This window comes from Vulpes vulpes, chromosome 14 (genome assembly GCF_048418805.1).
Source record: "Vulpes vulpes isolate BD-2025 chromosome 14, VulVul3, whole genome shotgun sequence".
NCBI lineage: Eukaryota > Metazoa > Chordata > Mammalia > Carnivora > Canidae > Vulpes > Vulpes vulpes.
Window position 1 is genome coordinate 45844290 of NC_132793.1, and position 72089 is coordinate 45916378.

Here is a 72089-nt window from a genome sequence, read left to right on the forward strand (position 1 = left end):
CATCACAGAGTAAAAAATGAGAAAGCAACAATGAAGGACAGCTTCTGATCCAGTGTACCAGGGGGACCACAGCACGACAGTGTGGACACTCATGACTTCTAAGATGTCTATGATCTAAGAGAAGGTGAACTCTGGGCAGGCCACCAGAGTCTCCAGCAAAAATAGTTCTCCATCTTATATCAAATATAATCGAATATGAAAGATATGTATTTACATTAATAATTGTGGGAAAATATTTAATGCAAAAATGAACTTACAAAACAGCATGCATAGTATTCCCCATTTATGTAAAGATTATGCTAGTGTATTCCTGGGAAAAAAATAGGAAAAAAAATACACCCAAGGGTGGATATCTTTCACTTTTCTAAGTCATACATTTCTTAAATGCTTGACTCTTGTAAGTGTATTATTTATTTCTTATTCAGAAAAAGGATCTGAAATTAATATGTACGCTTATACTTTTCCTGTATTTGCCTGATGTTGTTGCTACAGAATAACACTGAGAGCTAAATGTATCAAGCACTTTCTTGCCTGCATTACTTCATTTCATTGTCACCAGATAGGCAAATCATCTTCAGTCTTTCAAAAATGAGGAGAATGAGGCTTAAACAAGTTAAATAAAAATTCCTAAGTTTTACTCATTTATTCACTGAACTCTCATTCTTTCATTCAGTGAACACAGATTGAGTCCCAGGTACTATTTGGGGTTCTGGGGACACAACGATGGTAGGTAAGGCAAAGTCCCATTTTAGTGAGGGGGCCCACAGCAAGCAAGCAGATAAATACAGAATGTATTTCAGGTAGTGATTAGTGGTATAAGTTAAAACAAGTTAGAAGACTGGGATAGACAATAATGGGGGTTAAGCATGAGTTCAGACACCGAAGGCTGCCTAACCAACATCCATTCCTCCTCTTATTTCTCAATTTATACAACTGAATTTTGTTAGGTGGCAAAATGGCTCAGTGGAGGTGAACTCTCCTTTTCCCAGAGAAACAAGGATAATTAGTTTAAGACGAGCATAAACATTTCATTTTCCTTTTTATGACTGATTTAGGGATATAGCTCTTTGACTAAGATCCAGCCAAAGAGATGTGAAGGGGAAATCTAGTATGTTGGCTTCTGTGGAAGCTTTCTCTTCCTTCATTTATTAAAAAAGTGGTCTGAAGAGGAATCTCTGCCTTGAATGACCCCTGCTTTCTGACTTGAGCATGTTTGTAAAAGGTCATGAAGACTGGAGCTATGGCACCCATCTTGTGACCATATACTGACATTTAGGAAAATAAAAAAAGTCAATCTTTTTGGGATGGCAGAGCGGAGAGTTGGAAAGATCCTGATTCTTGAAGGCATGGCTAAGCTACCAAACCAAACTTGGAACTGCCCTCCTCCAGTCTTCTTGCTAATTGAGTTACCGAAGGTCTGTAACATTTAAGCTGTTACATGCAGCTAAATATAACCTAATGCTAGAAGTGATTTTAGCTGGAGTATTCGAGCACGTGACATTGGAATGATGTGAAATGTGCCATGTGAAAATACGGGGGAAGAACATTCTCAGCAGATGGAAGAGCAAGGGCAAAATTGGTTTGTCCAGGACAGCAAGAAGGTAGGCCAATGTTGCCAGGATGCAAGAAGTGAGGGAATTTGGCAAGGTGGACAGGGAGAGTAAGTGTGGTGAGAGCCTGGGTCAGGGAGGTAGGTATGGACCAGATCACAAAAGCCTGGGGGCTATGCTGGGAGTTGACTGTGATTCTAAGTACAATGGGAAGCCCCTGGCAGGTTTTAAATTTGGTGAAATGATGTGATTTATAGTTTAAAAAGCCAACTCCAATTGCTGTATTAGAAAGAACAGTGAGGAATGTTGCTGTGGTCCAGGTGTGAGATGGTGTTGGCTTGGACCAGGGTGGCAGCCTTGGAGGTGATGAGAAGTGGTCAGATTCAGGATATTTGGTCAGATTCCAAAGGTAGGATCACTTGGAATTGTCCATGGATGGACATGGGGGAAAAGGAGAAGACAGGAATTAAGAACAACTCCTGGGCTGTGTGCCTGAGCATTGGATGAATGGCGGTACCATACTCCAAGTGAGTGACGCTGAAGGAGGGACAGGGTTTGAGGCATAGATTTGGGTGATGATAAAAAAAAAAAATCTCTAGAAAGGATAAGATTAGGATCGAAACTCTACCCCTTTTACAAGACAGTGTTACATGGCCTCAACAAGCGTGGAACTCATTTAAAAATGACCTGTTTGCTCCAGACCCTCTCTGTTATTTGTTGACTGACACTATTTAACTTCATTGATTCAGACTTGGTTGTTTACTCCATGAGGCAGGCTAGCAACCTTGAAGATCTTGAGTTTCCTCTGTTATTCTTTAGGTCAAAGTTCTTTTTTGCTTCTCCAAGCTGTCATCTCTAGATGGTTGGTGACCCCTATGGAGGATGGAACTGTTCGCATAGCCTGTATTCTAACCTGTTCACAGGTCAGTGGCTAGGAGTCATGGGCTTCTCAAAGATGTTTGTTTATAAAAGGAATGTTTATAAGATGTTGGTTTATAAAGGGCACCTCTTCCAGAAACATCTGACCTGATTCACCATCAGGTTCCTCTAAGAATATGTAAGCTACCCTTGACCACAAGGAAACCCAACACAGGCAAAGAATAAGAAAGTGAGTATTTATTCCAGAGAAAATGAGAAAGCCTCATTTGAGATCACACAGGCAAAAGATATATTTGTGCTAGAATGTTCCACATGACCTCCAGTATTCTCCAAAGAGGTTCATAGCAGTGCAAGATTCATGTGTGTTCAATGAGATACCACCTCATACCAGTAAGAATGGCTAAAATTAACAAGACAGGAAACAACAAATGTTGGTGAGGATGTGAAGAAGGGGGAAGCCTTTTGCACTGTTGGTGGGAATGTGAACTGGTGCAGCCACTCTGGAAAACTGTGTGGAGGTTCCTCAAAGAGTTAAAAATAGACCTGCCCTACGACCCAGCAATTGCACTACTGGGGATTTACCCCAAAGATACAGATTTAGTGAAATGAAGGGGCACCTGCACCCCAATGTTCACAGCAGCAAGGTCCTCACTAGCCAAACTGTGGAAGGAGCCTCAGTGTCCATCGAAAGATGAATGGATAAAGAAGATGTGGTGTATATACAATGGAATATTACTCAGCCATCAGAAAGGATGAATACCTACCATTTACATCCATGTGGATGGACCTGGAGGGTATTATGCTGAGTGAAGCAAGTCAATTGGAGAAAGACAGTTATCATATGGTTTCACTCATAGGTGGAATATAAGAAACAGCTCAGAGCCATATAGGGGAAGGGAGGGAAAACTGAAGGGGAAGTCATCAGAGGGAGAAACACCACGAGAGATTCCTAACTCTAGGAAACAAACTGAAGGTTGTTGGAGGGCTGGGGTGATGGAGTAACTGGGGGATGGGCACTAAGGAGGGCATGTGATGTGAACACTGGATGTTTTAGGCAACTGATAAATCATTGCACACTGCATCTGAAAGTAAGTATGTACTTTATGTTGGCTAACTGAATTTAAATTAAAAAAACACAATACATCAAAAAATATTCACGTGTGTTTTCATCTCTCTTCTTCCTTTTATTTCTATTTCATAAGCTCTCAATCTGTTGAATCGAGGTAGTATTTACTTTTTCTTTTATTTTTTTAAAGATTATTTATTTATTTATTTGAGAGAGAGAGAGAGAGTGAGAGAGAGCACCAGAGGAGGGTAGGGAGGGGAAAGGTGGAAGGAGGAGGAGGAAAAGACTCCCTGCCAAGCAGGGAGCCTGACATGGGGCCTGATGAGGCTCTATCCCAGGACCCCTGGATCATGACCTGAGCTAAAGTCAGACGCTAAACTAACTGAGCCCCCCAGATCCCCAGTGTTTACCTTTTCAATCACTTAACTATAGTGAACATCTTTCCATGTTGATAAATGGCAGTGACACTATTACATGGCATTTGCTGGTTACATAGTCTATGTCAAATTTTACCACCTAAATATACTGGATCCTTTTTGTGTGATTCTATCATATTCTGTTGTAGACACACCATGAATTATCTCACCAATACCATAATGTTGCACACTTTGATTGGCTTCAGTTTTCACCACTGTAGACTGTGTTGCAGTGAATGATCAAGTTTGTTTTTTTTTAAGATTTTATTTATTTATTCATGAGAGACAGAGAGAGAGAGAGAGAGAGAGAGAGAGAGAGGTAGAGACACAGGCAGAAGGAGAAGCAGGCCCCATGTAGGGAGCCTGACGTGGTGGGACTCTATCTGGGTCTCCAGGATCACACCCTGGGCTGAAGGCAGCGCTAAACCACTGAGCCACCCGGGCTGCCCCCTATGATCAAGTTTTTACAGGTTCTATCATTTCCTTAGATTGATAAGTCTGTCTTTCCTGTATCCATTTCCATGGCCTTGACACATACCACCAAAGCTGCTTTTCAGAAAGGCAATACATACCCAACTGTACTATAAAAAAGATCTCTTCACCGTCCACCTGCAGCATTGGGTCTCATCCACTTGTAAATCAGTGGTATTCTAAGAAAGTATTGATGTCCCATTGTTTTTAATTGTGAGTTATAACATTTCATTGCACATTTGCTGTATTTCTCAGGTGTATCTCAAGTGCTCTCACACTTTGCTCTCTGAAGTTTGTCTTTTTCTTATAGATTATAGAGCTCTTCACAGGTCTTATTTTTGGAAATTAATGAATTTATAAGTAAATCTAATAGACAAAAGTAGACTTATTCTGTGTTTTGGCCTGCATTTTTATATCTTCTTCTTCCTCAATGTTGATGATAAACCCTACGGAATGACTTGTGTATCCAGCAGATGAAAGCTTACGCATTTTAACAAAAAGTCACTTGGAAGCATTCTCCTTCTCTCAATGAAGCCCCTACCATCTCTCCTTGGTCTTCAGTCTCAGAGGAATGGGGCATATCAGAGTGCCAAAACTCCATCAGCAGTGGGCCACATGATCAGAAAACTGGCTTGAGGGGCACCTAGGAGGCTGTTGGTTAAGCATCTTGCCTTTGGCTCACAGCATGATCTCAGGGTCCTGGGATGGAGCCCTGCACTGGGCTCCCCACTCAGCAGGGAGCCTGCTTCTCCCTCTCCCTCTGCCCCTCCTCCTACTTGTGCTCTCTGTCTCTCTCTGTTTCTCTGTCTCTCTCTCTCATTTTCACGCCCTCTCTCAAATATATATATGTATCTGGTTTTAGCAGACCCTGTGCCATCATTTGGTGAGTCAAGAGCATTCAGGCCTGGTGTATCAGTTCTGGACATAATTCAAATGTGGATAGTCTGAATTTATTTATACTTCTTTTCTTTTTCCTGACATTGGCATTATTCTTGATAATGCCACAGTTTTAAGGTGAAGGAATTTCAGTGCCACTAAACTTGAGCAGTTCAGTTGCACACAGTTGATTCCATACAGCTTTCATTTTCAAGTGACCCAGGTCTGCCAGCATGACCAACCCTGGGGATGTTGAGAGACCCTATTATGGGTCCAGTGGTTCCCAAAGGCTGGTGACAAACTAGTAGTGGAGATCTGGGAATGCAAAGCTTAGGAAGGTTGCTGTTCAGTCAGTGGGCTGAGTGAGACCAATGGCTCGTTGCTTGTACCTTAGGTCTTTCTTAGAAGGTTGACCTCCCATCCATGCCTAGATATGGGCAGGGTTTCTCAGGGCAGGAGGGTTTCTCAGGGAGCCGGCTCTGAGATGGAATGTAGCATGCCAGATGTTCATTCAGGAGTGCCCTTGAGATTGAAGTGTGTGGGAGGGTAGGGAAGGAAATGGGAGTGAGCAGAGGGAAGAATGGAGCCCTGACTCAGGTCCAAGGATGGCCTCCACCAGCTGACAGAGAGCTAGCTCCACAATAGGAAAGTCTTTCTGAGTTGTTCCAAGATGGTATAGATGGCCAGGCTTCCACGGTAATGGCCACTGGGCATGGGGCACAGAACATGGGGCAGCCAAGGCAAGTGTGTGGATGGGGGCAGGCAACTCTCTGACCCAGACTCAAGTCACGGTGTTTACCACATCCTCTCCTTCCTCTCTGTGGCTGTCTCTGTTCTGGGTCTATGTTTTCTCTATCTCAGAGAAATCTTTGCTTGACTCTTGCTCTCTCTCATTCTTTCTGCTTCATATATGTCTTCACTCTGACAACATTTTGGCCTCTTGCTATCCAGTTTCTCCTTCCATTCCACTGAAAATATTTCCCCAATCACCAAAAAGATGGGTGTCCATACACCCCAACACTCCTCTGACCTCAGCTGCAGCTGAGGTGACCGTTGCTCACCCTCCCTAGCCTCAGCACCAGCTGTGCCTCCCAGATTTTGTGCCACAGGTTCTCTCCTGGGTCAACAGGCAGGCTGTGGCTCCATCCCTTTCCTTCTTCCTCAAGGAAAGCAAGCAAGTTGCACAAGCTCAAATATGCTCTAGTTTATGAAGAAAAGTTGCTTATTAGAAACTTGTCAATATTTCAACAACTATTAGTAATAGAGTCCTTGTGACAAACCTCCAAACTGATACAGACCAAAGAGTGTGCGGGGCTGGCAACAAGTTATAGCACCCAGTGCAAGAGAAAAATGTGGGAACCCTAACTGGGAGCAGGGAAGTTGATGTTCCTTCCTGCTGGTCCACTGCCCAGCCCAGAGCTACTAGGTGGACCCCAGGCGATTATAACCACCACAATGCCGGGACATGATGGATCAGCAGTGGGCAAGAGGCCCTACTAACATACACATCCAATGCACGTGGTGCTGCCAGCCTGGGGTGTGATGGGTGCCACTTTGCCCTGCCCTGAGACACCACAGAGTGGCACATGGCACATCTCATCCTAACCTCCCTTTGCCCAGGCTCCAGTTCCACCTGCCTGTTGAGAACAGGTCAGTACCAGGGAGCAGGGAACGGGTGGCCAAGTCCCCATCCTAGGAAGGTGGGGAGCTATGGGCTGGGGAACCACATGTGAAGTAAAGTTCTCAGGCTGTTTTAATCTGATTAACCCTCCCTGCACCTATCATCCAATCAGATTTTTGTCGTCTATCTATCACATGGGAAAGGCTGGACAGCTCCTTCCAGGGTGGTGTAAAATCCTTTTGAGGGTGGTTTCTTCTTAGGGAAGGGCCCCTTGTCCCTGCTGGCCTGCCTTCCAACTGTCCTTCATCATTCCCCACTCTGAAGAGGTAACCCTAACTGCTGTTAGGGAAAAAGAGCAATAGCCGATTGTAGCTGCGTCCTGCTGGTCAGGGCTGTTGGTTGGGGTGGCCGTCAGGGTTCCTCCCGTCCTGACCTATCAAGGGGTCCCCTGAAGATGTCCTGTTTGACCATCCTGTGAAGCTCCATATGAACCACCATTTAGAGTTTGATGACCTTTATTCTGGAAGATATAAAGTGGATTAAAGGCATTTAGGAGGCAAAGCCCAAACAATGTAAGATCGAGTATAGTCAGGGATCCTTGCAAGAGAGAGGAAGTTTTACTGAACTCCCCACATACTGTGAGGAGAAGGCGGGTGAAAGGAATGCAATAAGGATTATGATTTTGATGGGATATAGGGAAGGGAACTTTTATGAAGACTTACCTGTGTCTTGACTTCAAGACTAGTTTGAGGTCTTCTCTGGGTACACAGAGGTATTTCAGTTCCTTATTGTTAGGCCATATGGGGGACCAGGGTTTGACTCTGGAATGGTGGATCCAGGCTTCAAATTTAAGCACTTTGACTGCTGTTGGAGTGGCTAAAATCATTGTATGTAGGCCTTCCCAGATAACCTCTAAAAAGCACTTGGTCCTCAGGGGTGAAATGGGATAGGCTGGTTATTTTGGGGCTAGCAGTTGGGAAGCTCCTTGCAAGAGGGATGAAATGATTTATTAAATCAAAGACTTCCTTGTTAATCAGTAGGTCATTTATGGGGAAGGGTCTCCTTCCTTCTCCATAATACCTGGAGGGGGCTCAACCCCTTTTTCATGAGGGTGTTCCTAATTTGGAGTAAGGAAATAGGGAGTAGAGACACTCAATTTTGACTTGTTTCTTGTGCTACTTCACTTTTCCAAGGACTGAGGTCTTTAGGTGCAGTGTAAGTAATAGATAAGGTCCAAAACCTTGGAGCTTCCTCTGTTATCACTGAAAGGACTAGGGGAGGTCAAACCAAAGGATTTCCCAAGTGCCTTTATCACTTCTGAGTCTTTTTCAGTTTTACAAGGGCTTTAAAAGCTTTTTCTTACTCTGGATTCCACATTGATAGATGGGTGCCAGCCATCTGGGTGTCCTTGATCAATGGATAGAGTGGGCATGCTATTTCTCCATATCCTCCTATCCATGAGTGACACTGTCCTGTTATGCCCCAAAAACCTTTCTGACAAAGGAAAGTTGTGGGATCCTTAAAGTGAGCAGTGACCGGAACCCCACGTTTTTCTGCTTCAGTGAGATTCTGCTTTACCAGTCAAGTTTGGAAAACTGTGAGGTCCTTCCTCATCTCAGGTCTTATAGCAGCACCTCCTCTGGTCTCTGTTCGAGCGCTACCTGTTCTTGCAGATGAGAAAGCCCTCGAGGACTGGCAGAAGTTTCAGGATAGAGCAGGACATGTAAGGGGACCTAATCTTACCCTAAGAAGGATGGAGCCAGGGGTGGAGATTCCCCTGCAGACTCCATTTGCTTATCTACTTTTGATGTGGGTGTGGTATGCCCCCCACCCTAGGGGAAGAGGGTCCAGAAGAGAGCAGCCAGGATGCTGGTATCAATCCTACATTGCTGATATTAAAGCAAAAGAAAATGAGCCAAACCAAGAAGGCAAAGTCCCTCAGATGGCCACGTCTCATCTCCAACTTGTATTATGGCCATGCCCCAGAGCAAAAGAAAATGAGTTCCCTTCGCCCACTTAAAACCAGGAAGACATCCAAGCGATTGAGAGATTTATGGGTCTCATATCCTTCCTCTAGCCTATAGTGCCAGGAAGGGACTCTAAAGGAGTAAGGGTCTTGGTCAGGGAATTACCCATCTACAAGGAGACAGGAAAAGGCATCCCTTACCTCAGTTTCTTATAGATGATCACACAGATTTGGGAAGAGAGGAAAAGGTGTCCCCCACCTCAGTTCCTCACTTTTCTTGATATGCGGCCCTAGCTACTCATGTGACTGACAGCCAGAGCCCCTGTCCTCTCTGTGAGGTTGGAAGTAGTCGTGCTTTCCCAGGCTTGGCTCTACCTCCAGAGAGCAATTCCAGTTTCCTCACCCTTAAGACTCTCTAAGAAGTCAATGGATACACTAGACTATAGTTCTGTCTGGTACAACCACTTGATCATATTTTAGAATTGTTCTGTCTCGCATAGCTACGTGGAGGGATAAGATGGAGCACCCAGGGAGGGGAAATCCACCTGGAATAAGCCCGGATGGTGGAACCGAAAAGTTGAAAGTCCCTTAGGTCTTAATTCTTTTGCCCTGCTTGGTCAGTCCTTCACATAGGTGGTGTAGCCAGTCTGAGTGGTGTCCTAGTAATGCCCAGGATAGGAGGAGTCAGAAACAAGAGACTGTTCCTCACTGTAACAGAGAACAGTGAGTGAGATCCCTCAGAGGCCACTTGAACCACTCACAAGAGAATGTCCAGGGGACCATCCTGCAGTTTCCCATTAATTTTCCTAGGGCAGAAATCAGCCAAGAAAAGGGTAGTAGAAGGGTGTCTCTGATTCCCAGATGGGCAAGTAAGGAGCTAGGTCCTTCCAAGAGCCTTTGGATGTCCAAAGGGTAGCCTTGGTCAGGCCCTTCTTGGTTTTCTCTAGGTCCTTCACATCCAGTGATCTGCCCTGAAAGGAGCTCTGAGTCCTTACCAAAATGACATTCCCAACTTCTGTTGGGGGAGCAGTTGGAAAGGAGCCCAGAGAGCCTGTCACCCAATACTTGAGAATGGCATCTGTGCTAATCACTCTTACATGGCTGAAGGGTGCCCATTGTTCCATCAAACAAAATGAGGAGAGAGAGAGAGAGAGAGAGAGAGAGAGAGAGAGAGTTGCTGCCCACTACTCATGGCTAGTTGTCCTCAACAATGGTGGAGATCCCAGATGAGCCCCTATAAGTGTTACAGGACTTTTTTCTCCTTCAGTGTCCGCAGTCCTTGGTCACGTGGCTTTGAAGAATGAAGATGTAGACCAGACGGAGCAGTAAGCAGTCAAACAAGGTTTATTGAGTGATAGCAAAGTGATAGTACAAAGCTCCTAAGGAGGGAGGGGACCCAAGAGGGTTACTGGAAAAGTCACATTTTGAATGGTATGAATCACAATGTAAGGTGGTGTTATGATTATTACTAGGAAGAGTTATCAGTGTGGGTTCCTATCCAAGTTGAGAATGTAACTTCAGTTATTGGGTGGTCTTTGTGAATGTATCAGCAGCTCTGCTCTTTGTGATATCCTTCCAATTCTGTATCAGGATGGGTTAGGATCATTACAAGAATGCCAGCACAAAGAGTCAATGTCCAGCTTTTGTCAGATCAGGGAAGATGGTTTAGTTCCTGACTCTAATACTGAAAGTTAGGCTTTGGCGGGGGCAGGGGGCACAAATATTTTCTAAATTTCTTTAGCTCCATCAGCATATCATGGGGAACATCATGAAGTTTCACTGTAAGTTAGAGCTAGAGAGACAATTGCAAGACCTACATGAGGGAAGTCTATGCAACAGAAAAATAAGGTAAAGGATGATACACATATTATTTTTTTAAAAGATTTATTTTTATTTATTTATGATAGACATACACACACACACACACACACACATACACACACACACACACACAGAGGCAGAGACACAGGCAGAGGGAGAAGCAGGCTCCATGCTGGGAGCCCGACTTGGGACTCGATCCCGGGACTCCAGGATCGCGCCCTGGACCAAAGGCAGGCGCGAAACCGCTGAGCCACCCAGGGATCCCCGATACACATATTAGCATGGGGGCAGGGGAGGAGGCAGGTGCAATATTCTGGTTTTCTACTTCTGAACAAAATCCTGCCAAGGATGTGTTGAATATTTTAAAAGATTAAACTAAAGGCAAGAGGACTTGTTTCCTTTCCCACTCTGAGTGCCAGATAGAGATCCCTTCATAGGGTGGCTTGGTGGCTGCAGAGGTGCAAGAATGCATGGTGCAGCAGCAGGAAGCGAGGTGGCCAGACAGATGACCCTGGCTGTGCATTTCCAATCCCCCATGGCCTCTGCATGGCACAGAAGAAACCACAAGTCCTCATATGCCCAAGGGGGTGGCGATTGTTCCAGTTACCTGCTGTAGCCTATAAACTACTCCAAAACTTGGTAGTATAAAATAACAACCATTTTATTATGCTCAAGGATTCTGTGGGTCAGGTATTCAGAAAGGGAACCAGGTGATCACTTGTCCCTATTCTGTGACATCTGAGGTCTCAACTAAGAAGATTCAAAATTCAGAGGTGTGGAATCATCTCAAGACACCTCTGCTCTCATGTCTAGTCTTGGGAAGCAAAACTGAAGGATGGGAGCTGTTGCCTGGAGCATTTGCCTGTGACCCCTTCATGTGGTGTGGGCTTCCTCCTGACACGGCTGCCTCCAGGCAGCCAATTTCTAATGTGGCAATCTGTGCTTTTAACAGTGAGTATTCCAGTAAGACAAGGAAAAGCTCTCATCATTTTTTATAACCTGACCTCAGGAACCACATAAACCACTCTTCAGCTATAATTGAGTGATCTAAGTAGCCATAAATCTGCCCAGATTCAAGGGACAAGGATAGAGAGACTGCTTCTCATTGGAAATTGTCAAAGAATTTGCAGCTATGATCTTTTAAAAAAATATTTATATATTTACTTGAGAGAGAGAGAATGCACACATGTGTGAGTGGGAGGGGGGACAGAGGGAAAGAATCTTTAAGCAGATTCCCCACTAAGCACAGAGACTGATGCAGGACTCGATCTCATGACTGAGAGCATGAGATCATGACTTGAGCTGAAATAAAGAGTTGGATGCTTAACTGACTGAGCCACCCAGGCACCCCTGCAGCTGTGTTCTGAAATGGTCACAGTGATGTGTGACCAGGGAATTTATACCTAGCAAGGGGAAAATGCCAGTAAATGAGAAATATAGGGCAAGTAACCAGACCAAAGACCGATTGAGAGCAAGGAACGGGGCAGGGGAAGGGGGCAGTCCCAGCAAGAGTCAACATTGCTGAGCCAATAATGGCAGACCACCTGATTATGGGAGAGTCAGAGGAAGACCGTGAGCTCCCCAGGAGCAGACACTGGCAGAGGACCCCAGCAAGGCTCCCAGAGGGGGCCACCATGAACCATACCTCAGCCAAACCAGCTGGTGATGCCCTTAGCCGCACCACATAATGTTAGGTAGGAGTTGAGGGAGATCTGTCTGACTACCCCATCCCAGATGACATCTTGAGAAGGAGGCAAGGAAAGAAATGGTGAGTCCAAATTTGGACCCTATTGAATATTTCACTGATAGAGGTTCTTTTAGATAGAAAGTGATCATAATAACATGGGGTGTACCTGGAGCACGAACACAGTAGCAGAGGAGATTGCCGTATGTTCTTTTCCTGATTACCACTTCCTATAATTTTAAGGATTCACATTCATGTTTAGACTAGTATCTATTTAGTGTACTGTAAACGTCACAAGGGCAGGTATGGTGGTTGTAAAACATGGTCAGATTTGTATTTTTTATTTTTTAAAGATTTTTATTTATTTGAGAGAGAGACAGAGAGAGCACAAGCAGGGGAGGGGCAGAGGGAGAGGGAGAAGCAGGATCCCCACTGAGCAGGGAGCCTGACTTGGGGCTCAATCCCAGGACCTTGGGACCATGATCTGAGCCGAAGGCAGACACTTTACCAGCTGAGCCACCCAGGAGCCCAGCCACAAATTTTTATCTATCTATCTATCTATCTATCTATCTATCTATCTATCTATCATCTATCATCTATTTATTTCCAGCCACAGATTTTTAAACTCCTCCATGGAGAGGTAAGGTCTGTGTATTCTTCTCTGGAACCTGGGTGGGCTTCTGAGTTCCTTGTAATCTACAGAATGTGTGAAAGCGATGCCATGGGACCTTTTTTTTTGGCATGGGACTTTTGAGGTGAGGTCCTGACAAGCTGTGCAGCCTCCAACCTGTGCATTGGAACACCTGGGTCTTGAGCCATGTATATGAAGTCCAGACCTCCTGAGGCTGCCATGTTGTGAGGAAGCCCGAGCCACAAGGAGAGGCCTTCCCTGGGCCTTCCGGTCAGTTGCCTTGTTCTTGGAGTCACCCCAGCCTGGGCAGCACACTCAGGAGTGACTACACCTCCAGAAGATTCTAGTCATTTGAATCCTCCTGGCTGAGGACCTAGATGTAGAAGGGTAGGCACAGGCCACCTTCCCCTTGCCCTGCCCAAATTCCTGACACACAGAATCCCTGAGGAGAATCAGTCGATCCACAATGGATATTGTTTCACACCACTAAGTTGTGGGGTGAGTGCTGCACAGCAATAAACAACAGAACACCAGTAATGCAATCATCCTTTATAGGGGGTTCTCAATCCCACAGGATACCTGGGACGAGATGTCCAATTAGTAACTGGGAATTTGGACCAATCTGTTTTCATCTGAGCATTGAAAAACCTGAGCTACTCTACCTAACGGAGGCCTATTATTGCTTAGATGCTGCCTTTAGTTTGAAGGCATTTGTCAAATAAAGTAAAAATGCCACAATGCCATACTATGGATGATTTCTTTTTCTAAAATTTAAATTCAATTAGCCAACATCTAGCACATCATTAGTTTCAGATGCAGTTTTCAATAATTCATCTGTATATAACAGATGGTTATAACAGTGCTCATCACATCATATGCCTTCCTCAATGCCCATCACTAAATTATCTATCATCCACTGCTCACCTCCCCATTAACATTGTGGATAATTTCTGATTGACTTATTGGGAGGTCAGTTTTCTTATTTAAAAAAACATGGGCTTTGGTAACCAGGAACTCAAAGTAGACACACACACACACCTCCGAGGTCATAACCTCTCTCTTACTCTAGCCCTACAGGAACATATTCATCTGATGTGACTACAGTTAGGTGAAGTAATAACTGAAATTTCTCAATAAGAAGGTCTTCTAACCCAGATACCTAGGAGAAAGAAACACAGTACTGAAAACCTGTCTGAGGCAGCCTGTCTGCCTTGGTGTGTCCAGGCTCCGGGTGCCCCCATCCCTACCACTCCCTGGTGGCCTCCTGGTCCAGGTCCTGGGCTGAACTCCTTACTTGCCTTCTCCCATATCATTCTTCAGTTTGGAGAGGGATTTAGGGGGTGCAGGGCCTGCAGAGACTTGAAGGAGAAAGGGGTTGCACCATGGGAAGGAATGAGGTGGGGCAGGGAGTCCCAGGCCACTGCCTGAGCAGAGCAATTGGTGGGATGTGAGTCTTGTGGTGCATGGTGGGGGCTGTGGGAAGACGGTTGGTGGGTGGGATGGGAATGAGGGAGCTGGGCTGGGAGCAATGACAGAACTGGGCCAACCCAATAGCAACCCCACAACACAATGCTGAGAACAATTTCCTGGAACTGTCTTTGAAACTCTAGTGAGATTTGAGATTCCAGCATCCAGAGAAATGTGATAAGCAACGAGCACAAGTTCCCCCTCCTCTCCTAAGCTGGGGAATTTTGGTGAGGGAGTCTGCAGTCCTGAATAAGAGTGTAATGTGTCTGTTAGGGACCTGCCTTTCATTCAGAGTCAGCATTTTTAGGCAGCCCAGAGTGCTTCTGCCTGAGAGGCACCCTCCTCCGCCTCCCCATTCCAGTTGAAGAGTGGGAGGAAAGGTGTCCCTAGGTAGGAATCCAGGTGTCCTAACATTATGAAGCCTTTGCCTTGCCAGCTCTGTCTCCACACAAGGTGAGTGGGCATGTGTGGTTTGTTAACCATCCTAAAGGGGATGTCTGCCCAACTGGCTTCCTGTCTGCCTTGGAGCAAAAGCTTTTGGGATTTTCTCCACTGGCCCTCTCTTTGGTTAGACTTTTCCATTGAAAAGCTGCCTGAAGTAGATGCAATCTTCCGTCTCCTGACCTTTTCCAATGTTATTTTCAGTGTAACTGAATCCAGACATATATATTACATGATATTACCCTCCTTTTACAGATAAGAACACCTAGGCCTCCTAGGTGTTAAGTGCAGAGAGGTTAAGTGCTTTCCCCAAGGTTACACAGCTAGTAAGTGGCAGAGCAAGATTTGACTGGACAAACTCATCAAATTGTATACATTAAATACATGCAGCGTTTTTTTTTTGGGGGGGGAGTCATATAAATTGTATGTCAATAAAACTGTAAAAAGAAAAAAAAGATTGGAGCACAAGGAGTGTGGCTTTAACATTCATGCTTTAGTCAAACATCAGTGTTGTCATACAGCACCATCCAGCTGTGCTCATCATTTTGATTTTGAACTTGTTTTGCTACAGGGTTAATCTCATTTGCTCACAAAGGCTTTTCCCCACCCCACACCTTGATTAACTTCCTTTCCTGATATCTACCTTTTTTAAATTTATTTTATTTTCCCTGATATCTATTTGTTGTTTCAAGAAGATGATGATCATTCCCTAGACAGTACTTCAAATATTGTTTTTCAGCAAAGACATTCCAACACCATCTCTGGCTTCTACTTCTCCAGGCCCAAAATGATCAGAAAGGCAATATCCGAAAGAACTGCCATAGCCAGAGACTTCCAATATTTATGTGTGTTTCTTGAAAGAAAAGAAGGTACATCCTGGTTAGGATTGTGGTTACATGACTATGCATTTTAAACTCACATAACCATATACCAAGACGATAGAGTTTTCCTTAGATATGTGAGGTAGAACATTTTAAAAGTTAAAATGAGAGGGTATTTGTACCAGTAATTCAAAAGGAGAAGAGGAATGTTCAGAGTCCTCTTAGAAGTGTCGGGCTACAAAATACTATTAATGTCCTCTCCAGTATTCATAAAAAAATTACACCATATGCAAATTCATCTTGTATCCTAGGAGATCTATGACAACCTTACCATTCCTTACCTACTGAAGGTGTGAGCTTCACTAAGCACATTTAGTCTAGCAGCTCTAGACCTGCCCAGTGCTCCACACTGAACATGGCTTTCCATTCCCCTTGGAAAAATCAAGGAGAAATAGAACTGGAATCATACTGGTAACAACGTGGAGCTGTTCGGAATTCAAGTGCGAAGGGTATTGTCATGTCACCTCAGATGAGTATTTCCAAGCCACCTGTAGTTTGGTTTCAAAGAAAATGACATGTACAAGTGAGCAACATGCCTCTGAGTCTTTAGAAACTGCATGGGGAAAAGATGCATTTATTTGTTGCTGTGATGGCAAAATCCATGGCCTTGACCTTTGTCAGTGAGAGTCCTGAGCGGCCCTCAGGAGACACACAGTGTGGAATCTGTCCAAGTCATTTTCTGGCAACCCTGGCCTCAATTTTCACTTTGAGTAGTAGGAGAAATGGGATTATAAGAAGCAACTTCTGATTAGGAATTGACACACAGACATTGTCAAAGAATGTGAAGAGAAGCAAATTATTTCTTTTTTTTAGGCAAATCATTTCTACAACCAACATTCAGAAATAACTTCTTTAACATTTCACCAAAAACAGAATTAAATCAAACATATTTTAATAATTTACTATGAATATCATTATCTGCCTTCTTACCCCTGTTTTTTAAAAAAAGTTATCAAGTACACAGAAAGGTGGAAAGAATTTACAGATGGTAAAGACCTGTGTATCTACCATTTATTCTATTATTAACTTTTTTCCTGCATTTGTATTGTTAAATATTTATCCATCATTCTATCCACCCATCAATCTTTTTATTTTACAGATTTCAAGTAAGTTGAAGATGGCAGTACACTTCTCGCCTAAACACCTCAGCATGCATGTAATTAACTACAGGTCAATATTTGTTTATAGTTCTTTAAGGAAACTTACATGCAGTGAAATGCACAGATCTTAGGTGAACTATTCATGGACTTTTGACAAACGCATATGCCTGTGTAATACAAACCCCTACGAAGGTGTAGGGTGTTACTACCAATCTATAAAGTTCTCTCCCGCCTGGTTCATCCCCTACCCCCACACCCCCAAGCCAGCACTGTTCTCATTTCTTTGTCACATATTAGTTTTCGGATATCATTTTTATTGGTTGCATATTATTCCACTGAATGGACAAATTACAGTTTGGTCAATTTCCAATCATTGGACACTTGGGTTGGTACATTAAGTATTCACCAAGGCTGCCTGAAGAATGGGTGGGTAATGTTATGGATCCAAAATGCACCATTCAACAGGGAAGGGAAGTGGTGTGGTGGTATAGAATAATGTCCCCTCTAGACCCTTCTACAGCACCACAGAAGAACAGACTGATGTATGGTGCCTTTTTACAGGGTGAAAACAGGAAACAGATTTATTTGTTGAGAATGAAAGAAATACTGAATTCTCAAAAGTTTTAAGACACTAGAATGGAATAGAGAAATTCGTATCACCATCATGAAAAAAGATGCTCCATTTAACTACATTTCAATGTCCTCAACTTATCCATTTTTCCAGAGTTTGAGCTGTACTCTTTGAAAAATCCCATGTTCTGGGGATGGAGGTGGTAATCATTTTGTATCATAAAAATATATCAGGTCAACATGTTACACACCTTAATTTACAAAATAAGTTAAAATGTCAAGTATACTTCAGTAAAAGTGGGAAAAAATATCCTATGTTCTGTTGGTAGACTAGGTCTGTGTTGATGATTTTAAAGCCCAGTGACCTGGGACGCCTGGGTGGCTCAGTGGTTGAGCGCCTGCCTTTGGCCCAGGGTGTGATCCTGGAGACCTGGGATCAAGTCCCACAACGGGCTCCCTGCATGGAGCCTGCTTCTCTCTCTGTCTGTGTCTCTGCCTCTCTCTCTGTGTGAGTCTCTCATAAATAAATAAAATCTTTAAATAAAAATAAATAAATAAATAAATAAATAAATAAATAAATAATAAATAAACCCAGTGACCTGTAAATTCTTGCAGCCATCCTTCTGCTTCCAAGGGCGCTGCGTTGGTCCCATTTTACAGATGAAGATAGAGGTGCTGGTTGTTAATAATGTGCTCAGGGAAAGCTTGGGGGTGAGTGACAGGGATCCTGGAACACTATATCCCCTTGCCTGCCTGCCTCCCTCCCAAAGAACATGTAGATTTTTTTTTTTAAGAACGTGTAGATTAAAATAAAATGAACCTGACAGAGGTTTTCTGAGTTCTGGACCATTGCCTCTCCCTATAGCACCATCTTTGAAGACAGCCACCTCCATGGGAAGGAAATTGTCGGGTGGAGGGTGGGGGGCAGCTAGTTAGAGGAATCTGCTCCGGTTACATGAGAAGCCAAGGTGAAGACATTTTTGCATTAAAATAATTTCTGCTTTCAAAACCCTCTGGACATGCTAAGTAGCCCACCCAGCAAATGCACACAAGGATGACCCTCATCTGTCTTGCAGATGAGACAGCTGGGAAGTGGAGAGAGGGCTGCAGCCCAGGGGCATGGAGACTTTCTGCTTTCCTTGAAAGTTATGGAGATGTGCATGCAGCCTGTTGAGAAGTCCCTTCTAGGGTAGTCAGTCTGAAAGGTGCTCACACACATGCTTTCCTGGGGCCTGGATCTGGGAGGGGGCTCCCTGGATGCTGATGTCTAGGAATGTCCCAGGCAGCTGATGAAATTTGCTCTCTGATTCCTCCTTCTGCCACTTCCAACTTCTTCACTCTTGGATCTACCATCCAGTTCAGACACTTGGTCTTCTGCAGCTTCTCCCAAGCCAGTTGTGTGTGCTGGGGAGGGCTGGCCTGGGCCAGGATGGTGCAAAAACCCAGCCTCGCCGCTGCACAGTGTTCTCACTCCCCCCAAGCAGTGACAGCCTCTTGGCCCACTCTGCCGGCAACGGCTGCCTTAGGGTTCCACCGATTCATCACATCTCTGAAGTGCGGTGGCTGCAGGCAGCAGGTCTCCTGGCGCTCTACTGGGGCTGCTGCATTTGGAAGTGATTTGGGATTGAGAAAGCCTACAGAATGAGGAAACTCAGAAGGGCTGCTCTCTTCTCTCTTCCATTTGTGGCCACCCACTTTCTGAGCCAAGAAAGCAGGATCTGGCCAAGCTGGGGTGAAGCAAAACTGTCTGAAGTAAAAAAAGATGGTAGTCAACATGATGGGAAGGGGTGGGTGAGAATCTCCTCATCTTTCACAGTTTAGTGGACTGTCAACTCACACGCCTGGGATGGGGCTTTGCCAGCACCTCCTGCCATTCTGTCTGCCGGGCCTGGCATCCGTTTTCCATCTTAATATGATTGTTTTCCCTGAGCCCTGCAAGGGCCTGACACATCTCCTGCTTCCACAGACATGATGATTTCTAAAGGTGGCCATCGATTTGATTTCCTTGTGGCCTAAAGACCCATCATCTTCTCATGAGCTCATGTGTCCCTTTGCCGAATGTTAAGGGAGGTTCTTTGCAATCTTCTTTCCCTTGAGCCACTGTCCCCTCTTTCTGTTCCTATTCCTCAAAATCAACTAGATGTTGAACTTTCCCATCCCGTATTTCAACTGCACATCACCAACTGCATGTGAAATGGTGATGTTAGAAATGACTTTCCCTAATGATCCAGAAAAAGTCCCATTTTTCATGAAGTTTTTCTCCCCAACCCAGTTTTACATATCATTATTGTTTGCTATAAAGCCCAAGTTTTTCAATCAATCATGCTTCCTTTCTGACAGCCCCTCCCTGAGGTACTGTCTCCCCTTCCATGTTCATCTGCCCTCCCCCACCCCCGCCCTCTGTGGACCGTGCCAACAGTGCAGCAGGAGGAATTTATGGAAGGAGGCCAAATTTGGCTTCAGATCATTTCTCTTCAACACACACTGGCCTCTGAAAACCAGATTCTGTTTGTCATTTGGTTTGCTCCCCCAGCATTGTGTCATTCCGATGGTAATGCTGATGGATTTCAAGCTTGCCTGGTAGAGTAACGCACAAGGTTTTCATAAGCACATTAATCTTAAAAGAAAAACTGTCAGATGCAAACAATACCCATATGACTGATGTTGTAAAGACACAAACTAACTCCTAACATCCATTCCCAAAGAATATTATCTTACAGGGGCCTTATGTTGGCTGTAACTTCCTTCATACAACCGTACCTGTGTGGCAGGGGTTTGTAGCACCTAAAAAGCTTGCTTTCCACACCAAAAGGCCAGGGATTTGTGGCATGTCTGCTCATTTGCCAAGTCCAAATAATAGAGGCTCGGTCACATGACCATGTAAATAAGACCATGATTACAAGAAATAAGTAATTTCATTACTTTTCACAAAATGTAACATAAGCAGTCCTTATGAAAACCAAATTGGAAAATCATTATACCACAAGCAAAGGGACTCTGGTCTCCTTGAAACGCTAAAAGCTCATTAGCAGATGGGATGTGCTGCACCTACCCTCTCCCCAGTTTAAGTGTTCCTAACTCACAATTGGATTTGTGGAAGGCATTTTCCCATTTTGTTCTGAAGTTAACAAAATGTTTGGTATAAATTAAATATCTGATATTGCTGTAAACGTCATTTGGAAGTATGCCAGGCCACAATCAAGAATGAGCTAGTAGCTTGTTTTAATTTAATGGTGTTGAAGAGTTCCACTGTAATTAAGCATCTGAAAATTAAATAGAAACAGTCATTAGACTTAGTGATACAAAGCCACCAGACCAAAGAATATATATTTTTTCAAATAGAGAACCCTGAAGCATTATGAGGTCTAAAAGGGGATTCTTCAACAGGGACTCGATTGATCACTGGACTTTTGGGCCATTGAAATGAATGAGCATGGGCAGTTCATTTCAGGGTTGCAGTTGTTGCCAGGGAAGCCTGAGTGTGCAAGCAGTGGCTTTGTTTGGTTAATAATTTCTGGGCAAGGTTAGGCCCAGCCCAGGTAGTGTGACTCCATCTTACTCCTCCATAGTCAGTGTGAATCATAACTTGGGATTGAGCCATGGCCAAGCAGGATGACTCCAGAAGATGAAGGAGACCGAGCCTTTCACAATCCCTGTCATGCCCTCAGCACTGAGGCTTTTCTCTCTCTGCAGCCAGCCATATATCACAGCTCTTGGGTCACTGGGGAGTCCAGACACCTTGCAATCTGAGAAAACAGTAGTGTTTTCCAACTTCCAACCTAAGGAAGGACAAGTGAATGTCTTTCCAATGCCCACCTTTCATGGAAGTGAAAGATCTATGGGGTATTCAGTGAGGCAGGATGAATTCTTGTCCTTCATCACTCTACAAAGCTTAGGGCAGCTTTGTGTATCAACTCCAGAACACTCATAGGGTCAAATTACTTCCCAAGGCAATTACATATTTTTTAGACCTACAACTGAACCACTATGGTTGGTAGGTAAGGCAGATAGACATTGTTATGCTCCTTCACAGAGAAGCTGGCTGAGACTGAGAAGTACAAGACTATCCTTGGGACACAGGCTGGTCAATGGCTAAGCTGGCATAATAGCCACAGTCTTCAGATTCCAAGTTCAATGGGTTTTTGAAAAGGCTAAGTTGACTCCTGGTAAGAAACAATAAAACTTACTGTGCTACCCCAAAGGATTTTTTTATTTGCCACCAAGCCTATTTCACAATATACTTTCATTCATCCACAAGTTTGAATAACAAAGAAAATAATGATTATAGATTTTTTTTAAGGTTAAGCTCTTTGACAATATAATGAAAACCAAAGATACTCTCCAAAGAAAATACACAGATGCAGTTTCCCAATCAATCTTAGGGGTTTGTGGACCTGTTGTCCATGGGACCCAAGACCTCCAGTTAGAAAGTAATGGATGTATAATGGAAATGTTCAAATTATCCCAGGTCTTCACTTTATAAGTCAACTTCAAGCATCTTCTCTACCAAATAGTTTTGAAACCAGGTTTAGCCAAATTTCCCAATTGCCTACCATCACCTGGCTTCCCTCCAGCCACCTGCTGTTGGGTGCACTGGTGAGCAGTCAATACATCTCCAGATGAGAAGAGGGAGGGTGAGGGGGGTGGGGAAGTTGGGTTGTGGGGGTGGGGCTGCGCAGGAGACACTCAGGATATGGATGGCCTACTGGCCAGAAATCAGTCCTGGGAAATTCTGAGCGGACTCTGTAATAAAATCTCTGAGGAAGGTTGAAGCCTCCTGGATTGAGAAGAGAGTGTTCCTCACTCTCAACGTTTCCATCTGCAGAGCATGGCAAATAAATGCACACCCTGGAGGCAGATGCCATGTTGAAATCCTGGCTCAGCCACTTTCTGGTTTGTGTGGCCAGGGGCACATTGCCCTCTGTGTGTCTCAGTGTTCTCATCTGTACAATGGGAATAACTCCATATTAGTTTAGTCTCCAAAGGCTGTTGTGAGACTCATATAAGATAATATGTAGAAATGCTTAAAATAATGTCTGGCATAGAAAAGGCACATAGAAAAGGCAGGAATGTTCTCTCTAAGCATCCTTTTAATTTAAAAGCACCTCATCTTCATATTTTTATTTTTTCATTTCTTGTCAGTCTTTTTTTCAATGTTAGGAAGCTTTTCGACTCTTAGGAAATTCAGAGTTCCAAGTCCTGAATTCCATGACCTGAATTGTCAGTATAACGCAATGCAGGGTATTCCTAACTGGAATATTAAAAAACATCTCCAACACCCCCCACTGTTCCTGGGACTGTTGCGAAGCAGGCTTACAAGAGCACACTTCATTTATTGGGTACCACTGACCCCCAGGACACCCAGCTCGGTGGCTCTTTCTCAGAGGGTGCTCTTGGCTAGGGCAGCTCTGGTGTTGGAGTGGAGATGACCCAGGACAATTACCTTGCACGTGAAGTGAAGCATCAGGAAGGAATCTGAGGGCTGCTGACTTGAAGGCCTGGTGCACAATGGCATTGCTATATCTGAGCTCCATACCACACCATTGTTGCTGCCTTCCTTCACTGTGGAGCAGTAGGCAGGATCTGCTTGTGCTTGTCAGGACTAACATGGTACTCTCTTGGCTGTCTGTCCACCATGATCCATAAAAACTTTGTGAGCCACGAGATAAGGGATGCACATGAAATGGGATGGCTGATGTTCCATTTCAGAGGAAAAAAAATGTACTCACAGATAGTTGTTTTACACAAGACTATTAACAAGAGAGGGAAGACTTCCCCCCAGATACCAGACCATCACTCATCTTTGTCTTCCATCACATCAACATCTGACTTTGTCACCATCATACCCAGTAGAGTTTGGCCACTACTGTACATATCAAGATTTTTTGAAAATTCAACATCTTGGCTTTATTTTATGGTAGTGTACAAGGGCAGCCAGGGTGGCTCAGTGGTTTAGCACCGCCTCCAACCCAGGGTGTGATCCTGGAGACCCAGGATCGAGTCCCATGTCAGGTTCCCTGCATGGAGCCTGCTTCTCCCTCTGCCTGTGTCTCTGCCTCTCTCTTTCTCTCTGTGTCTCTCATGAATAAATAAATAAAATCTTTAAAAAAATAAAAATGTGGTAGTGTACAATAGGGTTCCATATCAACAAGACCAATAAAATAGCAAGGTCACAAATGGTTTATGACCTAAATGCTCCAAGCATGCCTGGCTGGCTCAGTTGGTGGACCATGAGATTCTTGATCTGAAGTCATGAGTTAAGCTTCAAATTGGACCTAGAACATATTTTTTTTTTTAAAGGAGGGCTCCTAGGTGGCTCAGTAAGTTAAGCATCCAACTCTTGATTTTGGCTCAGGTCATGATCTCAGGGTTGTGGGATCAGGCCATGGGTCAGCCTCCTCACTCAGAGTAGAGTCTTCTTGTACTTCTCCCTCTGTTCCTCCTTCCATTTCTCTCTCTCTCTTTCTTTCTCTCTCTCTCTCTCACTAGCAAATAAATAAATAAATAAATAAAATCTTAAAAAATAAAAAAGAACTGGCCTGTTTTCTCTCCAAAGCAGAACTGTAGAACCCATCCTGTTTTCCCCAAATTTTAATGTTCAACTATCACAATTATATTGGATATATTTGCTGGAGCATTTATTTCCTTTTGGAGGCGGAAGGGCAGAAAGATTCTTAAGTAGGCTCCACACCCAGCACAAAGCCCAATACAAGGCTATATCTCACAACGCTGAGATCATGATACCAAACCAACTCAGCCACTCAGGTGCCCCAAAGCAGGCCAGTTCTTTAAGAAAGACAAATGGGGAGTGGGTCTATGAAAAATCCTGCCCAGAGATATCATACAGGGAACACTGATGGATAAGTTTTTAGTAATCCCCATGGTGATATGATTAAATCAATACTAGAAAAGTATGCTTCATATTACATGTATAGACTTAGCCTCAAAATTTAGATCTATATATTGTACATGAGCAGGAATTATAGAATGATAAATTATAGGTGAGCAGGAAACTGACATTTAGAAGGAGGAGCAGAAAAATTGACTGGCCATTCTTTGGAGAGCCATTTGAGTTCAACCATGTTTGAGAATAAAACAACTTTTAAGAACCATTTGAAATTGACCACATAGATTTTTTTTTTTTAATTTTCCGGTGCCTCAGACACTTAGGAAGAGGTTGGTGGCTCTTGCTACCACTTCCCAAGCTCTGGTGAGAAAGGAGACTAGGTATTAAAAATAGATTTGACAATGTCTTCAATGAAAAACTAAGAATGTTGGGCAGCCCCAGTGACTCAGTGGTTTAGCGCCGCCTTGAACCCAGGGCCTGATCCTGGAGACCCAGGATCGAGTCCCATGTCGGGCTCCCTGCATGGAGCCTGCTTCTCCCTCTGCCTGTGTCTCTACCTCTCTCCATGTCTCTCATAATAAATAAATAAATAAAATCTTTTTTTTTTTAAAAAAAAAGAAAAACTAAGAATGTCAACTCTTACCGAACTATCTGCATCTTATCAGATTCATGTGATGACCCAACTTGCCTAGAGGTAACCCTCATACTGAGAGACATATTGAAACTAAGCTATGCTCCTATGCTCATGTGACCCTGTGCTGGGAAAGTTCAGCAAATTCCTCCTGGAAACTCAATGCTTGAGGCCCCCTGGAAGGATGTAGGCCTTGCCTGTTGACTTTGAACATCTCCTGATGTAGTTAGAAGTCATGGGTAAGAAATGTACTAGGGTACAAGTAAGTGTGTTGGACTGTATTAAAGCCAATCCCTGATGCTATTTTATCAGTAAATGTTTTAGTATATACAGCTGAGAGATGAAGATTTTTAAAAAACGAAAACACCATTATACACCTAAATAACTAATAGTAACCTTAATATTTTTAATATCTTGTCAGTGTTCCCATTTTCATGATTGATCAATAAACGGGGTTTTGCAGTTGTTTTCTTTGAATCAGGATTTGGTCAAGATCAGCTCTTTCCATTGGCTGATATATCTTTTTGGGCTCTTTTATTTACCTTATTTTTTAAATCTATTTTATGTTCTACTCTCTTTTTAATACTTTATTTTAATTTTAAGTAGGCTCCATGCCCAACATGGAGCTTGAATTCACGATCCTGAAGTTAAAAGTCACATGCTCTACCAAATGAGCCCACTGAGTGCCCCTATATGTTCTCTCTTTTTAAAACTTGCTATCTATTTGTTGAATAAATTGGGTCACTCAAATGTGTAGAGTTTCTTACATTTTGGATTTAACTAATTGTATCCTCATGAGGGCATTCAATGACAATCTTTATCTTTCATGTCCTGTAAGCTGGTAATTTGATTTGGACTTTTGATCAGACTCAGGTTCACTCTTCCGGCCTAGGACTTCCTACAGCAACATATTGAGGAAGACAATGTCTGGTTGCTCCTCTTTTTGTGATATGATTGATTGTTGGGTTCAGGTGCTGTCAATCTTGTCTATAGACAGTTTTTCACCTTTCATGAAAGGCCTGCAGACAACTTTTGAACTCTAACATGTTTCAGGTAGAGCTGACAGCTTAGTATCAAAAAATAGGGACACAAGGCAAGAGGAAGATAGAGGTGCACATAATAGGGACGCCTGGGTGGCTCAGTGGTTGAGCATCTGCCTTTAGCTCAGGGCGTGATCCTGTGGTCCTCGGATCAAGTCCTGCATCGGGCTCCCCACAGGGAGCCTGCTTCTCCCTCTGCCTATGTCTCTGCCTCTCTCTGTGTCTCTCATGAATAAATAAATAAAATCTTAAAAAGAAAATAGAAGGAAGCACCAGGCAATCACCTAACATGAGAGGAATGGCATGGGATAACATTGTCAGAGTCTAAGAGCACAAGTTAGGAAGCTTCAGTCATCATCAGGCCAGGAATTGTGCATTGTCAGCTCAAAGTGACATTTCTGTGAGTGGATCCTCTCCCAGGTGGCCTGCTGGAGAAAGATAGACCCACACCTCACACCACACTCTCAGGTTAATGCCAATGGATCACAGATTAAACGTTAAACATGGAGCCATGAGAGTACCAGATGGACGCATGAGAGATTTGTATCATGGAGGGAGGAAACCTTTCCTAATGGTGACCAGAGTCCTTACAATTAAAGAAAAAAAAGAGTAATCTAATTCCTGAAAGTCAAGAATCTCTATGTTAAAAAAAATCACCATAAGGAAACTCAAAGACAAGTGAGAAACTGGGGGAAAAATCTGCATCTTTGGGACACCTGGGTGGTTCAGTTGGTGAAGCATCTGCCTCAGCTCAGTTCATGATCCTGAGGTCCTGGAATCCAGCCCCAGGTCTGGCTCCTTGCTCAGTGGGGAGCCTGCTCCTCCCTCTCCCTCTGCCTGCTGTCCCCCCTGTCTGTGTTCTCTCACTCTCTGTCAAATAAATAAATGGAATCTTTAAAAAAATCTGCATCTTATATTACAGATAAAGTGTGAATCTCCCTAATATGTTAGGATTTCCTAGAAACCGAGAAAAGAGCCAAGAACCCAATATAAAAATGAGCAAAGACATTTCACAAAAAAAGAACTGCAAAATGCCTTCAACATGTGATAAGATGTTCCATCTCGTGCATATGAAGAGAAATGCAAACTATAACCGCAATAATACACCATCCATCTCATAACAGATTGGCTGAGAAAAGCTGCTTTGGGGAGTGCAATATAGCACAACCCCCACGGAGGGCCATTTGGCAGTATTTATCAAGATTACAATGCATATATCCTTTGGCACAGAAATTCCACTTCTGGAATGTATCCCACAGATGCATACCTGTGTACCCACAAGATAGCCAAAGATTGGACATAATTCAAACACTGAATAAATTCTGGTACTCTGATAGTGGAACACTATGCAGCTCTTAAGAAAAGAACATCAGGCTCTTCATGTGCTGAGATAGAAAGATATCCAAGATAAGTGAAAACAGCTAAGTGCAGAACAATGTGCCTGCGCTCTGCCTTTTGTGGAAGAAAGGGGGGAAAAGACTATGTGTTCTTATTTGCGTAAAAGGACACAAAAGCAAATGATAAGAATGTGTTCCTGTACATTTCAGGGAGGGAACAGGACAAGATGTGGGTGAAAACAAGGCTTCCCTAAAGGAAGCTCTTTATATCTTTTAGATACTTGGGTCCTATGAATGTCTTACCTATTGACAAAAAATAAAATCAAATGTAAATTTATTTATTTATCTATTTATTTATTTATTTATTTATTTATTTATTTACTTACTTACTTATTTAGAGACAGAGGTCACGTGCATGGATGGGAATGGGAGGAGAGGCAGAGGGAGAAAGAGAAAGAGAATCTCAAGCAGACTCCATGCTCCGCACAGAGCTCCACACGAGGCTTGATCTCATGACCTGAGATCATGACCTGAGCTGAAATCAAGAGTAGCTGCTTAACTGACTGAGCCCCCAAAATTGTTCATGAGAAACACAGAGAGAGGCAGAGACACAGGGAGAGGGAGAACCAGGATCTCCGAGGGGAGCTCCATGGGGAACTCGATCCCAGGACCCCGGGATCATACCTTGAGCCGAAAGCAGATGTTCAACCACTGAGCCACCCAGTCGTCCTTAAAATCAAATTTTAAAGAATGAGTAAAGTAGACCATGGTCTCAAAGGTCTATAACTTCTTCAGGGAAGAGACCTGTGTACTGGTAGGTGTAGGTGGTCCCACGCATAGGTCTGGCCCATCAATCTCCAGGGAGGCCCTAGACATGATGCCTTTGCTTCCCTCTAGTCCCTGGACCCTCCAGATTATATCCAAAGCACCAGTTTGCTCTCCAATGGCTGCTCCCATTGCTGAGTGTTTTGAGGTGGGACTCGGGGTGGAGGGGTGAGGGTGGTAGAGAATGTTGTGAAAGCATACCTCAACTAAAAAGGGTTTTTAAAATGAGGTTCTGTTTTTCTGGGATAAACATATTGGAGGCCAGCAGGCTGCGGCTTGCAGAAATTCTGCCTTAGTGAGTAACTAAGATTGTTTTACAATGAGCAGAACTGCTGCCTGCCTGGGTGACTTTGCTCTCTGGCATTCCCAGCTCACAGGTCACCTGGCTTCCCCTTGATTTCTTGAGAACCACCCTAGCCAGTATATATCACACTAGAAGTGTTATATAACATTATAACCAGTAATTGTTACTATAGCATTTATTGAGCATTTGCTATGCAGCTGGCACTTTACTAAATGCCTTATCTTCTTAATCTCATTACCTCCTGATGTCCTCAAGGAATGGGTTCTATTGTGATCCTGTTTTCCAGATGGCAAAACTGTAGGTTTGCTGCCTTGCCCACAGGAGAAAAGTGGTAGAGCCAGGAGTCAGCTTCAGTATGCAGAGTCTGAGTTCTGAAGCCAGTGCTCTTTCCCCTGGGACTCGGGCCTCAGCTCAGCAGCTTTCCCTCCCTGGGGCCCCTTTACTTATTTCCCAATGCCCCCACTGCACAGCCTCAATCCCCTGTCCCGCTTCCCCTGCCACCCATTTCCAAGTGGGGCCCCACTCTCCACCCAAACCAAACTGGTTACTCTTCACCCCTGCTTTCCCATGAAAGCTTACTTTGCTCACTTAGCTTTCATGGAAAGGCCCTTCCTGCTCTTCCTTCACCCTCTGGGCCTCCATCTGTCAAAATCCACTCACCCTTTAAGATTGATCTCAGAAGCTAACTCCTTCCTCAAACGCCCAGTGGCCCCTGGCCATTCGTGACCTCTTCCACCTCGGAACTATTCACTCTGCCTGCAAGTGGGGCTCAAAGGTTTCTACCACCATTTTCCTCCTGGTGCCCAAGGGGAACTCCCTGCCTACCCAGAGGCTCCAGGGTGACATCTTCTATTTTATTCTTCAAATGGGTAAAGAGTTTGAATCCTATGCAATGAAGAATCCATGCTTGTTTTTTTTTTAAGGAAGGAAACTTTTTTTGTGTTATATATATATATATATATATATATTCAATTTTAATTCCAGTATAGTTAACATTCAGTGTTATATTACCTTCAGGTGTACAATATAGTGATTTAATAATTCTATACATCACCTGATGCTCATCACCATTAGTGCCCTCCTTAATCCCCATCACCTATTTCCCCCATCCCCCACCACGTCCCCTCTGGTAACCAGCAGTTTGTTCTCCATAGTTAAGAATCTGTTTCTTGGTTTGTGTCTCTTTCTCTCCCCCACCCGCTTTGCTCATTTGTTTTGTTACTTAAATTCTACATATGAGTGAAATCATACGGTATTTGTCTTTCTTTGACTTATTTTGCTTAGCCTTATACTCTCTAGTTCCACCCATGTAATTGCAAATGGCAAGATTTCATCCTTTTTATGACTGAGTAATATTCCCTTGTATATATACACCACATCTTCTTTATCCATTCATCAGCTGATGGACACTTGGGCTGCTTCCATAGTTTGGCTATTATAAATAATGCTGCTAGAAACAAAGGGGCCCTGCTTGTTTTGATATAAAAATAATGTTATTTTCCAAAATCATTGGGTGAGATTGACATTTCAGAAGGATGTGCTTTCTCATGACTGGAAGCTCCCTCTGTCCCATGCCAAGCACCAGTGGAAGCTCCCTCTGTCCCATGGCCAAGCACCAGCTGGAGATGCATGTCCAAGTTTAAGAAACAGGTCACCAAAGCATAAAGTCTATATAAGGCAAAAACTAGCCCTGAATCACCATTCATGTGTTGATTATAGAAAGAATTTTCTATTTTCACAAATGAAGTACCCATTAATGCAACCCTTCTAAAGAGTCTGAAAGTCATTTATTTTTCAGTAGATATAAGTTTCCCTTGTAATTGAAGCTGGTTGATTAATTAGCTCAATGAAGCTATTTTTTAGAGCTGGTACAGCCCACCAACACAGTTCATATTCTCCAATTCTAATTTGTGGAGTCCCTAGGAGTTCTGCTGTATTTCCACTCCAGAAATTTACATATATTGGAAACAGAGCCAGACCACATTTTTAAATCACTGCCTTTGTCCCAGAGTCCCCTCCCCCATGCCTCCATACTTACTGCCTTTCTCTTGCTACTCAGATTCTAAGAGCCCTGATGTTAATCTGGGATGGTCCTGCTAGAGCTTCCCCACCTCCCTCCTAAATAATTTTCCTTCTCCGAGAACTGCCACCTGCTTCGAGCAGTTCCCTCGGTTGGGCAGGAAGATGGTGGGGCAGCTGGAAGTCAGCCACCCTGGCTTCCATCTCTGTATGATTTGGTGGCAATGATTTTCACTCCAGGCCTCCACCCTTCATATCTGGAACAAATCCACATGATTGGTAAAGGAGATAATATACGTCATGGACTGGGTTCCCCAAGAAGCAGACTGAGTTGGGATTTGTGGCAAGAGGTTTACTGTGGAGTGTTTTGTGGATTGACACCTCTGAGGGATGAGGGCCCACTCCTAGCAGCAGGGGTGACTGTCACAGAGCTTGAGGGCAGAATGGGTGAGGGACCTGGGCAACATGCAATAGTGCCCACCATGGTACATAAAGTGCCCATCCTACAGTAAACAGAGGCCATCATCAGAACACTAAAGCACTTGCATCCATGAATAAGGCCTAAATAACAAGGAGCCTGATTATCTCAAGGGCATTGACTTTTAAGAACGGAAGATGCCAAATCTTGGATCCGAGGCACTTTGGGGCATTGGGAATAGTTAAAAATGTGGGGCAACTCAAGAGAGATGTGCATTTCTGGGGAAAAAGTGATAATCTTGGGCAGGTGAGGGACTCAAACCTCAGTCTCCTTCAGCCAGGGACATGCCTTCACAGCAGGGGCCTGCATGGGGAGACAACCCCGTTCACGCCAAACTCTTGGACTTGGTTTACAAGCCACTAGGCCTAGGCCCTGAGGGAGCCCCCAGTGCTTCCTCTGGGATAAAGAACAGACAGGCAAGGGAAAACCCTCCGCTCAGGACACAAGAGTGAGAAAGTAAACACAGAAATAAAAGACCTTCTTATCTCAGACAAAGGAAGAAAGTGACATTATAGCTGGTAAAGCCACAAAAGGCCCGGATCCTGTCGGCACAGGGCCCAACACTTCCAGATGAACTGGCTCCAATAAAAACCACAGTTCTCCAAAGTTATTGGAAAACTCTAGCCAATCTATTGATTTTCTTCTTCCTTACTTTCCTCAAACTGGAGACTTTACAGCTGCCACTCAACACTTCAGCTACTTGCCTTCCTTTGGCAGTAGACCCTGTGTCCCAGATGGGTGTCACTTCAGTGCCCTGAGCTAGTCCTGTGCAGTCCCTCAGAACCACAGAAGAATGTGGCAAACAAATAGAAATTCAGGAAAATGCTTTAAGCTGTTTTCTTCTGAAGACACAATTTAATACAACTTGATTTATAAATATTTCTATTAGCAAATCACCCACTGCATGTCTAACAGATGTCCTATAAAAGAGACAAAAATTAAAATGTATTAGTTTCTTAAAAATATGGAAAAATAATGTAATGAGAACAATGGCCACTGATTAACCACCTCCTGTGGTGAAGGATTTTCCATGGTTGGAGCAGTTAATCCTCACTGTGACCCTCTCTTGTAGGTGAGCCCACAGAGACTCAATGGTGTTAGGGCTCAGTAAGTGGTAGAGCCTGGATTCCAAGGGGGGACTTTAGGACTAATAAGAGGCCCAGACTCATCAATATTGTGCTTTCCGTAGCCAGGTCATAAGTGCATGCGCATTTTTGATCCAAAAGATAGTGAGGCTTAAAGAGGATGTATAGACTCTCTGTGCCAACTCCACAATTAAAAACACACGATCCTGCCATGCGTAGTAGCTCTAATCACATTTGATAATAAATTACCCCAACCTTCCCATCAGCTTAAATATTAGAGACACAAATAAAAGCCCTAATAGCACAGTGAGAACAGAGAGCCATCAAATTACATCCCCATTCCCTCTGTGATGAAGGACAGTGTGAGTACAGTCCCAACTGACAGGAGCACCTCAAGCCTACGGTGCCATTAAACCACCATCAAACTGCACCTAAGGCTATTCATCCAAATTAGAGCTCTGCTGGTCCCCCAGCCCCGGCCAATTTCACCACCCCCTTCCAGAGTTAACCTACGTACGCCTCAGTTTAAAGAGAGACAGAGATGAAAGTGCCAGATTCGTTCTGCCCAAATCAGTTGCCTGACATTGCAAACACGAACACATGTCCTGCACATGCAAAGACCCGCTCCTCGCAAAATGACCTGGGTTGTATTTTGTGAAACGTAATTACAAAAGAGACATGAAACGGAGCAGAGTATTGGCTCAAACAGAGGCGTTATTACAAAGAGAGAGGTGGACGGCATCTCTGGTGCTGCCCCATTACAGGGGAGCAAATCTCTCGCCTGCTGGTCTGTCAAGAGGCAATATTCCAAATGCTGAGTAATTCCCAGTCAGACAGCTATTAATTCAGTTATCCACTTTGCCAACGTCTCAATGCTAGAAACTCTGTCAGAATTCATTTTCTCCGCATATCCGTTTGTAGGGTCTTACAGGTCTGTAGCTGTCCGTGTTCAGCATCTGTTACTGCCTTTTTATGATTCTGTAACCTTTAAGCTTCTGGTTGTGGCTGAGAAATGCAGGATCATTTGAAGGGCATTTCAGTTTTCATTGTTACTATTATTATTCATTTTCACGTACCTTTAAATGATTTCAACATTATCTTAGAACAGTATAAACAGTGTCATCTTACTAAAGTAATGAATATAAATAATTTTTTACAGGGTCTATACTTTGTAAAATATACATTTTTAAGATCTCAAGAGGCACCCCTGTAAGATTTTTAAAAACAAACAAGACCTAAAAGCCCCACCAGAATTAGTGTGCTTGTTCTTTTAGTCATATCGGTGACTTAGGAACAAAAATTTATTGCCAAAAAGGCTCTTTAAAACCTGCACTTTAAAAGTCAAGGACATTTAGATCCTGCAGCAATGGACTTACTTTCAGATTTTCTTCGAACTTGTTTAAAAATGAAATGTAGTTTATATTTTGAAATATGCATAAGCTTATAAAGCAATAAAAATAAAGTCAAATAAAGCAGGCTAAATCTGAACATTTATCGCCAAGGCGAAGTGAATAAAAATGAAAAGGAGTTTTCTTTTAATTGATTTCTGAGACTTTAGAGAGGATTCCTGAAGTATTTTTCCTTCTTTCTCTTACCTCCTCTCCTCCTCCTTTTTCTACACTCCCTTCACGATATTGACAATTCTATTGTTATCACAAGCCAGCAGTCTTGTGGGAAAAGGAACTGCTGAGATCTAAAAGGCAACACGGCCAGAGCCTTTGTAAAGAAGCTGTCCTACCCTAAATGCATGGCAATCAAATAATGCTAACCATAAGAGCAGTGATCATAAAACCTTGAAATGCAGATTCAGTGTTTCTTAGATGCTACTAGAAGCTTAAGGATTTTGCCTGCCCTGCTATTAGGTGTCTAGGATACAGTGTTAGGTGATGACTTCAAAAGTCTAGCTGGACTCCCACCTCCTTGGACAATGCAATCATCCTGACCCCCTTTGGGCCCCTGTTTTTTATTCATTGCCACCTCTCCCAAAGTCCATCTTCTTCAATAGGCATGGCATGGCTGTCAACCACTCGCTCCAGGGTGGCCCCCGTTACGCTTAACCAGGAGGCTGTGATCACCTGTGTGGGACAGGGAGACAGGGTTCTTGTTTTAAGACAGAAGCTAACCTAGAACAGCAAACGGACTGAGAAGGTAGCAGTTTCCTTTCAAGCTGTTTCTGACAACCAGAGTGACACCGTGTAAAAATGCACAGGATGTTTTAAATGTGGATTTAAACATATTTTCAGGGGCTCCTGGGTGGCTCAGCAGTTGAGCGTCTGCCTTCCGCTCAGGGTGTGATCTTGGAGCCCCGGGATCGAGCCCCTCATTGGGGTCCAGGCAGGGAGCCTGCTTCTCCCTCTGCCTATGTCTCTGCCTCTCTGTGTGTGTCTCTCATGAATAAATAAATAAAATCTTTAAAAAAATAAATAAAATAAACATGTTTTCATGTGTTGTGATCCCAGAAAACAGTGGCAAAGTAAGCATCACATTCTATCGTCCCTTCCCTAAGGCAAAGATTCCAAGACTTTACCGCACATTAGAATCACCTGGGCAGCTCTTCAAAACTCTGGCGTCCAGGCTGCACCCCAACAACGAACCAGAATCCCTGGGGGTAGGGCTCAGGCATCAAATGTTTTAAAGCTCCCCCTACCTCCCTACCTCCTGGTGATTGTAATGTGCAGGCACTTGGAGAAGCGGTGTTTTCAAGAACACTTTTTGCATTAGCAGGACTGGCTGAAGTGGTCTTTATTCAAAGGCATAAAAACTAAACATTGATTCTAGATGGCTGTGCAGTCGGCTTATTGCAGCACTAGGGAGGAGCCCTCAGATCGTGATGGTGATGCGGGTCTTTGCCTGCATACAATCTGCAGACCCTGTCTAATATTTTCCATACCGGGCAATGAGATCACAAACTCCAAAACACTAAATCAAAACCGGAGGCATTACGGGTCTTCAATAAAACTCCACAGCCCATACATAGGGGAGGAGGGGCGAAAATCAGAACCATCACCAAGCTGCGGACATAGCACTATATATATGTATACACAGCAGGCATCAGGATATTGCGGCAATCAGACAAAAGAGTTATCAAGCAGTAATTAGCTACAAGTGATCAGTAAAAAGTTACAAGTAAAAATCCCACTTGTGCCTGAAAGAAAGCTCATCATAAAGGACACTTGATTTCTGACAAGGAAAATTATTTAAGTGGCGTCTCGGGGAGAAATAACATCAGAGTATGCATATGAAATATTAAACGAACCCAGAGACCCTGCTTTGAGAATGCGCAGTTCCAGAGGCCTTCAAGACTTCTGAGCTTGTTCTACAGACAAACTCACAACCAGGGAACAAAGCTTTTATTCCGAAATAGCAATGTTTCTAAATACTACAGGGGATATGAAAAATAAAATCAGTGACATCGAACTACCAATGATAATCTTGAGCATGCAAAAATAGGTAAACAAAAATGGGCACAGGATTCCTGCTTCACTGTCCATCTGCCTGAGGGCAAGTTGAGAATCATTTGACAGCAGGTTTCTGTGTTCTTCTCTCTGTGCCCAGCTTACTATTACAACAATCATTCTGCAAAACCTCTTCACTCTCCAGTTTCCAGCGCTTGAATTATGGCTGTGTGTGTGTGTGTGTGTGTGTGTGTGTGTACGCACATGCACACAATGAAGCCTGACAAGGACTCATCTTTAATAAGAAATCAGACAAATCCAGGTAAACTGGACTGGCTAGGCATTGCCTTTAATTCGAGAAAAAGGCTCTCCTCTAGTCCTTTGGTTTCCACATCCATATTCATATCCAGGTTCTACGTTCAGAGGATGAGAAATTTCCAAAGCATTCAAGGGCAGTTCACTTCAGGCTGGTTCCAATTAGGCTGGCCAGTGTGAATGCCTCAGACGTGTCAATATTTGCAACAGGGCATGTCTGATTCACCAGGGCATCCTCTGGGCAGCAGGAAACCCTTGCCCACAGCTGTCTACGTGACTCATCTTGTAGGCAGGCATGCCTTCACCCTGTCGGTTCCCTTCAAAACTGTCACTTCTATCTTTTGTCCCCATGTGGCTACTCCTGGATCTCTCCTTTTTCAAGCACCCAGACTCTACAGGAGATATGCCCCATGGACGTTTTAAGTTTCCCAAATATTTCCACTTTAATATTGCTGCTGTTTAGACTTTAAGCACTGTCACATAAACATTTTTGAGAGCTCACTGCAAAGGTGGAATTTTGACCTGTGCCTGAAGCCCTGTGAGGATTTTATGTTGATGGAATAAAAGGAAATAGATCTAATTAAACAGTATATAAGTCATTCTCTAGGGGAAATTGAAGCTTATCTGACATGATCACTGTCAGGGAAATGAGGGAGATTTAAGAATAAAGGAAGCCATGGATTGGGCACCTATTTGAACACATGCAAGAATGACAAGGACGCTGCTCCTGCAGAAAGGTTCAAAGAAACCGTTCCTTTCTGCAAGTGACACCGTTTTCCTATACTTTATTTTTATCACCCAAATGCAACATTTAAAATGTTTCTACTCCAAAAGGGATGCTACAAATGCAGTAGTCAGATCCCTGCATCACAGGATAGAAAGTATCTTGGATCTTCATTTGCCAGAATCAATTTATCCGTGTTTGTTTCTTGTGGGAGAGTTAGGGCAGATGTTTTTTGATTTTTTTCTCCCACCTCTTTGAATCCAATGCGGGGACTGCTTTGTTATTCACACGGAAAATACTCATCTATTCTTTCATTTTAGAAAAGTGACAAAAATTATCTTTCTCTCCTCTTCCAGCGGCAGCCAGTGTAGGCAGACATGGCTCTCCACCCCGCTCCCCACTACCAACTTGACCTGTTTTCCATAATAAACATTTCCAGGATAGCAAATAAAATAGGAGGCTAGTCACAGGACTTCAAGCCCATCTTGGTCTCAGGCAGGCCAAGTGCAAACAAACCTCTGAACCGTTTGAAGATGGTTTTTGTTCTTGGGTGCTCTTTAAAATTTTAAGCACCTTCATTTGGATTTGTGGAGTGTGTCCCAAAGTGGAGCGGCAGGTGCAGGGCGCGACTCCCCCACCCGCCTTCGCGGTGAGTCCCCTTGGCGGGGAGGTCGCAGCAGCCCGGCACTCCGTGGGCACCACTCGCAAAGGGGCCGATATAGCCTCGAGTCCTCCTCCCTGTTGCCCCCCCCTCCCTCCACCACAGCGGCCACTCCAGGTGGCATTTCATTACTTTATCTCACGTTCCCGGTTCCCGCGAGCTAGTTTGCTGCTCACGCGTTCCAGGAGAGTTTGCAATTCCCTCTTGGGGTCAGGCTCTTCCTCCCGTGTGTCTCCTTGCAGCTAGCCATTTCTTACCATTAGCATTTTTTAAAGTGTGATGCGTGGGATCTTTGCAAATCTGTGTGTGTGTGGGGGGGGCGCACTATATAACTTGGGGCATAAAGGGCGTTGTAGCCTGCGCTATTTTTTTGAAGAAGGAAAATTAAGATTCGTTTTGAGTTCGATTTCTGACCACACGACGCATCGCACAGTGCTCTTAAAATCACAGCAGAAACTCTGGGACGGGGCTGAACGGGGACCCAGGCTGGAGCCACTGCTGCTCCGCAGGCCAAAGCACGGCTTTCGGAAGGAAGACCGGGATTCTGGGGCTGCTCGCTCGGAGCCCGCGCGGGTTCTGCGCCCGGGGCGGGAGGCTGCTGCGAGCCGCGCGGGTCCTCAGGCACAGGCTCCGAGCTGGCCCTCCCGGGAAGCTGCCTGTGTCTCCTGCCCTGGGGTCCTCCCTGGTAGGCTTGACATGCAAGCCGGGGCGCGTCTGACCTCGAGGCTGCTTCTCCAGCCCGCGGGACCAGAGTCGGGCTTTCATCGGCTCCCGAGGACCATGAAATACGCGGCTCCCGGGAACACCCCGGCCTACAGCGACCAGCACGTTTCCTTTGCATCCTAACGGCTCCCTGAGATAGTCCCACCAAAAATTAAAACGACGCAGGATGCATAAAGTAGGTGTGATCCTCACTCCAGGGATGACCCTGAACGACCCTTCCCACCGCCGCCAGCGCCCAATCCACACCCCCATCGCCGCGGGGAGCGGGGGAGGCAGGCACTCTTTTCCTGCCTCATCTTTAACTCACGGTTTTGGCCCGAAGTCTGCCTCTCCTTTCTCTGCCTTGGGAAATATGGGTCAGTTCCCGGGGGCCCTTCGGGGACCCTCATGTCCGTCCTTAGCCCTCAGGGCGTCCAGCGCTCGCTGGACCAGTCATGTCACAAGTCCCGGCGCGCGCGCCTTTAGCTCGGCGGCTCCCGGGCCCCTGGGAACCGTCCTTCACTTGCAGCGTGCGCCCTGGGGGCTCAAAACCACCAAGCCAAACCCAGTCCGCTTACACATGGGACTGAGATTTTTTTTTCTTTTTTTTTTTTACCTCTGCGGGTTCAGAGCCAACCATGCCGCCATCCCTTTGGTAGTATAGGGGACCAAGCTGCATCCCAGGGAGTAGAAGAGACGTTTCCTTTCCTTCCTTGCCTTCGACAGTCCCACCTTTGGACCGTCTCGCCCCCAGCCCAGCCCGCCAGGGGAATCTGCAGAGTCTGGCCGGAGGCCGACAGGGGGCGACAAACTGTAAGCTTTTTCGGGGGCCGGGCGGTGAGTAGGCTGCGGCTAGCGCTGTGTGGTCCCCGCAACCGGCAGGCGGCTGCTGGAGGGGTGAGGTGGGGTGGGAGGAAGATGTGGGATGTGAAGTGAGAGCTGGCGGGCTCTGACACCATAAAGAACTCCTGGGCCCAGTCTTCCAACTACCTCCCCAACCCCAACGGCCTTAGCCCAGGGGAATGAACAGAAGATGCTCTCCTGCGCTGCCCCTCTGGGCACCTCCTTGTCAGCCGCCAGCGCTCTACTAGCAGACACGGAGTGATGTTCCCCTGACAGGGCAATTGCGAACCAGCTCGCACTGTGGCACTTCTGACTTTATTTGCTCTTCCTTGAGCATGCACTTCGACTCCTCTCCTACAGGAGAAAAACAAAAAATGGCTTTAGCTGCTTCACTTGGTCTTGGGGGTGCACTGGGTTATGGATGCTGTGGTTCCCACTTCTAGGAACCCATCTTTTTGGTCTCCAGCCCCCGACTTGAAATTCAGGCGATGAAAATCTAGATCAAAGGCTAACAGGTTCCAAAGGACCTAGGAAGAACTAAGGGGGGAAGTGCGCATGCCACTCCTGCAGCCTCTGAACACTCCGCGTCCTGTGTGTGCTCAGTTCTCTGCTCCGTGCCTTTGCAGAGCTCCGCGCTCAGGCGTGCCCACCTTAATCCATACCGCCCCTTCCCCTACTCCCGACCGTAACCCGACCCTGACGGTCTTAAACAGGCTTCCTCTTCCAAATAGTTCCACCCCACTCTCCTCTTGCTAGAGCGCTGGCTGTCCTCTTCCCCGTCCCTGTGGCCTCCCCGACGCTCCCAGAGCCCAAGACTGCACTGTGTTCTCCGTGCAGCGGAGGGGAGAGTCCTCACCTCTTCTGAACCTGGGTTTTCTTTTTCCAAGGGTGACTCTTGCCTGGGCCCCTGCCCCAGCCCTGCCGAGCCCCTCGCTCTCTGTCCGGAGAGGCCAGGGTATAGGGCGCAGGCTTTCCGGACACATTTCCACAGGTCGATTAGGAGCGATTGGATGCTCTCTGGCCCGGTAGCGGAGGATAAGAGGATCGCCGCTACTCCCCGGGCTGCGCTGGTCGGGTGCATCTGTGGCTCCCGCAGCGGCTCCCGCAGCGGCGCCGAGTGGGCGCAGTATGCAGCTCTCCGCCGGCTCCCAAGTTCTAGACTCTTCGGGGACGCAGGACCGGGGACGCTTCTTGCCTCCGGAGGAGACCTGGGGAATCCTGAGAACTGAGCACTCCCTCGTAGGTGCCCCCTTCCTGCTCCTGCTAGTTCCGCCAATGCCCTTGGTGCTTATTGACCCCCCAGCTCGGAACTCCTACATCTCAGCCTCCTTTTGTCAGCTCCGTGCAAAATCGGGAGCTTTCTCCCTCCACCTGCTGTCTCTTGGACCCCACTGCCTGACTCCCTCTGGGACGATCATGGTTGGCGACACAAGCTGGGAAGTCCAAAATCGGGTGTTGACTCAATTAGAAATGGAGAAGTGTTGACAGGCAATGCTAAGGCCAAAGAGTTCAGGGTTGTGCCAACCCTCACACAAATAAAGGGGAAAGGACCATTCCTGACTTAACAAGACCCCCGGAAGCCACAGGCGCTGGGTGGAAGATGAGGCTAGGCCGCCCCGGTGGAAAAGGATGTGGGCTTTCTGGCCTGATGGAAAGGAACTGTCTTTTAGGCCTAGAGTGGAAGCTGTGGTGTGTGACCTCCCATAGGCCAGGCCACCAGGACAAGCCTGGGGTCTGAGAATGAAGGATCTCTGTTCCTGGGAGCAGCAGCCCACAATTACTTTCTGACTGGTGTCCTGTGCCACCTATCAGAAATGAGTTCCAGTGGGTGGACGTGTCCGCAGACAGACAGAATCTAGAATGTGCCCTTTTTACATCACTAAAATCACACTACTGTCCCAATGGAGTGGGTGGCAGTTAAGTATTATAAAAATTTCCCTGAAATCTGGTTTGGGGTGTCCTCTGGAAATGAGACACTCAGGAGTCTGTTCAACCCCAAATAGCTCTCCCGGACAAGCACCAGGCACCACGCTGAACACTCACCACAGCACAGCCATGACGGGAGCTGGGTTACTGGCACCACTCTCTCCGTGCCCTGTCAGGAGAGGGGCCGTAGAGGCAGCTATACACTAATGACCTTGCTATGACCAACTTTTACCCACTGGTATGTTAGCGGTAATGTTGGTGCAAGTAGTAATAAAACTAAAAGCAAAACTAGTACTAGTACTAATAGTAGCACTAATAAACACTCATCAATTTGTTACGACTACCCCATCATTCTCAAAACCGGAGGCATAGGGGCTTCAAGGGGAGCCAGGAGAGTGGAAGGTCCCAGGTCCCGCTGGGGTTAGGATGTGTGTGTGTGTGTGTGTGTGTGTGTGTGTGTGTGTGTGTGTGTAGGGGGGGGGGATGGGTTGCGGAGGAGGCCGAGGGGGGAGGAGGACAAGAGGAGGGGGTAGAGTTTCAGGCCTGGGAGGGGGGCGCCGGATGCAGTGACGGGAACCAATGAGCTGCCAACTCGCGCGTCTCCGGCGTGACTGCCGAGATTGACGTGGAGGACACGTCAAATTGATCTCCGCACGCTGCAGCCTCCCGGTCAGACGAATTTCTCCCAATCGGATGAAGTTCACTCTAGGCCTGGGGTCGCGGGCGTGGAGAGTGTCCTGGGAGCGCCCGGCGGCGGGGGAGGGCGGCTGCGCGCTCGGCGGCGGCGCACCGCGAGTTTCCAGCCCGCGGCCCGGCCGCCGCGGCTCTCGGCTCGCGCGCGCCCTCCCTCTATGCCTCTCCCGCGGCGGCGGCGCCCGAGCTCTCCCGGACTGCGCCGGGCCCAGCCCCGGCCGCCTCGGCGCCAGGCAGCTGGCCGGCCCGCACGCTATGGGTAAGGGGCGGGCGGCAAGCGGGTCGCGGGTGAGCCGAAGAGGCGGGTTGGGTCCCGGCGCCTCCCTTTCCTCCCTCCTGGTCCCGGGTCCCGGACCCGGCGCGTCCTCCGCACGCCCCCAGCCATCCGGGGTTGGGGAGGGGGGAGGTCGGCGCGCCGCCCCAGGGGATGTCGGAGGGGATGTACCACTTGACGCGTCAAGAGCGAGCCCGGGCACGCAGGGCTGAAGCGCGCGGCGCCCCCTCCGCGGCCCCTTCGCGGGCGCCCTCTCCCACGCGCGGACCCGGGCCGTTTGCTCGCCCTGCGAGACGCCGAGGACCCGCCCGCCGAGCGCCTCCGGGGCGCGCCGGTGCGGCCGCCCTGCTCGGCTAACCCGCCGGTGTTCTCTCTCCCGCCTGCTTGCTCTCGTCCGGCGCGTCCGCAGAGCAGACGTACGGCGAGGTGAACCAGCTGGGCGGCGTGTTCGTCAACGGCCGCCCCCTGCCCAACGCCATCCGCTTGCGCATAGTGGAGCTGGCGCAGCTGGGCATCCGACCCTGTGACATCAGCCGGCAGCTTCGCGTATCCCACGGCTGCGTGAGCAAGATCCTGGCGCGCTACAACGAGACGGGCTCCATCCTGCCCGGAGCCATCGGAGGCAGCAAACCCCGCGTCACGACCCCCAACGTGGTCAAGCACATCCGGGACTACAAGCAGGGCGACCCTGGCATTTTTGCCTGGGAGATCCGCGACCGGCTGCTGGCCGACGGCGTCTGCGACAAGTACAACGTGCCCTCCGTGAGCTCCATCAGCCGAATCCTGCGCAATAAGATTGGCAGCCTGGCGCAGCCCGGGCCCTACGAGGCGAGCAAGCAGCCGCCGCCGCAGCCCGCGCTGCCCTACAACCACATCTACCAGTACCCCTATCCCAGCCCTGTGTCGCCCACGGGCGCCAAGATGGGCAGCCACCACGGGGTCCCGGGCACAGCAGGCCACGTCAGCATACCCCGTTCGTGGCCCTCGGCGCACTCGGTCAGCAACATCCTGGGCATTCGGACGTTTATGGAGCAAACAGGTCAGTCTGGGTGGCCCTCTGTAGCGTTCCTGGAAGGGGCAGAAATGGAGATTGGAGGTGGGGGGGGGGGCGTGGACATGCGGGTAGAGGGTCACATCTTCCTCGGACCAGTTTTGGCTCAAGGGAGGGTTCAGGCCTGGCCAGGGAGACTGAGGGTCTTGGGCCTTCTGTGGGAGTCCTCTGACATCTTGAACATTTTATGACAAATATGGAAAATATTTCCCAAATGGAAGAGCAATCGCTGACCACAAAATCGGAGGCCTGAAATTGTGCTTTTTCATTCTTGCAAAAAGTATGCAAAACCCTATCACCAGATCTAAGCCAAACAAACCACAGAGTCAATCCTGCGACCTTTTCTTATGATCCTGATCCTCTGGGTTCCCTCAGCATTCCCCAGAGGGTTCTGTTCCTTCCAGGCCCAAAGAGTCTTTTGAGTAAAAGGGAAACGGGAGCTGTCTGGCAGGTCCTAACGAGCGGCCTACATCTCCAGCAGGCCCAGCAGCCCTGCAGCTCCTGGACCAGGGATCTCCCAGCCATCCTGGGGGGGGGGGGGGGGAGTTGCAAGGATTTGCCCTTTGCCTTGCAGTTATAACCTGTCAGTTCCTCTTTCTTCACAGGGCTGGGAGGCAGGGGAGGGAGTGGGAGGGAGGTTTGGGGTAGCCTTGATTTAAGGCTCAGAAGGAACTTACGTGGTTGGGATGGAGTCCCCAGTCTCTTCACAGTGTCCCCTGCTCCCAACAACCAGCCAGGGAATTGCAGGATCTTAGATGAGCAGACTCAGGATGGGGGTAAGAAGCAAAACTCACCTTATCTCAAGAGAGAGGAGGGCCGGCTGGAAGGAAACTGAATGCTTAGCTCCAGTGGCAGTAAGGTGCGCCTCCAAGGCAGATGCCGGGTACAGCTTTGTTTCTCTGGGTGATTCAAGCCAGAGCTGTGGCTAGTGCTGGGCCAGAGCTTCCCAAGGTGCAATCAGTTGACTGGGAGGCGACCTCATCAGGTCTGCACTCAAATCTGGAGTCTTCTCTTGGTTACCCATGCACACACACGCTCCAGGAGCAGATCTGTGCCTGGGACACACAGGGGTCTCTGGGTTGTTGCCTCTTTTGGGAGATCTGGGCTGTATCCAGAGGCAGTTCTGCATGGCCTTCCATACGCTTGTTGAGACTGAGAAACCCATGTAATTCCCATGAGCCTGCTGTGGATTTGAACTTGGACTTTCGGGGGCACAGTCTCCAGACAGGTTAAAGTCCGCTGGGCTGAGTGCGCCTAGCCCTGGCCCCACAGGTCACCTGCCACCAGAGTCTTGCTGTTTCGCGGGAAGCGGGTCTGAGGTTGGGAGGAGCGGGGAACTTTCTTCCCTCTGCCCCGCTGGGAGTGAAAGTGAAACCCGGTACCCGCCACCCCTCTGCCTCCCGTCGCTCGCAGAGCCTTTGAGCACCTCAGGAGCGCCCGAGGACCCTCGGCGGCCGCGCGGGTACCAGGGAGTGTTTGTAGGCTGGCGTGGAAAACGTGTGGGCCGGGGGACCGCGCGCGTGCCCAGCGCAGATTGGGGCGCCCCGCTAATTCACCCCGTGTCCCCGCAGGGGCCCTGGCTGGGAGCGAAGGGGCCTCCTACTCCCCCAAGATGGAAGACTGGGCTGCGGTGAACCGCTCGGCCTTCCCGGCCGCGCCCGCCGTGAACGGGCTCGAGAAGCCGGCCTTGGAGGCCGATATTAAATACACTCAGGTAAGTGACCGCGAGGCAGGGGAGGGCCGTGTCCAACGGGCGCAGGGCGGTCGGTTGGCGGTGCGGGGAGAGAAAGAGAAGAGAAGACCCCCGGGGCAGGGACCCCAGCCCGCCAGGGTCAGCGCCACATACTTATTTCTCCCTTTTTCTCAAGCACACTAGCTGGGGGGGGGGGGGGGGCTGCCCAGGGAATTCCTTGCTTTTTGCCAAGATAGTTTCTAAGAGAAAAAAAGAAGCTGGAACCCAGAACCCAGAAGGGAGAGGACTCCCCTCGTCTGAATCCGGGTGGGTGAACACCACGAGCCCCCTCGCCTTTTACTATTGTCTCTAACAATCTGCTTGGAAATCACTTTGCCAGAGTCCTGACTGGGAGAGTCAGAGGCCAGGCCGCGAGTGGGGGACAATTGAGCGGACGCAGGGGGAAACGAGGATTCCCTAGCTCAGTGATTGCGCGCGCCCGAGAGGATGGCGGGACTGCCTGCTGCTGATGGTCTGTCCCTCTCCGTCCCTCCAGTCCGCCTCCGGCCTCCCTGCGGTGGGCGGCTTCCTGCCGGCCTGCGCCTACCCGGCCTCCAACCAGCACGGCGTCTACAGCGCACCGGCCGCCGGCTACCTCGCCCCGGGCCCGCCGTGGCCGCCCGCGCAGCCGCCCCCGCTCGCGCCCCCTGGGGCTGGCGTCACCGTGCACGGCGGGGAGCTGGCCGCAGCGATGACCTTCAAGCATCCCAGCCGGGAAGGTGAGGGGCCTGGGTGCGGAGGGCGTCGGTGGATGGCCCTAGGGCGAGGAGGGGTGCAAGGAAGGAGGGTAAGCACGGGACAAGGTGGCAGAGAGAGAGACAGAGAGGGGAGAGCTGGAGGGCTGGAGTGGGTCCCGGGCATAAATCCTTCCTAAGCCTTTAGCTTCTTGAAGCAGATTGATTTATAACAGGTGTATGCCCTGTCCTTAGAAAGGCAGGCAGAGCTTGAGAGAGGCGGTAGGACTGTCCCTCCTGACTTGTACTGAGAGAGAAGGAAGAGGGTCGGTTTGGCAAACAGAGCTCCAGGTTTGAACCTGGTTTTGTGTCGTTGACCGAGTCATTGCTCCTTTCTGGGTCTCAGTTTCTCCATCTGCAGAAGGGTTCAGAAGCATCATCCAGGCTCACCTTTCTTCAGCTTGCGGAGCTTTGCCTTCTATGGTGGACTACACCTGATTCTTCTGGGTACCTTTCTCTCTTCTCCTTTGTTCCTCTCCTCTCCTCTCCTCTCCTCTCCTCTCCTCTCCTCTCCTCTCCTCTCCTCTCCTCTCCTCTGTTCCTCTCCTTCTCTCCTTCCTTCCTTCCTTCCTTCCTTCCTTCCTTCCTTCCTTCCTTCCTTCCTGTCCCTGGTCTTTGATTCATTTGCTTAACCATATGCTTTGGGAATGGAAAGAGCATTTCAACCATGTATCCCCAATCTAGACCTTTGAACTCTGTGTGATTGGGGGTCCTTCTTTCTGTGGGAAATGGAGCAGGAAGTTCTCCTTCCTCTTCTCCTTCCCTGATAAGTCCAGTAACAGACTTTAGGTACTTACTTCATTGATGGTCAACAGTGTGAGGGGCGTCTTCCTACATTGCCCTCAGGGTTCTATTTTTCCCCTATAACTTGGGAAAGGCTCACCTGCTTTTGAATCTCATTTTCCTCATTGGCGAACAAGGGCTGGATTTACTAATTTCAAACCTTCCTGCATGTAGGTTCTTTTCACCAGAAATGGGCAACTTCCACAACTCTATAGAAGAGGAAAAGTCACCTTGGGGCAGGGGTGGGGTCCCAGCCCCAGCAGTGAAGGAGACAGCACCAACCTGGAGGGCAGTATGGGGAAGAAGGATGTTTTAGATTTACAAAAGGATTTTTACCACCTGATCTTCCTCACATCTGCCAAGATGGATGTTAGTCAGGGGACAGGCGGGGGCTTCCATCTTTGTGACATTCAGGCAAAAAACTTTATTTCCATGTAGTTTCAGTGAGCTGCAATAGCATGATCAGGGAGAGAGAAACCCTTAAGATGCCATCAGTAAATAACAGTCAAGTGGAGGGAATTTTTTTTTCTCTTCATTTTTTCTAGAGCATAAACATCTTGGGGCATAAATTTAAAAAACTGAGAATTAGAACTCCTTAAAGCTTTACATTTCAGGACAGATTGTGGTGTCTCATGGTGAGTGCTTTTGCTCAGGGCCTTGAATCTGCCTGATTCCTTAAAAGAAGTTATGTGCTGAATTAGGACTAGAAATGGAATTTTCTCCATTACACAAGTCATTTAACTAAGCAGGTCATTTGAATTAGAAAAGTATATCCACAAATTGCAATGATTTCCACCCCCCTCTGGTGTGTGTGTGGGGTTGCAGAAAGCTCTTTATCTCCAGAATAGTGCGGTTGCTTGCTAACCCAGCCACTTCATCTGGAGACATGACTCTACATTAGAAACAAAATATGACGTGTAGGTAACAATCCGAAGGGAAAACACACAGTTCAGAATTCTAAACTAACTCTAGTGAATTGAGGGGGTGAGAATCTGTTCATGGTTGATTTTCTTTAGAAGATACTTTCTTTCTGAAATACAGGGCCATTTAATGGCTGTGACATTCAGGTTTTACCTGTATACTTGCTTCCTGTTATGAAACGTCCCACCCATTTTCAAGATCCACAGCAATAATTAGCTACCTTAGTTATAAAAAATTAATGCTCGTTTCCTGACTCTTACAGTTCTTGAAAGATCTAGATAAAAGATCATCGAATAAATCAGGTCCATTACTAAAAATGATTTCTCAAGCTGGCATACAAGTGTTAGTGTTTGGACAGGAACATAAAAATCATGAGAATTACATGCCTATTTGGGTCATGGAGTATTACCCTTCTCACTGGCAGAAAAGTGGACTTTAAAGACTCTCCCCTGCCCCTCCCCCAGCCCTCCCCACCCACTGGTCTTTGAAAAATTACAAAGTAATAAGAATCACTGCCTTTAATATTTTTCTAATCTTTTCTTAAATTGTCTAACCCTAACTAATCCCATTTACTATCATTAATTGCTGTTCAGTTTTTAAGAATAGTAGGAATAACATTTACTGAATTTTTTCAGTAACAAAAATTTTCTAATGAAGGCAATTTAATATTATGAATGCTCAGTAACAAAGCAAATACTTTTGATCATCTGGTGCATACATGCACAACACACATATGCTATTATATCTACCTGTCTATCTGCACATCCATCTATTTCAGTGCATCCTCCAAACTAGGTGCAAATGAACATTAACTTACCCTGAGGAAAGCCGAATCAAATGTCAAATTTTGCATTGCTGCTCATTGTTTTTATCTTGGTAAAGAGGAGCAAGGCTGGGCTCCCTACCTAACTTGTAGATGAGAATATATGATTTATGTTTTCCATCTGTGAAAGGAAACTTTGATTCTTGGGGCCTGAGAGAAAAGGAAAGCTCCACCTCATCTACTTTTGGAAGGTACCTGATATTCTTGGAATCTCAGTATCCATCGGATTTCTGATTTCTTGTAGCCAGCACAGGACTGTCTCCACACCCCTCTTTCCCACCTCTGGACAGGTGACAGGCCTCACTAGAGGTTCCCGAAAGACAACTGGTATTTACAATCACACTGTGTTTTCAGAAACCATCAAAACCTCATGGTTCTAAAATCCTTCCCAGAGGGGCTTTGGAAAAACTATGGATTCGAGTATCATTCGAATATCAAATCTAGAAGATATTGCATATTCCTCAAAGAAAATATGCTTATATTTGTTAAACTGAACTTGAAGCTTCAGTCCACTCATCTCTGCTTGCGATTAGTTCTTGAAGGATTGATCCTGAAAGCAGACTTTGCCAGAGAGCATTAGGGTGCAGGTGTTGGCCTGAGATATCCAACCACCTCTTGGTTTCATTTGACCTGGCCTGGAGTCCCCTACCTAGACCCCACCTCCATCTGCCCCAACCTTGGTCCCAGTGACCCTGCAACCGCAGTCTCAATATTTTGAAAACCCTCCCTTGTCTCCCCTCCCACCCCCTAAGATGAAATGAGCTAGCAGGGGGCTTAATGTGGGCTCAAGCCTCTGAAGCCCCCACGACATAGCCACTCATGCTTCCCCGGGGCCCTGCGGGTGGGAAAGGAGGGGAGGAGAGGTCCTATGGTGAGAGTCTGCCGTGGACAGAGCTAAGAACATAGCAGCAGGAGTCTCCCCTGTCGAGTGGGGTGGAATCTGTCTCTTGGCCCCTGCAGTGTTTATATTATACTAGTTCATTTTCTCCGTGGCATCTAAGGCAAGCGGCCCATAGCTGAGAAACCTTCTCCTGTGATGTTTTCTAAACAGGTCCTCACCTTGAAGTGAGTACAGGGTGGAAAGCAAGGGTCAGAAGACTTTGTTGGTTGAGCCGCCACAACTGTGTTTAGGAAAGAGAGCTGAGAGGTGGGGTAGAGCAGAGTGGTGGTCACTTGGCCCTGGAAAGGTCTTTAGAACCCCCTGAAAACCCCTATGAAACCGTGTGTGTGTGTGTGTGTGTGTGTGTGTGTGTGTGAGAGAGAGAGAGGTTTCCAATCAGGGGTATCCCCCGTGGCTCCCCGCAGCCACCGCAAGTTGCACCTGGCCTGGGCAGCTGCAAGGCAAGAAAATCCAGAGTTACTCCTGATCCCAAAGTGAAGCGCTTCGAGCACCCCCTTTAAAGAAGGAGTTGCAGGGGAAAAGAAGAAAGCTGAAATGGGCACCTTTAGGTATAAACAACTTGAACTTCCTGCAGGAGGAGCTGAGCGGCCCGGGGCTGGGAAAGGAGAAACAGGTTGCGCCTTCGTGGCGTCACTTTGCTGGTTTCCAGAGGCAAATCTTGGGCCCCTTTCCCAAACCCTAACTCATAGAGCAACGCGCAGAATGCCGTCTGGTCTGTCACTTAATCTGGAGGCGACAGGCCCCGGGGCGTGCTGTGCCCGCAGGGCGGACGCAGCTGGACTGTCGGGCCGCCGCGGGCAGTCCACCAGGGGCGGCCTCGGAGACCCGCCTCCAGCTCGGTTACCCCTGCGCACCGCGAGCGTCCCGAGCCGAGCCGCGGGGGACGGTGGACCCGACGGGCTGGCAGCTCCCTGGGCCCGCGCGCGGCTGGAGACTGGGCGGCGGTGCGAGGAGGGGCGCGGGGGTCTCCCTGCCTCCTTCCCTGCAGTCTTGGTCTGAGAAGCCTCCCCGCCCGGGGGCGCCCGGTCGTAGGGCAGGCGGCGCCTCTCGCTGCCTTTGCTGAGGCGGTGCGGGGCAGACCAGCGCGCTGCGGCTGCGGCTGCGGCTGCGGCTGCGGCTGCGGCTGCGGTCGGTCCGGGGCCTTGGCAAAAGCGCCAGCGCTGTGCTCGCGAGTGGCTCCCTCGAGGGATCCGGACGGGCGGGCGCTAGCGGGCGCGTGGGCCCTGGGCCAGCGGCCCCGGCTTCTTTCTTGAACCCCCGGAGCGTCCGCCCCAGGTGCTCGCGCTGTCACCCCGTTTGCGGACGTCCGGGCCTCCGGGTCTCTCGCCCTGCGCCGCGCCAGCCAGTGGCCCGACACCCTTGTGCTTCCTCCCGCAGTGGCCGATCGGAAGCCGTCCAGCCCCGGCGGCAAGGCCCCGGATGGCCTCAGCAGCTTACACGGACTGCCCATCCCGGCCTCGAGCTCCTAGGGGCAGCGCTTCCCCGAGCGCCAGCCCGGGACCGGCCGACGGAGCGGCGCGCGCGGGACCCAGGACAGCCGCGGAGGTGCCCGGAGCCAGCCCGCTGGGCCAGCGCGTCGGCCCCAGGCCACCCGCCCACCGGCCCACCCGCCCACCGGCCCGGCGGCCGCACTTCCCTTACGGGCCAGGGTTTTTAGGCTTTTCTGACCTTTGGCTTTAGACTGTTTCACCCTCGTCCGGATCCTTGCTCCGACGTGGCCTCCCGCGCCCCGCCAGCCGCAAGTGCCTTCCTACCTCTCCCAGGGTTGTTCGGCACCTTCCCTTCTTCTTCCCTTGCTCTCTCTCCCTAGCGTCCTTCCTGTCTTTGCGTCCTCCTTCCCTCCTAACCTGCTTTCCTTTCCTTCTTCATGTTCCCCTGCCTTCCTTTTGTCCTCTGAATTTTTCTCCCGTCTTCGTTGCTTCCCTTTCTCCTCCCCCATCTGCGCCTCCGTGCTCCCTTTCCTGTGGTCCTAACCTCCCTTCTCTCTTGAGGGTCTTTTACAGCCCGGAAATCGGTTTCTCTTCGTTCCTACTGCTTCCCTGACCTACAGTAGGTCTTCCAGGAGAGCTCCAGACTGGGCTCCTCCACCCTTAGTCCATGGCAGCTGAGACTCTGGTGTCGGCCTCTTGGAGCCCCCGAGCCCTAAGGGAGGGATCTGGGACCTAGGGCATGGACAAAGAGACCACGGCCTTTATTTTATATTTTCATGTTAATGAACCCAAGCAAAGCCGGATGAACTGTCCTCTCCCCCCACCCCATCACATTGTCTGATAATCTGTACGTTCTCAGCACCTAGTGGCTGAGGTTCTCTTTGCTTCCTTTGAGATGATATCACCCCAAAGAAGATTAGGGTAGGAGTAGAGGGCATTGGGGTCATTGGTATTTCTCTACTTAGAAAACTGTATGTCCTGGAGGTGCCCCTTCTCACCCCTCCACACTTAACAGGAGGGAACCTGACACAATGGAAATGCATCAGCACTGTTTTCAGTTTTCAGGGGTCAGCACATTTGTTCAGTTAAACCACACATTGCTTCTGGGTACAAACGTGCAATCTGGCTTCTGGTTTGCAAGGGGATGAGGGTCAAAAAAAACCAGAGAGTGTCTTCTAGAGCTGGACACAAGAGCTGTTCACTGCTTCCAGGTTCAGGCGCACTAGTGGCGGGACCCTGGACATAAAACTTGTGATTTTTGTAGTCATAAAAATGTCACCGGTGAGAGTGTCTCACCTGTTAAATGTGGCTACCTTTGAATAAAGGAAAGCATCTGGAGAACGTGTTGTAAGGGTGAGCAAGTCTGTGTCCAGCCTGCAGGGCTGTGTAGGTCCGCCTCACCTACTCTAGTCCCTGACTTGCCAGCACAAACGCTGTTCAGATGACATTCCTGCATCAGTTTATTCACTAGCACTCACTGCCCTGGCGCTGGGCAGGAGGTGGAGGAGAAGATGAAGGAGGAACACTTTCAGGGCTCTGCCCCGGGAAACTCCAAGGGCAGCCTGGAAGAACCAGGGCAGAGAAGCACTGTGCAGAAATCATGCTAACAGAAAGCTGATTCTTACAAGAACGAAAGACAGTGAGCAACAATGAGGACCTTTCCAGAACATTTCTAATGTTCTGAAAGCGAAAGAAAATTATCCCAGGCTACCAAACCATGTAGGGATTTCTAACTACACAGAGGTCTCTGGCTAGTTGTTTTTTTTTTTTTTTTTCCTTTCCATGTTTGGCTTTTTCAAGACATTTTTGAATTGAAAGTTTTGCTTGTAGTGGAGCTGCCTGTTTGGACTAATGGAGGCAACCAGTGAGGAAATATTTTTTTATTATAACTCATTGCAATCATACCCACTGAAGTTATGAACTACAAAACGAGATCTGTTTTTTTTTTTTTCATGTAGAAACTTTGGTTTCCAAGTTTTCAAAGGATCTTGCCTTTAAAAAAAAAAGTTCCATTTTATAGCTAGGAATATTGGGGACCAACTATTGGTTTCTTTTCTCTGGGCCGTACAGCTAACTACAAATTGCAGGGCTTAGGCACAAAGACTAGATGACAGTGTCTCATCAGAGAACCAGGATGGGGGCTTGAACTCTGAGCCTGGGGTACTCAGCCTTCTGTGCCAGCATTTCCCGCAGAGAAGCTGGTCTAAATGGTAATAGGAATAAGATATGAAAAGGAAGCATGTTTTCCAGTCACTAGTCCTTTCTGCCGATCTTGTATTTACATGAGCTTTACATGCTTCTGATTTTCATGAGTCCATGCTTGCTACCTCCTGGAGGAGGACAGGCTTGCCTGGGCCAGGAAGAAGGCATCCCCCCTGCCTCCTGAAGAAATGAGAAGACTCTACGTGTTTAGCTGAAGTCTCCAAGTTGCCGTCATCCCCATTTCCCTGACATTTCCCACTTATGTGTTTGTGCTCCCCAGAGGTCAGGGTAAAAAAAGCTGGGAAAAGCGACCTGGGAAGGATGGAAGACACCTAGTGTTGTAAATGCCACCTGGAAAGGGCGGCTCTTGCCAAATCTGTCCCTAGTGGTTCCCCATATCCGATATGGGCCTTTCAGAGTTCCTTGGCCCTGGTGAGCCAGGGTGAGCTTTCATGGGGCATGGACAGCTCCAGGCACAGTGCCTGCCAGCAAGCTTTGACATTGCTGTGTGGGATATGCAGGGACATTCCTTCTCTATTGAGGCTTTGGGCCATGGGAAGTCCCTGTGAGTTTGAGTTAAATCTTTTCTTCACTGTACTGTGACCTCTGAGCCTCTGTGGTCTTGTCAATGAAATACACCATCCCGTGTAGTGACACCCATAGTGACCTGGTCTAGAGGAAGACTGACATGGTGTTGCTTCATCCCCCTGGAGATGATTTTACTATTAAAAAAGGATAGGAGAGTCATTTTTAAGAGTTGATGGAGGACCATAATTTTAAACCTTTTTCCCCCCCAGAACATCCCATTGGAACATTGCCGTTTTGGTTTCTGTGCTTACGGATCTGTGGAGGTACTGGGGATGTAGGATAAAATTAGGTAGTACCATGCTAGGTAGAATAATTTAAGAAAAAAAATGCTCCTCAAAAGCAATTTGGCTTTCTAGCACTTGCCTCTTATTTTTTTTTAAATTTAAGAATAGTATTTCTTTTAACATAGAGAAACACTAAAACAGAAATAAACAAAAAAGATACAATCACTTAAATAACCTTTTGGATTTTTTTTGAAAGAATGAAAGTAATACATGCACATTGTTAGAAAATTCTAGCAGTACAGAAACATCGAAATGAAAAGTGAAAGTTTCTTCCTATCCTCATCTCTGTTTTTAAAGGTGAACACTGTTACAGCCTTTTATGAATCCGTCCTGGAAAAAAAAATGCAGACAGTAGAATCTGTCTCTGTCTGTATATGTGCTATTTGACAGCGCACACCAAGGATCTGTGCTCTATACACACAGATAGGGTCTGGAGATCTGATCTTTGCATACCAGCAGCTTCAGCTCCACTGTGTTCATTTTATTCTTTTGAATGGATGCATATCAACAGGGTTTATTGAAAACAGAGTATTTGTAAAGAGGGCCAGCTTCGTGCTTTAAGTGAGTAAAGGCAGGATTTTGTTGCATTCATTATTGGAGTAAGTGCTTCGAATGGATTGTAATAACTTCTCTGGGAAGGGTGGCTGCTTGTCAGCAAGGAGGAAGGGAAGGAGACGGAGGGACAAGAGACCTGGAGTCCTTCTTGAAGACACTCAGACTTGTTTTCCAGATCACCAAAGGGCATTCAAAGTGGCTAGGCACTGGCAAATGCAGTTATCCTTTCCTTTGAAGGGAGTCCATCTCTCTACGTCAGGAAAGAGACAGAGGCAAAGGGATGGGGGGAAAGAATATTGGCTAGGAATAAAACATAAATATTCAGCACTGGCACAAATTTGCTTCTTATGTGTCCCAAATTCATTGGGATCTCTGGGGAATTAGCCTCCTGACAGATGAACCTCAGTGGTAGACAACTGTGTTTTCCCATTTGCTTGTTTCTTACCAGTGGAAATGGGACTGATTCCTCAGGTGACTTGGCACCTCACATACACAAGTCCCTGTATCCCGCACAGCCAGGTTGGGGGCAGGCCGCACCTCTGCTCACTTCTGCACTTGCACAGCATGGAAGTGATTTCAATGGCAGATATTTATCATTCTGTGGCATTTTAAAATTTGTTCCTCTGTTCCAGAGGATGGGATCTATTTCATTGGGTGTTGGTTCGGGTTAATGCAGGCTGTGGGTTTCCTGCCATCAGCTTCCCTAGCTGGGGCTACATTGGCCTGGGTCTCTTTTGAAAAGAAACTCTACCTGCTTCCTGTAATGCTGGATAATATGAATTTAGGATCTTGCCAAAATGTGCCTGAGGAGCTCAGTTGAAAGGACTGTGCACCCAGACAGGCTATGTAATGAGAAACACTTGATTCTCTTCTTTTAATGGGCAGGAATTATGCACAAAATGTTATTTGGTCTTTACCTTGACCTCACTGTCTGAACTATAGCATCATTCACTGAAGAAATGTCCCGTGGCTGAGATAGTTCTAGCCAAGCGGTTGGATCTCCACTTAGGAGAAAAAACAAAAACAAAAAAACTTCTGTTTTTGGATTCTTCTTCTTCCTTTTTTTTTTTTTTTTAAAAGGCCAGAGCGAGGAGGAATCACAGTGCCTCTTTTTCAAGGCATTGCAACCAGAACCACACATTTAGTCAGAATCCAACTCGGGAATTCTAAACACTTGGAACAATTATACTCAATTAGGCAAGTCTCTTCTTTGGAGTTGAAACTGGTTGAAACCCCTGTTTCACTCTAAAGAGCTCTTCTCCAGGAGAAGCAGTCTGTGATCTTGGTCGGAACACACATCTGTTTCTGGGCTGGCCAAATCCAAAAGTGGAATCCCAATTACAGTTTTCATGGCTGATGGAATTTCAGCTGCACTACAGTTGAACCACCTGGGCTGCCTCCACTGTCTTTTTTCTTCTTAAGGATGAAATAAGCTGACCGAGTGTTCATTCAGCTCTTAAATTACATTTCCATCTTGTAACATTTTATTTCCTTTTTCTCTGGTGAGATATATTGACCAATGGGTTATCTCCAGTTTCTTAGACCAGCCATACAATGTCCACTTTTGGGAGTTCTCCTGGGCACTGGTGGATGTGGTTTTAGCTTCCTAAGATTTTCTTTTACCCCAAACAACACACACCAAAACAAAAATTCTTTAACTAGTTGGTTTGGATTTAACAAGGAATCTCTTGGAGGAAAAAATGAGACAGATATTTGAATGAATTGAAAGAAGCTGTTTTTTTTTAATTGAATTGAAACCTAGAACCTGCGAAACATTTAAAAAAAAGAAGGAAAAGAAAACGTTCCTTTGGTAAACAAGGTGTAAAAAGATTAGCTTGATGATCTAAGAAGTCAAACATATCATTCTGGCCACCAGGGGGAGCACATATTGTTCTGCGAGGATGAAGAGGGAAAACCAAGCTAACAATCTACAAAAAAATCCATCATTCTGGTGAACCTGTTCAGGTTGTGACAACACATGTTTACAAGAAGAATGCTTTTGTTGTTGATGTCATTGTTGTAATTGATAACCAGACGCTTTGATTCTGGAACAAAGAGGACCAGCTGGGCTTGTGAAAAATGATTTTATTGGTTCATCCACATGGGAATTATCAAATAAGTTAGCTGAGAAGTCAAGAATCCCTTATAAATAAGTTTCACTTCTGACTTTGACTCTGGTAGATACATACATCCAATTCTCTAAATACAGAAAGAGTTAATATGGGTTTGAAAAAGCAACCTAGGGGCACATGGGTGGCTCAGTCAGTTAAGAGTCTGCCTTTGGCTCAGGTCATGGTCCTGGGATCCTGGGATTGAGCCCCACGTCAGGCTCCCTGCTTAGTGGAGAGCCTACTAGTCCCTCTACCCCTGCCCCCTTGCTTGCTCTTTATCTCTCACGAATAAATACATAAATAAATAAAAAAAGAGAAAGAAAAAGCAGCCTACTCAAAACTGACACTTCTAGGAAATACGATGGATTTTATCTGTATTTGTGCTATTTTGATTAATTTGGGTTTGAATTTCAATTTTAAGCAGCATATCCATTTTTAATAATTTTTGAGGTTCTTGTAAAGTCACAATTCACATTTACAGCAAGGGTCAATATATTACAAAGAGGCAGCAAACAGCAAAGAAAAAAAAAACTTTTATTTCCTTATTTTTCTATTTATTTTAGGATAAAATCCTAAAAAGGTGTGTGGGGGGTCTCTCTTACTATATTTTCCTGTCTTACCATTTTTAACCTGTACTTTTATGTATATTGAATTCATCCTACTAGCTGTGGATTACCCCATCTGCAGAAAGTAGCCTGGGAGGAGATGAGGTATGTGGTGGCTAAAAGTTGCTAGAGCTAGCTAGGTTCAAATCTCAGTTTTACCACTTGGCCACTGTGGAGCTTCGGGTAAGTTCAGATAAAACTTACCAGCCTCAGTTTCCTTGTCTTTTTAAGGGGACTAAAGCTCCCTCCGAGGGAACTTGTGAGGATTATATGTAAATTATATGTAAAGAGCAGAGACTTGCTTTGGGTCAGTCGTTTGTGATTAGTTTTATTATTGTTGTTTTCTTCCTGTCCTTTGTGCATTCCCATCAATATTTTATAGTGATTTCATACGTGTCACAGCCCTGTAGACCATATTTTCTATATATTGGATTTGTGAAAAATACAGAGGCCATCAAGACTGCTAATGCTACTCTTGGAATTTCCTGAAACTTTCAACAGCATCAAAGGGAGTGCCACTGTCAGCTACTAATCAAAGCTGGTAGCCCTGGGACATTCACCAAACTTTAGGAGTACTTGATGATTTTATGGCTAAACTGGTGAGGATTAATGACTGGCCAGGTTGCCATCATTACTGCATTGAAGTAGATTTTACATGCCAAGTGCGCTTACTTAGATCAACGTCATGTGACCATGCTTCCTGTCAACTCAACAGACCAGAAAACAGAGACCTTGTCCTGCTCTGTTTACCCCAAGGAGGCCAAAAAGCCCGTTGCATTCCTGCTGGGGGTAGCATGCGGATTATTGGCAGCCATCTTGCATTTTGGCTTTTGTCTTTCTACTCTACACTGAGTAAATGAGTTTTCTTAAGATAAACCACCCTCATTCCTGCCTTCTCCCTCTTGCTGGCTGCTGTTGGGAATGCAACAAGCACAGAAGTCTTCAACTCTGGAGGAAAGTCCTCTTTGGAAGGTTCTAGGATATATCAGGAGGGGAAATGACCTGTCCTCCTCAGGTCTCCATTTTGGAGCTTGAATCATGGGTGAGATCTTCATATGTTGCTGAAGCTTAATTAGAGGAAATCCACACATGCTCAAATTTGTGAGACAAAATAGCATTTAAAAGATAGCTCTAGACTTTACTATTTTAGTGACATTCATATGCATCCATTTAGATCTTTTTTCTTAACAATGCTTCTTTGCTCCGGAGGGAGTCCATGTTTTTTTTTTTTTCCCAAATGTTTGTAACCTTATCAGTTGTGTGTGAAAGGTGCATACTGATTGAATATGGCAGTTGGGTTCTGACTCCAAATTATTTGGAATTTAGTCTCACAGAACTGATGCTTTCAAAAGTAAACAAAGACATTAAAACATGTATAAAAGGACTGTGTCACACATTGTGAAGTGCAAAGTGTAAATGAATTTTTATAAGCATATGGACCTCATTTCTCTTAGGATATGCATGAATTTAAAAATTAAAAGAAAATGTGGTGGCTGCAATGTGTTTTTAGTTCACATTAGACTTGAAAAATAATCAGAGGTGCCTAATATATTCATAACGGAGCAGACTCCTTCATCATTTGAACCATGGGATAATGATTAATATTACCCCCAAGAGTCTTTCTTGAAAGAAGCTCCAGGGTGGTTCTGTTTTTAAGCACATTCTACAGTTTATGGCCAGACTTCTTTCTTCTTGCACAAACTTCTACATTGTCATGCTCAGCACACTATCACTATCATCTAAATTTGGCTAACACCATAGTTGAGTCAAACACTTTGGCTTCGTAATATTTACACTGAAGTGGAAGAGGTGTGAGAGAGGAGAAAAAGTGCAAGGGAAGCAATGTTCAGCCCCCGTGGTCACATGGAATGGATTCTGTCAAGAATGTAAAATAACATTTGTATCTAAGTTGTGCTCAGAATCGGTAAAAGATCTACAGTCCAGTCAAGAATGTAGCCAGCGTTTTTAATTTTAATTGTCATGATAACATAGCCACAGAGAATTATTCAGGTTGTATTAAGCTCAGTATCAGAAGAAATTTTGGCTGCAAGAATTTCATTCTGTTTAATTAAACAAAAACCAATTAGCATGAAGTTTTTTCTTGCAAGCTTCACTTTCAGCTGTGATGTTGGCAATTGCTGTAAGAGTGATAACCATTGATCCAGTAATATTTCTTTTGAGAGTTTAATACATGTGAAAATAAGAAATGGTCTAGTTGACTTCCATCTGTTTTGATCAATGTAGAGCCTTTTAACTCCAGATTCCTTGGGTAAAAATAAAATTTTCATATCCTCATACATGTAAAATATTATTGTTTCAATATAAGTATTATGGCTTTTAAAAAAAGAAGTGATGCAGGAGAAAAAGTTCTAATCTTGAAAGAGCCATTCTCTCCCCCGTGCCCCCATGTAGATGGAAAAATGGAATCTCTTGTTTGTCCCAAGCTTTTCTAGCAGAGAGAGAAAGACATCATATCAGTGACACGTAATGTAGTGGCTATACTTTTTAAATCCAGGGTGTAGGAAAACAGGGTGCATGAACATTGGCTGTCATCTTACATTATTAAATTCACTCTTACCAAGTGCCTAGGCTCCCTCCATCCTCAATAACAAAGGCTAATATTACGCTTTTACTAGATGCCATGTATGTTTCAAGATTGCTTATGCATATTTCCTAATTCAGTCCTTACAGACCTCGGGGTGGGGGTATACTATTTCTATCCCTGTTGGGAGATAAAGAAATTAAGGAACAGAGAGGTAACATGACTTTTCTGAGGTTATTCAACTAATAATGTTAAGTCCAGTACTTGTGTCTATACACTTTGGCCTCAGAGTTTATGCTCAATCCCCATGAAACTAAGAGATTCTTATAAGCCCCTCAGTGATTTCATCCTTTCCTCTTCCTGACCAGAAGTGGAGAGTCTCTGCCCTTCAGGTCTTACCTATTTCTGATGCTTATATGATGTTACATTTGGAAAGTCCCTACATTTGGGATTGGTTCCAAGGCAATGCAGAATTATCATCTGTATGTGACATTTGCAACATTATAGACTAGCCATTGCTGTGTAACAAACTGTTCCAAAACATAATAGCTTAAAACAATGATGATTTATTATATCTCAGTATTCTGTGGGTTGGCTGGGTGGTTCCTCAGCTGATTCCCCCTGGGCTCATTTACGCAGCTTTATTTGGCTGAAGTTTGGCTGGGCTGGAAGGCCCAAGGTGGCCTCACTCAGATGGCTGGCAATGGGTGCCTGGGGCTCCTTGGGTCTCTTCCATATGGCCTTTTCTCATCCAGTAAGCTAGTCCAGCTTCCTTACCTTACAATCCTAGGGTAGCAGTCTAAGAAGGCCAGAGTGGAAGCTGCAAGGTCTTTTAAGGAATAGTCTTCTTTTTTTTTTTTTAAGAATTTATTTATTTATTAGAGAGAGAGAGAGAGAGAGAGCAAAGGGTAGTGGCAGAGGGAGACAGAGAGGGAGAAGCAAACTCCTCACTGAGCAGGGAGCCCAGAACACTGGGATCACGACCTGAGCCGAAAGCAGACACTTAACCTGACTGAGCCAGCCAGGTGCCCATTTTAAGATATAGTCTTGAAAGTTGGATAATGTCATTTCCACAGACTTCTGTTGGTCAAAGCAAGTCACAAGGCAAACTAAGACTCCAGAGATGATAAAAGACTCTGGTTTTTCTACTTCTTTATGTGAGAACAGCAAAGTCACATTGTAAGGGCCATGATTACCCAGATGGGGGAATTTATGGTCAAGTTTTGCTGAGTTATCAATTTTTAAATAATCATAACAAAATATGGTTTTCACAATGTTTACAATGTTATCTTTAATGGCTTGGAAGTCATTTCAGCATCTTACTTCCAGGTTCTCATTAAGACATTGACAATTATTGTGTTAAACAAATCTTAGCTATAGAATTGGGAGGCACTTCTAGATTGTTAGTAAATCCAATATGAATGAGAAGAGTGAACAAGCGTTTTTCTGTTTTTGTTGTTGTTGTTGTTGTTGTTTTTCGTTTGTTTGTTTACCTTCTGTCCAGTTGTCTGCATCCTGGAGGAAACATGCAAAGTAGGAAAGGGTATAGATGTTTGGTGTTTTATTTTGATATCTATATGTAAATAGTAAACTGAAAAACTGAGAAAGTCAGATATCCTCTGATTTTGGCTTCAATCATGTAGACGATTTAATTCCTGCTTTCAGACTTTGCTCTGGGTCTGGAGGCACCTGTGAAAGGACAGCAGACACACAGAGTGCTGTGAACATGTCATTTTGGCTTTGTTTCTAGCAGGATCAAAAGCAGAGGGCTAATCAAATGCAAAAGCCTATATAACTGCCACTTTTTAAGCACAGTTGGGTGAAGGCAACGCTTAAGTGAGGAACTGGAATGCCAGTGATATACATGGAACCTGAACACTTATGTTTTTGAGATTCATTTGCTGAATCATTAATGTTCTACATAAGAATTTAAATTTTTTATTTTTTATTGAGGCTTGGCATTCAGCTAAGAACTAGGAAAACAACCTGCTGTTTATACAGAGAAAGAGAAAAAAAAATCCTTGTCTTTAGCAGAAAATATCAGAGCTTCACCTCCCTCAGCCCTGAAGCCTCAGTGTGTGAGTTCACATCTGTTTAGGAGATTCTGGTCTTTCATAAGCATGAGGCCTGTTTTAGGCATGTGAAGTGCAAGACCACCATGTGGACTTGCTCACAGTCTTCCCAAATCCAGAGTTTCACTTGTGTTTGTGGAAAGTAGGGCTTGTGATTGCAGTGCCAGAGCAACATGGAAACCAAGAGGGAGGCTCTGGATTCAGATCTAAATTTGAGCTCCTGTTTGCTGTTGATGGGCTGTGTTAACTTGGGAATTTACTCCGTTTCTCCTAAGACTCACATTCTTCATCTGTGAAATGGATCTGTATAGTGCCTGCTCTGTGCGATTGCCACGAGGGCTGTAACAAACCTTTCTGTTAATGCGCTTAGCCCAGGGCCTTGGAGGATGATCATTATTGGAAGTTATTGTTGAATTTTGGAATTATGACTTTGGGATCTTCAAAGAGCTCACATTTCAGGTTTTCACTTTAGATGCTACCCCCAAATTGCCTGGAGGACTTGCAGTCTGATAATCTCCTAGCTTTTTCCTCTGGTAGCATTGCAGTCAGCTAATTTGGTTAAAAAAGAATTCAGTCACATCCTTTTTAGAAACTCATCAAGTGAAAACCTCATGGAACATTTTGTGCCTGGCTTAACTGGTCTATTTGGTCAAAAGAATTGATCTGGGGGCACCTGTGTGGCTTAGTGGTTGAGTATCTGCCTTTGGCTCAGGCTGTGATCCCAGAGTTGTGAGATCGAGTCCCATATCAGGCTCCCCACGAGGAGCCTGCTTCTCCCTCTGCCTGTGTCCCTGCCTCTCTGTGTCTCTCATGAATAAATAAATAAGAAAAATTAAACTAAAAAAACACAAGTCACAAAGGAGAAAACTGAGAGATTTTATTGCATACAAATGAAAATATCAGCTATTTGAGAGTACTATAAATCTAATTTGAAGACTAAGAATACACTTGGGAAGCTACCAGTTAGTAGGGAAAAGATGTTCACTGTGGTAGAAAAATGGACAACTGGAAAAAAACATTTGCATATCAGTCACAAAGAGCAAAAGCAAATGCCCCGGAAGCAATGAAACAAAGCTACCCTTGTGTTCGTAATAATCAAAGGAAGGCCAAATAAAACCAGTTACTACTTTTCCTTTGCTCACTGAATATACAAAGATTTTTTTCAAACGTCAGAGGGGCTCATAGGGTTAGTGGGCTTGGTGGTCTGCAGAGGAGGAGAATTTGGTGCTGTTGTTTCTGGAATCTAGCAGGCCAGTGTGGCAGAGCAGGGTCCTCAGCAAGCGGACTGCACTGGAAACTAGTGTGAGTTTTTCCCACTCATTTTCTCTCCTTTCCCCTATAATCCCTTTCACTATTTTTTATATTCCCTGTATGAGTGAAACATGAGAGACTCCTGACTCTGGGAAATGAACAAGGGGTAGTGGAAGGGGAAGTGGGTGGGGAGGGAGAACAGGGTGACAGGCACTGAGGGGAGCACTTGACAGGATGAGCACTGGGTGTTATACTATATGTTGGCAAATCGAATTCCAACAAAAAAATATACAAACCCCCCCCCCCCCCAAAACCCAAACTAGTATGAGTTGTGCTGTGGGATCTGCGGGAATGGCTGGAGGGCAGCAGGGCTATGATGCCCGGGAGAGAGTTCTGGAGGTTAAATGGCCCTCCAGGGATGCACCAACCTGAGCGAGAGTGTGGGGACTTCACATCCCTGAAGTGGGCAGCTACTGCGAAGGAGTGGCAGGCAACCCTCTGCAGCTAAGGCACTCCTTAAAGGTGGCATGGATTGTGCACTTGTGGCACTCCCAGTAGCTATGTGGAGGTTCCAGCCTTCCAGCACATTCTACACCATCAGATGCGGAGAACAGAGCGTCTACCAGGTGAGGGACATTTGAGCATAGATGTGGCTCCCTGGTACCTTCTTGAGCTTCCCAAGGGCAAGTGCAGGGTTCAGCAGTTGGGATGGTCCAAGGAGTGCAGACCTGGGGCACCCAGCTTCTCCCATCCGTGCACTGGGCAGCAGCTGCATCACTCTCTACTATGCACCGTAGGATCAAACAAGCTGCTCCCTGCTGTGGTTTCTCTGTTCCATTTCTTGTAGCCTTACCAGGCCTCCCCACGAGGATCACTTTACAGTATGCTTACATTTTTATAAAGTAACTAATTTCTATATGCTAAGTGAAGGTCTGGAAGTAGATAAGTCAAAGTGTTAAAAATGCTGCCCCAAATGGCAGCTTTTTTAAAAATTTAAATTCAATTTAATTAACACATACTGTATTATTAGTTTCAGAGATACAGTTCCGTGATTCATCAGTTGCATATAACACCTGGTGCGCATCACATCATGTGCCCTCCTTAATGCCCATCCCCCAGTTACCCCATCCCACAACCCCTTCCCCTCCAGCAGCCCTCAGTTTGTTCTCTAGAGTTGAGACTCTTATGGTTTTTGTCTCCCTCTCTTTTTCATCTTATTTTATTTTTCCTTCTCTTCCCCTACAATTTCACTCGTATGTGGAATTTAAGAAACAAAACAGATGAACATAGGGTTTTTAATTTTTCCTTAAATCTTTGTATTTTGAAATTTTTCTAGTAAAAATCATGTTCATTTAATAAGACAAAGTATTCTCTTTATTATTATTATTATTTTTTTTTTTTACAAAAAATGATGTGAGAAGATGAAGAAAAATGTCAAAACAGAACACTTAAGTATAAGACATTAAATAATGTAGGGCTTTGGCATTGGGATTAAAGGAAGTTATGAATAAAAAAGAAATTAAAAACTCAAGCATAATTGAAGAAAACAAAAAGAATCAAGTAGAGAGGCTATTTAAAAAGCAAGAAAAGACAAGAGGTTTGGAGAGAGGTATGGTTAGTGAAGTGTAGAAAAATAACTATTTGTGAATTTTTCTTGTCAATGGTATGGTAAGTGAAATGTAGAAAAATAACTATTTGTGAATTTTGTCTTGTCAATTTTTCTTCTGTGAAACAGGATATTATCTTAGAAAGCCAGAATTTATTGAGAAAACATTCAGAATGAGAAAAAATGAATCAAAAAAATTTTATACAGCATTTTAATCAATTTAGTCAATTAAATCAATTTAATTAAATCAATTCAATCAATTAAAATCATACAGATTTTAATCAATACTGGAATTTGAATTATTGAAAGGGAATTACTGATTTGCAAAAGAAATATATTTCAGAATTTTGTTAGAAAAATCGAGGCAAAATGTTCTAGTCTTCCACTATTCAAACATTTATACCATCAGTAGAAACTTAGGACAATAGCATTTTATTAGTACAGGAGCAGGAAAGCGATGAAATGGAAAATATAATTTAAAGTAGAAAGTAAACTGGCCGGCTTAATTTTACTAAGAAGACAGAGGGAAAAACCACTCACAGCAGGAATGATTTTTAGCTATGTTAAAAAATGTCCCAGCTGTCTAAGTCATTGGTTTTTCTTTTCTTTTTTCTTTTTTTTTTTTAAGATTTTATTTGAGAGAGAGAGAGTGCATTAAGTAGAGGGAGGGGCAGTGGGAGAGGGAGAAGCAGACTCCCCACTGAGCAGGGAGCCCAACACAGGGCTCCATCTCCGGACCCTGGGATCATGACCTCAGCTGAAGGCAGACCCCTAACCCGCTGAGCCACCCAGGCACCCCTAAGCCATTGATTTTTCAACATTTTAAGTTGGAGAACTGTTTTATTTCGCCAAAGGGAATGTTTCACGAAGGGTCATGAGGTGATGATGGTGGCATGGCTGGTGGTGAGGACTGTGCAGCATCTCCTTCTGCTGTTACACAATCACCTTTCTCTTCTTGTCTCCTTCCAACATTTCCCGTTTCCAGCCCAAAGCATAGATACCAGTACCTAGTCACAGATCTGAGTGCCCTTGACACCGCTGTGCAGCCCCTGTATCAAACAGTCCCTTTCACTATTAAACTTAAACTTTCTCCACCAGCCCAGAAGATGCCCTTCAAATCAGGGAGAAGCCCATTATATCATGGATAATAAGCCTAAGACATACCAGCATTGCCCCTTACCTAAAGATTTAAATTCCCAAGGGAGATGAACAAATGACATCACTGAAACATGCATGTTATAGGTTGAATCGTGTCACCCAAAAAGGTGAATTGAAATCTTAACCCCTGCTATCCAGGAACGTGATCTTATTTGGACACAGGGTCTTTGCAGAAGTGAATGAGTTCAAAGGATGTTACTGGGGTGTACTCCAATCCAATGGACTGGAGAAGAAGAAGAAGGGCTGTGTGAAGACCACACAGGGATCACAGAGGCAGAGATTGCAGTGATGCAGCTACAAGCCATAGAATTGACTGTCACTCTCAGAACCTAGAAAGAGGCAAATAAGGATTCTATCTAGGCTTTCAGAAGACACTTAGTCCTGCCGATATCTTGATTTTGGATTTCTAGACTCCAGAGCTATGAGCTATTTTATTTCTGGTGTTTTGAACTACTCAGTTTGTGATAATTTCTTACCACAGGCAATACTATTTTTAATCCTGAAGAATTTCTCTCTTTTTAAAATTTTTATTATTTTTAAAAAAGTTTTTATTTATTTATTTATTAATAAGAGGCACAGAGAGAGAGAGAGAGAAAGAGAGAGAGAGAGAGAGATAGGCAGAGACACAGGAAGAGGGAGAAACAGGCTCCATGCAGGAAGCCTGATGCGGGACTCGATCCCAGGACTCCAGGATCACGCCCTGAGCCCATGGCAGGTGCTAAACCGCTGAGCCATGCAGGGATCCCCCCTCTCTCTCTTTTTTAAAAGTAATCTCTAAGCCTAGCATGGGACTCGAACTCATGACCCCTAGATCAGTTGTCATATGCTCTACCAACTGAACCCGCTGGGTGCCCTAGAATTAATATTTTTAATAATAATTTGAAAAAAGTAGGAAAAACATTTATTCTCAACATCTGAAGGTGAGCTCCTCAAAGACAAGTATTATGCCTTATTTATCTTTCCATTCATGCAGCTTGTAGAACAGTGTCCAGCACTCAGTAATTGCTGGATGAATAAATAATGGATGAAGCTAATGGAAGATTCTAGAGACAAGTCCTGATTGACCCATGGTGCTAACTTTGATCTGCATAATGCTGAAACCATCATCTTGGAAGGAGAAATTTCTGTCAGTTGTCTGTAATTTGGGGCTTGTGTGACAGTAACTGTTTTCAGAGCTGAAACAAGGAAAAACTGTCATGGGGAGCTTGTCTTTATACTGAGACTTTGGTTAATAGAAGTTATGTCAATGTGGCACCAGCAACATTTTAGTAAGGGTTTATACAATTTAAATTTTGCTTTTAACCATAATTTAAGCTCAAGCTATGGTATCAGTTGAGGAATCCCAGATTCCACCCCCTATTTTTAATCTGATCTCTAGAAGGTACAAGTTCATGCATTTTTGCCTTTAGTTTCAACTTATTCCTTCACTCATTCCTATTCATTTAAAAATGCATGAATGAAAAAACAAATAAAAAAGATTAAAAAAATTAAAATGCATGAAAGAGCAAATGGAGTTCCTTCTGTTTCCTTAGGCACTTTGATGGGTACTAGCAGCTTTCACATACGTGCATTATGTATTTTTTTTTCCAATTGCAGTCTTTTTTATTGTTTTCCTTTTCTTCTGTTAATTTTCAGTTTGTGATAAATGAACTGAAATTCATTCATTCATTTTGAAATTGAAATTTCAAAATAATTCTAGACTTGCAAAAATGTTGAAAGAATGATACAGGAATTTCTATAAACTCTTTAAGGACCTCAGATTTGTGTCCAAATATTTCAATGTGTATTTCCTAAAATTGAGGGCATTTTTCTCTGAAACCACACCATGATTAGTAAACTCAGGAAGTTAACACTATTCTATTATCTAACTGATGGACTTTGTTCAGATTTTGTAGATTATTCCCTTTATCTGGCCCAGGAGCCAAACTGGGTTGCACGTTGCATTTAGTTGTGTATTTGTTTAGCTTCTTTTAATCTGTAAGAGTTCCTTGGTCTTTGTCTTTTATAACCTTGAGACTTTTGAGTACAATTCAGTATTTTGTAGAAATGCTCCAATTTGGATTTTTCTGACTTGTCGTGATGAGATTCAGGTTATGGGGGCACCTGGGTGGCTCAGTGGTTGAGTGTCTGCCTTTGGCTTGGGTCGTGATCCCGGGACTCCGGGATCACAACCCTGTGTGATCTGCCTCTCTCTGTGTCTCTCATGAATAAATAAAATCTTTTATTATTTATTTATTTATTTATTTATTTATTTATTTATTTATTTATTTTTAAAGATTTTATTTATTTATTCATGAGAATACACAAAGGAGAGAGAGAGAGAGAGAGGCAGAGACACAGGCAGAGGGAGAAGCAGGCTCCATGCAGGGAGCCCGACATGGGACTCGATTCCCGGTCTCCAGGATCATGGCCTAGGCTGAAGGCGAGGCCAAACCGCTGAGCCACCGGGCTGCCCATAAATAAAATCTTAAAAAAAAAAAGATTCAGTTTATGAATTCTTGGCAAGAATGTCACAAATGTGATGCCCATTTCAATTTATCATAGCATGAGGCAGATGCTGTCCGGTTGTCTCCTTATTGCTATGTGTTGTTATGGGCTGAATTGTGCCCCCCTTTCATATGCTAAAATCCTAACTCCCAATATCTCAGAATGTGTCTGTATTTGGAGACAGGATCTTACAGAGGTAATTAAATTAAAATGAGATCATTAAAGTGATCCCTATTCATTTTGACTGGTATCTTTATAAGAAGAGAAATTTTAAACGCAGACACATACAGAAGGAAGATCATGTGAACCCACAGGGAGATAACCACCATCTACAAGCTAAGGAGAAAGGCCTGGAAGAACAGATTCTTCCCTCAAGCCCCTAAGAAGGAATGAAACATATTGACATCTTGATCTCGGACTTCCAGCCTCCAGAACTGTGAGAAAATTAATTTCTGGTGTTTAAGGCATCCAGTCTGTGGTACTTTGTTATGGAAGCCTTAGATAACTGACTCACATGTTGACTTGGATCACTTGGTACGGTGGCATCTATCAATTTTATCTACTGCAAAATTACTATTTCCCCTTCTTGATTAATAATATCTTGTGAAGAGTCACCCAGAGACTACAAATATCCTGCTCCTCCTCATCACGTCGTGTCACTCACTTTAGCATCACTCATGACTCTTGCCTGAGATAGTGACTTTGTGGTGGTTGCCAATTGTATTAACTACTAAGTCAAAGTAAAACATAAATAGAAAGTATAGAAATCAGCAACTTAGGGTTCAATGAATTCTCACAGAGAACTCATGTGGCTTCTCACTGGCTCCAGGAATGGTACATTCTCAGCACCCAGAAGCCTCTTTGCTTCTCTTCTCAGACTACATCTCTCATTTCCGCAATGCTAACCATGGTCATGATTTCCAATACCAAACAACAGTTTTGCCCAATGCAGATTTATATTATTTTTTTAAAAGACTTTTTAAATTTATTTGAGAGAGAGAATGAGCTATGGGGATAGAGAGAGAGAGAGAGAGAGAGAGAGAGAGAGAGAGAAGCAGACTCCTCACTGAATATGGGGCCCAATGCAGGACTCCATCCCAGGACCCTGAGATCATGACCTGAGCAGGAGAAAGACAATTAACTGACTGAGCCCCCCAGGATCCCCTAGAGATATATATATTAATGGAATAGTTTATTGTGAATTGTTTTGCATCTGGCTTCTCTCATTCAATATTTATTTTTATTACTGTATAATATTCCATTGTATGAGTATATCACTATCCATTCCACCATTGATAAGCATTGAGAAGTTTCTAATTTGGGGTTGCTATGCATAAAGTTATTGTAAATATTTAAAAAATATTTTCAATACTTTTTTTCATTTCTTCTTGATAAATATCTAGGAGGGGGAATCTCGGAATCATACAATATGCACATTTTATAAGTAACTAAAGAACTAACAACTTTCCCTCCAAAATCGTTGCTCCAACATACTCTCTGCTGGCAGAGTGACATTCCAGATACTCCATGTCCTCACCCAGAGTCATTCTCATCTTTTTCATTTTGCCTCTTCTAGTAAGTGTATGGTTGGTATCTTATTGTGGTTTTATCTGTCTTTTCCCAATGACTAATGATGTCAAATACTTTTCATATATATATTTATATATTTTCTTTTGTAAAGTGCTGTGCAATTTTTTGGCCCATATTTTAATGAGGTTGTCTTATTTTTGAAATTTAAGAATTAGGGGGATCCCTGGGTGGCTCAGCGGTTTAGTGCCTGCCTTCAGCACAGCGCATGATCCTGGAGTCCCGGGATTGGGTCCCACGTCGGGCTCCCTGCATGGAGCCTGCTTCTCCCTCTGCCTATGTCTCTGCCTCTCTCTCTCTCTCTCTCTCTCTGTGTCTCTCATGAATAAACAAATAAAATATATAGAAAAAAAGAAATTTAAGAATTATTTGTATTTCCCATATGTGCTTCTTAGCTTTTATGTAATTTTTTAGTGGTTGCTCTATGGCTAACAATACAAACCCTTCTATTATCACTGTATCAATTCACACTTTGTACTTCACCACTGACCTGATACATCTTCCTTCCCATTTTACAAACACAGTCACCTAACAGCAGTCAAATCCCCTTAGCCTCTTCTCTGCCATTTGTGCCATTATCATAATAGTTTTATTTCTGCATACATCATAATTATCACCATTATGTTTTTCTTTGTTAGTTGTGTTTTAAGGAAATTATGACAAAAAACCCTGCCAATTTATTTCATATTCACCTAGCCATTTACCATGTCTCCTGATCTTCATGCTTTCCTGTGGATCTAAGTTTCAGTTCCCTTTAGCCTGTAGAACATTCCTTATTATTTCTCATAGCACTGGTCTGTCTGCTGAGATCATTTCTTTTTCCAGTTTTTATTTTGTCTGAACATGTCTTTAGTCTGCCCTCATTTTTTTTTATTATTATTTTTTTTAATCTGCCCTCATTTTTAAAAAGATTTTTATTAATCTATTTGTGAGAGACACAGAGAGAGGCAGAGAGATAGGCAGGAGAAGCAGGCTCTCTGTGGGCAGCCCGATGTGGGACTCTATCCCAGGACTGTGGGATCACGACCCGAGCCAAAGGCAGACATTCAACCACTGAGCCACATGGGTGCCCCAGTTTGCCCTCAATTTGAAAGGTATTTTCATTGGATATTGAACTCTGGGTTGATGGTATCCCCCTGCCCTGTCTCCCAAGCACTATCAATCTATTGCTCAGTTGTCTTTAATACCTGCTGTTTATGTGTGAAGTCAGCTGACATTTGTATGTTTTTTTTCCCCATCAAGTAATGTGTCTTTTCCCTTCCCTTTTCTTGCTTTTGAGATTTTTAAAAAATATTTTGTTTATTTATTCATGAGATACGCACAGAGAGAGGCAGAGACAAAGGCAGAGGGAGAAGCAGGATCCCTGTGGGGAGCCCAATGTGGACTCCATCCCAGGACCCCAGGATCATGACCTGAGCCAGAGGCAGATGCTCAACCACTGAGCCACCCAGGCATCCCACTTTTGAGATTTTCTCATTCTCTTTATAGAAGTTTCACTATGATGTCTAGGTATGCTTTCTTTGCCTTTCCTTCTGTTTGGAGTTTGAAACACAGAAAAGAATAATAAAACTAGTGAAATCCATGAAACAGAAGACCAGCATACAATACAAAAATTTAGAAAGCCAAAAATGGTTTCTTGAAAGGAGGAATGGAGGGGTGGAAGACACAAATGACCAATATCGGGGATTAAAAAAAAGAAAAAAATTTCTTGCATCTGAGAATAAGAAAAATAATTTCTTGGCTCTCTGAGAATTGATAGTTTTCTTCATATTTAGGAAGATTTTTGCCATTCTTTCTTCAAATATTTTTTCTGCTTCATCCTCATAGTTTTCTCCTCCTGGGCTCCAGGTACACATATATTAGATGATTTGATAATGTCTCATGGGTATCTGAGACTCTATTCATTTTTCTTTAGTCTTCTTTCTTTCTGCTCTTTTGTTTGGGTAATTTCTCTTGAAGTGTCTTCAGAACAAGAAGGTCCAAGTACTGTAGATCTTCCAACCGTTTCTGTAAGATTGGCTTGGATACTGTGACCCTTTGCATTTACATATAAACTCAAAATTTTCTATACCCAAGAAAGCCTGCTGGGATGCAGATTGGAACTGCACTGGATCTATGGAGTAAATTGATGTCATTACAATATTGAGCCTTCTGTTCCTTGAACATGATAGATCTCTCCATTTATTTAGGTTTTCAAACTCTCCTTAAATAATAATGTTCTTTAGCAAAGGTGTCTGGGTGACTCAGTGCGTTAGGCTCCTGACTTCAAGATCTCAGACCATGATCTCAGGGTCCTGGGATGGAGCCCTGCCTGCTCAAACTCCAGGCTCAGGGGGGAGTCTGCTTCTCCCTCTGGCCTCTCTTCTGCACTGTGCTCTCTCTCAAATAAATAAAAGCTTTTAAAAGATAATGTTCTCTCATTTTATTTGTAGAGATCTTGCACATTTTAGTTAGGCTTATTTCTAAAAATTTAATGCTCTTTAGTGTCTTTGATATCAGTAGTACCTGTTTAAATTTTGTTTTTTGATGTTTACTGCTTATGTTGACTTAACTAAAATTCACTTATTAATTTTAATAGTTTATAAGTTTATAAGTAAATTTTTGTATATTTCTAATGTATGGCTTAATGTATTCTATGAATAATAGTTTCTTATTCTTCCTTTTGTTTTTATTCTTTATATTTCTTTGCTTTATTGCCTTTTAGAATAATATTTAATAGTGAGTATTTGATCTCAGGTGAAAGTACAATACTTCACCATTACATGTCATGTTTGTTCTGGATTTTCATATACACCTTTTTTATTATTGCTGTATTAAAGAGGTTTCATAATGTTTCTAATTTGTTAATACTTTTTGTTTTCTGTCATAAAGGTATCAAATTTTTTCAAATGCTCTTTTTGCATCTATTATAGAGACATATGACTTTCTCTTTAACAATGTGGGGGATTACATTTATTAATTTTTGAATGTTAACGTTGCATGTTAGAAATAAACTCAAGCTGGTAATGACATAGTAACCTCTTTATGTCTGACTTGATTTGGTTTTTTAATATTTTGTTAAACATTTTACACCAACATTTACAACTGATATTGCCTGCAAATTTCCATTTTTTTAAAATGGCTTTTT

General features: G+C 45.0%; 1 protein-coding gene across 1 annotated transcript; it reads left to right on the forward strand.

Moving 5' to 3' along the window:
- The first annotated feature begins 41265 nt into the window (after nt 1-41265).
- PAX1 (paired box 1) lies at nt 41266-50073 on the forward strand. Its single transcript, XM_072735205.1, has 5 exons — nt 41266-41524; nt 41949-42578; nt 44162-44304; nt 44819-45041; nt 49862-50073. Exons 1-5 carry the CDS (start codon nt 41266-41268, stop codon nt 49951-49953), a joined length of 1347 nt encoding a protein of 448 aa, XP_072591306.1. The 3' UTR covers nt 49954-50073.
- The last annotated feature ends 22016 nt before the right edge of the window (nt 50074-72089 follow it).

Bases quoted from the DNA above. Each gene is read 5' to 3' on its own strand.
- PAX1 (XM_072735205.1), top strand. From the start codon at position 41,266: ATGAAGTTCACTCTAGGCCTGGGGTCGCGGGCGTGGAGAGTGTCCTGG. The intron at 41,525-41,948 runs GTAAGGGGCGGG...GCGCGTCCGCAG, and splicing joins GGCCGGCCCGCACGCTATGG to AGCAGACGTACGGCGAGGTG. The intron at 45,042-49,861 runs GTGAGGGGCCTG...TTCCTCCCGCAG, and splicing joins CAAGCATCCCAGCCGGGAAG to TGGCCGATCGGAAGCCGTCC.